Source organism: Thalassophryne amazonica, chromosome 12 (assembly GCF_902500255.1).
Source record: "Thalassophryne amazonica chromosome 12, fThaAma1.1, whole genome shotgun sequence".
NCBI classification, from domain to species: domain Eukaryota; kingdom Metazoa; phylum Chordata; class Actinopteri; order Batrachoidiformes; family Batrachoididae; genus Thalassophryne; species Thalassophryne amazonica.
The window spans coordinates 29,557,896-29,629,984 of record NC_047114.1 but is presented as its reverse complement, the minus strand read 5'-3'; the positions used below and the strand labels follow the sequence as shown (position 1 = coordinate 29,629,984).

At 42.3% G+C, this 72,089-nt stretch overlaps 1 protein-coding gene across 2 annotated transcripts; it reads left to right on the top strand.

The window, feature by feature from the left end:
- The first annotated feature begins 36,527 nt into the window (after positions 1 to 36,527).
- rpl5a (ribosomal protein L5a) lies at positions 36,528 to 69,634 on the top strand. 2 transcript variants are annotated; one of them, XM_034183396.1, is made up of 8 exons: positions 36,528 to 36,612; positions 44,823 to 44,892; positions 52,649 to 52,764; positions 52,844 to 52,978; positions 62,452 to 62,654; positions 67,980 to 68,157; positions 69,203 to 69,288; positions 69,465 to 69,634. In XM_034183396.1, exons 1-8 carry the CDS (start codon positions 36,610 to 36,612, stop codon positions 69,565 to 69,567), a joined length of 894 nt encoding a protein of 297 aa, XP_034039287.1. In that variant the 5' UTR covers positions 36,528 to 36,609; the 3' UTR covers positions 69,568 to 69,634. The 2 variants fall into 2 exon arrangements, with proteins under 2 accessions (XP_034039287.1, XP_034039286.1); XM_034183395.1 differs by having other exon boundaries at positions 69,462 to 69,634.
- Positions 69,635 to 72,089: the final 2,455 nt, after the last annotated feature.

Sequence of the window (72,089 nt, the reverse complement as noted above, 5' to 3'; positions counted from 1 at the left end):
CCTGCCAAAAAGAAAGGCGAAAGGGCAGCCAACAACAGCAAAACCACAAGAAATATCCAACACAAAAATGGCGAACTGTGCGCGAGAAGAAAAAAGGGGACAGAGCCTTGAATGACGTATGCTTATATACACTGTGATTGGTCATCTGTGGTGTCACAGGTGTGACTATTTTGGTATTATTACTCAAACTGCACATGCACGAAAGGATCATTCAGTGCTTTCAGCACAGCCCTCTGGCGGTCAGGAGGGATGAAATGGAACCAGGTCATTCCAGGTGTACCCAAGGATCCCCTAAGATACCTGTTCCATAAACATCCAGCTATCACCTTAAGTCAGTGGTTAGTGTCCAAGTCTGACAACCATATAGTAAGACAATAAGACAGGAAGCACCTGGGTCCTCATGTACAAAGATTTGCATAGATTTCCTACTGAAACATGGTGTACACCAAAACCCAGAAACTGGCGTAAGCACAAAAATATTCAGATGTATCAAAGTGTGCGTATGCATGGATCCAAACACGTTCCTTTTGTACATCTCAATCAACAGCGAATTGAGCACACATGCAGAAGTACCAAACACCTCCCTATCCATGCCCCATCTTAATATGCAAATATATTTAAATAGTTTGTGTTATTTGTCGGTACCATACGTGTGAAGAGTAGTGTGTTTGATGATGTCCGCCATTGTCTCAATGTTGTCGTGTGTAAAATTAAAGCACTTATAGAGGCAGTGTGCAAAAACAATGAAAGTTGTGGCATGGTTCCGTTCTCCCACGCACCTTCCCACAATGTAAAATGAAAAAGAAATCAATCAATCAATCAATCAACTTTTTTTTATATAGCGCCAAATCACAACAAACAGTTGCCCCAAGGTGCTCCACATTGTAAGGCAAGGCCATACAATAATTATGAAAAACCCCAACGGTCAAAACGACCCCCTATGAGCAAGCACTTGGCTACAGTGGGAAGGAAAAACTCCCTTTTAACAGGAAGAAACCTCCAGCAGAACCAGGCTCAGGGAGGGGCAGTCTTCTGCTGAGACTGGTTGGGGCTGAGGGAAAGAACCAGGAAAAAGACATGCTGTGGAGGGGGGCAGAGATCGATCACTAATGATTAAATGCAGAGTGATGCATACGGAGCAAAAAGAGAAAGAAACAGTGCATCATGGGAACCCCCCCACAGTCTACGTCTAAAGCAGCATAACCAAGGGATGGTCCAGGGTCACCTGATCCAGCCCTAACTATAAGCCTTAGCGAAAAGGAAAGTTTTAAGCCTAATCTTAAAAGTAGAGAGGGTATCTGTCTCCCTGATCTGAATTGGGAGCTGGTTCCACAGGAGAGGAGCCTGAAAGCTGAAGGCTCTGCCTCCCATTCTACTCTTACAAACCCTAGGAACTACAAGTAAACCTGCAGTCTGAGAGCGAAGCGCTCTAATGGGGTAATATGGTACTACGAGGTCCCTAAGATAAGATGGGACCTGATTATTCAAAACCTTATAAGTAAGAAGAAGAATTTTAAATTCTATTCTAGAATTAACAGGAAGCCAATGAAGAGAGGCCAACACGGGTGAGATATGCTCTCTCCTGCTAGTCCCCGTCAGTACTCTAGCTGCAGCATTCTGAACCAACTGAAGGCTTTTTAGGGAACTTTTAGGACAACCTGATAATAATGAATTACAATAGTCCAGCCACACAGCAATGAGTGCATTGGTGTGTGTAAATGCTGAGGTTCAGAGCAACGCACACAGACCAAAGTAAAAATTATTAGGTGCGCAGCAGCTGACGTGTGACATTCACAACATTACACACACGTTTATTGACAAATACTGAACACAGGGAGACAATCCGGGGCTTGTTATGATGCCCTCTCATTTCACCATCAAGAAAAACAAAACACAATAACAATAACAGACAACATATGTGAATGTGCACATGCCCGAATGTGCCAGCACTGGTTATTGTTAGGAATAATTACACAAATGAACTATTTAACCACCAAGCATCGTGCACCGTGCCAGTCCAAATGCATTGGATTCCCAACCCAACACAATGCATTTGCGCATCAAATATGATTTGAACATTGATGGAATGAAATGTTCGTCTCAGATGTGCTGCTGTGATCTGAAATGACACAAACGCAGTGAGGGCAGGGCGGACAAATTTTTAGGGGTGACCGTTCAGTCTGCAACACAGGCTTTTGCTGCAAACTGTGCTTTAATGTTGGAATGTGATTTACCTGTATGACATTCGGATGATTGCATTCCGCACAGCTGGCACGGCTTGGCTCAAACTTGACTGGCACACTCCTGACCGATTGGCCAGCTCCTGCTGAAATGTTTCTGTTGCCAGGATGCCCAGTGTGGTCAGCACCTGTGTGGACACAGACAACCCCTGGCTCCTCACCATATTGTGCTCTGGGCCGGCTGCAGTTCTGCGCACAACTCCAGTAACACTGGCCTTGGTAATTGAAATCTGCTTTTGAGCCAATTATTGTTATTTGCAAGTAAATCCTCGCATCCCAATGACTGCACGCTCATGTCGGCTTGCATGCTAACGCAGCTGCTGTTAGTGCCATTTTTCTCATCACTTTACACATGCTTTAAAGGAGACCTGCATTGAAATAAATGTGGTCAGATTTCAGAAAGAAATAGCTGATATGTATTTATAAGACCCTTGTGAATGCAGTAAAGTACATCTGTAAGCCCAAATTTGTAATTCAGCGGAGAAATCTTCGTTTAAAAATGACAAATTTGCAGCTCAAATTTAGCCCTCTGTGAAAACAGTTTGTACAGCCGTATCATTTCCATGACGTCAGGGACAAGACGACGCGCTCCCGCCTTCAGTCCGATCCCGCATTGAAATTGATTTTATCTGTTAGTAATGTTACTTATACACGTCCTGGTTTCAACATCCAAAAGTAAGCTGCAATGAATGTGAGATACAGATCTGTGTGCTCAGATCAGCAACGACATCAACAGCGGGCGCCGTTCTTCCTCTCCCGCTCTCTGCCTCCGCTACGCTTATTAAGTCTGCGGGCTCGTTAACGAGCTCGTTAACTGCCGACGTGGGCCACTCACACTGCCTGTGTCTGCTTTGCAGCCGGTGTTGTGCCAGATTGAGCGCACAACACCGGCATCACCTCTCTGTCTACTGAATGGAGCTGCAGCACACTTGGCACAAGTCCTGAGATTACGCTCGCTGTTTTAATGCGAAGCGGCCGGTACACCTGTTGCTGCAAGGACAGACTTCTTGCGGCAAAATCCACAGCACCGCACATCTCAGCAATCGGAGCCCCAGAGCTCCATGGATGCTGAGAGAGGTTTATATATTTTTAATGACTGGGATTCTTTGCGGGTCTCGCCTCCATATCCCGCGATGGTACCGGAGGCGAAAGACAGTAGATTTTCATTGCGACACCACTCAATCAAACGGGCGTATGAAAAAGTCCCCCAAAATAATTTTCAGGCAAAAATAAAAATAAATGTATACTCACCAAACATACCGCAAGACAGTATGAAGTTTTAAAAAACCGTTGATCCTTCCGTATAAGACAAAAAGGTAAGCGATGCAAACTGACGTAAATCCAATAATTACAATTGGCGCAATGCATGCTGGGAGAGGGTCTTGTCCGTGAAGTCTTGGCAGCGTCCATGATGAGAGGGACAATTTGCGGAGGGCTAAATGTTAGCTGTAAATTTGTCATTTTCAAATGAAGATTTCTCTGTTGAATGACAGGTCTGGGCTTGCAGATTTACTTTACTACATTCAGAATCTCATGTGTAAATGTAAGTCATTTTTTGTTCAAAAAATCTGACTGCATTTTTTTCAATGCAGGTCTCCTTTAATCTCCACCCATATAATTGCAAACACGTGGGTGTGTTAATTGTTCATTAAGTGTGTCTCTGGTGTGCAGATTCACTCTGATGGCTTCATGTTTTCACACTATTAATGGTTCACCTCTACGTGTTGGCAGTGAACCAGTAGCTGTAGAAACATGTACAGCAGCCATGATTTTTGTGTGATACACCGCACATTTCCACGGTCATTTCACCTTTGATACATCAGAATGTTAGTGTGGAGACGCATGCTTTGTACATGAGGCCCCAGGACCCTAAAGTCTTGGACATTAATTCTCCTGCAAAGATATCAAAATCACAAAACACCTCTGCACAGTGATGTTATGACTCCATAAACTCTTCCCAGGCATCTCCTGGCCTCAAACGCAGAGGATCCAGAGACATGAACATCTCAACTGAGAGATGAGTGTCTGCACTTTGACACTTTTGCCTCATACAAGTACTATACACTTCTGAGGGGCTTATGACCGAGTCCAAGAAGTCATTGATTTATTTGAAAACCTTGATGAACTTTGACCTGAGGTCAGCACAGGTACAATTTCCAAGAAAATCCCACAAAAGTGTGGAAAAAAGCCAGTATGAAACAAACAGCCCACAAATCACCTCTCTCATCTATCACTGTGATCAGCAAACAACCAGTTTCTGGTTGTAAATTTCTCTCTAAATACTCTCATTGGAGGTGTTGGTGTGTGGATGTGAAGAAAGCTGCACCATGTTTCCTGGTCATTGTGTCTGTGCATTCTGTGGGGGAAGGCAGTTCTCTGAAAGGTCAGAGTTCAGCTGTCACAGTCAACCCTAAACAAGTCACAGTACACAAATCTAGGCATTAGTGTTGATATATTTATGAATTTTTGTCTTTATGTTGTGAACGTCTTCATATCATTTCCTCAGCTGTCCATGAGAAAAATAATGTAATTTGCTCTTTTTAAAAAAATATGCCCATGCGTTTGCATTTCTCTTTAAGTTTCGTAGCCTTTTGCTGATGTGTGGACCCCTGTGCTGTGTGTCCTTAGTATACATTCAAGTGACTTCTAGGAAAAACCCCAATAACTGAGTGTAGAAACAGTGAAACCCCATTTGAAGTGCACAAGGGGTCACTGAATGAACTGATGAGCATGAAAATGTTGGTGAATCATATTCTGTGGCCTTCACAGTCACCACAAACATGTTCAACAACATTCTCCACCACAATCATCAAAACACCAAATGAGGTCATTGTTTTGTAAAAATGGTGGTCCATCTGTCCAGTAGAAGTAAGTCCTATACAGGCCCTGAGAACTGTAGGTGCCCGTGCTTATCTCCTGGATTCCATAGCGTCAAGAGGATAACAAGTCCCCCTCGATGGGATGCCAGTCTAATGCTAGTTACTTCTCCTGCAAAGCCTAGTACCCAGTTTCAGCTGGGTGGACAGAGAGGACACAGGCAGGTAGCATGAGTAGAATTCAAACCCAGGTCTGCATATTGACAGGACAGCTCGTTATTCATTCAGATACTTGCTCAAATGGGTGGTGGTTTTCATGAGGCCTGGTTTGGGGGCAGGTGTTAAAAAAATATGACAGCTAATGGTGCTAGCATTAAATAACATCAAAATGTAACTTAGTGGAAATGCTGGAGCACAGACTTCATTGATATCAGTTAGGACAATGAACCACACAACAAGCTACATTATTACAGATACTTAAAATAGATAGATAAAATAGATAATAAAATGGTCAGAAATAACAGACACAGTTGGTCCACAATAGCCAGCAGCCACAGCTAGCAGTCTATGCTAGCAGAGGTCTAACGTGGCCATAAATTGCTTAGCAGTACACTGTACCTGTCACTCAAAGCGATATATACCCAGCTAACAGCTAACGTTATCAAAACGTTACCCTATGGTTCTCACAAGGTCATGAATGTCACTGGTGTTTTAACGTCGTGAATGTTCTCAGAACCTTTGACTCGATCCCCAGCTAACAGCTAACATTATCATAATATTACCCTATGGTTCTCACAAGGTCATGAATATCGCTGGTTTTTAATGTTGTGAGAATGTTTGAATCGATCCTTAAAATAATTTTTTCTGAAGTAAATCAAATGGGAAAAGGAACTTTTTATTTGTAAGGGTTATCCTTACAAGAGAAGTTGTCTGAGAAGTTGCCGAGAGACTGGCGCTTTGTTTGATCAAAATTTTTTCTAAACCTGTGAGGCACATCGAAGTGGACACGGTTCGAAAAATTAAGCTGGGTTTTGGTGAAACTTCTAACGGCTGATGAGAGATTTTGAGGTGATACTGTCACTTTAAGGACTTCCCACGGAGCGGGACGTCGCGCAGCGCTCCTAGGCGCCGTCGTCAGCCTGTTTCAAGCTGAAAACCTCCACATTTCAGGCTCTATTGATCCAGGACGTCGTGAGAGAACAGAGAAGTTTCAGAAGAAGTCGGTTTCAGCATTTTATCCGGATATTCCACTGTTAAAGGAGATTTTTTTAATGAAAGACGTGCGGATGGATTGCAGCGTCAGCTCGCAGCCGCCGCAACGCTCTGCCACAGGAAAAACACCTCTGTTGGAAGCCTTAAGGACAAGTTGGAACATGCCCAGCTGTTAAACAATTTCTCAGATACTCACTCCACTGAAAGCCATCAAAAGCCGCCTGGATTTTACAAATGGTTATCAACACAGAGGTGTTTTTCCTGTGGCGGAGCGTCGTGGCGGCTGCAAGCCGACGCTGCAATCCATCCATTCCGACGAGGGGCTGGACGACTCCTCCCACAAGGAGTGCTCACAGGCGAATGACGTCACCGACAGGCATGGAAAAACTCACGCATGCGCACGAGGGTTCAAGCATGTCTGACGTAAAAACATATGAATGAAATCCATATAGTTTTTGCAAAAAATAAAAAGGACCTATACTTTATTGACAGCCCTCGTAGATACATACAAGAAACATCAGGATAACCCTATGAGACCGTTCTCCTAGGGCCATCCAAATGTTTCTTGTAATGTTCCCATAACGTATTTAGTAACATTGAGAGGACATCAAGAAAACCATCCATGAGAACGTTCTGCAAACGTTTTCTGTAACGTTCTGGGAACATTTCAAGTTATTGTACTTGGCCCCACAAATCTTAGAAACATGGTGTCTAACCAGATCCTTACTCTGGATGGTATTACCCTGACCTCTAGTAGTACTGTGAGAAATCTTGGAGTCATTTTTGATCAGGATATGTCCTTCAATGCGCATATTAAGCAAATATGTAGGACTGCTTTTTTTTTCCATTTGCGCAATATCTCTAAAATTAGAAAGGTCTTGTCTCAGAGTGATGCTGAAAAACTAATTCATGCATTTATTTCCTCTAGGCTGGACTATTGTAATTCATTATTATCAGGTTGTCCTAAAAGTTCCCTGAAAAGCCTTCAGTTAATTCAAAATGCTGCAGCTAGAGTACTGACGGGGACTAGAAGGAGAGAGCATATTTCACCCATATTGGCCTCTCTTCATTGGCTTCCTGTTAATTCTAGAACAGAATTTAAAATTCTTCTTTTTACTTATAAGGTTTTGAATAATCAGGTCCCATCTTATCTTAGGGACCTCATAGTACCATATCACCCCAATAGAGCGCTTCGCTCTCAGACTGCAGGCTTACTTGTAGTTCCTAGGGTTTGTAAGAGTAGAATGGGAGGCAGAGCCTTCAGCTTTCAGGTTCCTCTCCTCTGGAACCAGCTCCCAATTCGGATCAGGGAGACAGACACTCTCTCTACTTTTAAGATTAGGCTTAAAACTTTCATTTTTGCTAAAGCTTATAGTTAGGGCTGGATCAGGTGACCCTGAACCATCCCTTAGTTATGCTGCTATAGACTTAGACTGCTGGGGGGTTCCCATGATGCACTGAGTGTTTCTTTCTCTTTTTGCTCTGTATGCACCACTCTGCATTTAATCATTGGTGATTGATCTCTGCTCTCTTCCACAGCATGTCTTTTTCCTGATTCTCTCCCCTCAGCCCCAACCAGTCCCAGCAGAAGACTGCCCCTCCCTGAGCCTGGTTCTGCTGGAGGTTTCTTCCTGTTAAAAGGGAGTTTTTCCTTCCCACTGTCGCCAAGTGCTTGCTCACAGGGGGTCGTTTTGAACGTTGGAGTTTTTCTGTAATTATTGTATGGCTTTTGCCTTACAATATAAAGCGCCTTGGGGCGACTGTTTGTTGTGATTTGGCGTTATATAAATAAAAATTGATTTGATTTGATTTGATTTCTGGTTATGTTCTGGGAACATTTGTTTTTTTGTTTTTTTTTTTGTTTTGTTTTTTTGCTACCTGGGTGTGTGTGTCTGTGTATATACATATATATATATATATATATATATATCCATAGCAACTCCCTTTCTTCAGGTGTTCAATACTTTTCCCTGCGTCAGTACATATTATTTCACATATCTTAATTTATGGACATCTATGGTTTGATATCTTTGTATGTGTGGATTACTTGGGTTGTTGTGTGAAAATTTCATGCAATAGCACTTTTACAAATATGTTTACTGGGAAACATGGTGCCGTGTTCATTATTTATTTTACCCAATGTGTGTGTGCGTGTATATATATATATATATATATATATATATATATATATATATATATATATATATATATATATATATATATATATATATATATAGTGAGGAAAATAAGTATTTGAACACCCTGCGATTTTGCAAGTTCTCCCACTTAAATCATGGAGGGGTCTGAAATTTTCATCTTAGGTGCATGTCCACTGTGAGAGACCTAATCTAAAAAAAAAAAAATCCGGAAATCACAATGTATGATTTTTTAATAATTTATTTGTATGTTACTGCTGCAAATAAGTATTTGATCCCCTACCAACCAGCAATAATTCTGGCTTTCACAGACCCCTCCATGAATTCTAAGTGGGAGAACTTGCAAAATCGTAGGGTGTTCAAATACTTATTTTCCTCACTGCATGTATATATACATACAGTGAGGAATGTATCTCTCCCTCTCTCTCTCTCTCTCTCTCTAGAGAGAGAGAGAGTTTATATAGTTCATATAAACATTTTAACATGGGTTCTATGGGGATGTGATCGTTTGTGGCACCGTCTTCATGTGGACAATCCCAGAACTGCAACTTTTTCCACTTCTAGGTGGGCTTAATTTCAAATGGCCAGAGTTTGGGGCTTATCCAAAATGCATAGCTCAAGTGCACTTGGGGCATTTCCAGCTGATCTTTGCTACTTGCATTACACAAAATCTAAGCAGAAAGTACATAAAAAGTACATTAGTACATAAAAACACCACGGCGTGCACAGACAGAAAGCAGAAAAACATGGGCTGGGCTTTCACACATGCACACACTGTATCTCATCACCATCTGCTGTTTCTGAAATGTTCAGTCTGCTGTTCACATTCACACACCCCCCGTTTCAGTAAATCTGTTTTACTTGTGCTAACTGTTGATCAGTCTGTTGACATTTAATAGACAAATATGTGAGAAAATTCAGAATGCAAGTCCAATTCCATATGACTGAAACATATGTCACAGTTTCACATGTACCTAATTTGGTTCATCATTGTTAAGTTAGCTGGCATGATTTAGTGGTATAGAGGAGGATTTTCTCTCACCAATACATCAGATCTAGGCTTGTATCTCAGATGTACCTTATGGCAAATTGTAGTTGAAGTTTCAGGTCTTCTTTTTAAGGAAATCCTCCTCTATACCACTACATCATGAAGCTGTATAACTGAGGATACAAAATACAAAACATGCACAATGCAGTTTCTCCAATCACAGCCACAGAAGCCTATAATGTCTTCTGGGTTGTCTGGGTGTCTTGGTGGCTTTCCTCACACTTCTTGCACAGTCACTCAGTTTTTGAGAACTATCAACTCCACACAGATTTACCATAGAGTGCCCTCATGTTTGTATTTCTTCATAACTGATGTAAGTAAAGTCCAAGACATATTTAGTGACTTGGAAATGTTCATGTATCCATCCCCTGACTTGTCTGAAAAAAACTGGCAATAAAACTGATTATTTACAGGTGTTATACCACAGGTGTTATACCAAAGTTCCATTACTTATGTAAGCAACCCATCAACTTGACTTTTATATTTTTTATTCATTTATATCAAGTTGTAGAGATTTGCTTTCAGTTTGAGTTTAAGGAAGATCATTTAGAAACAAAAAGTGGAAAAAGTGAAGCACTGCGAATACTTTCTGGATGCACTAAAAGGCTTAATTTTTTCCGCAGTAAAAATCGGCATTTACAGTAGTGTTCAGAATAATAGTAGTGCTATGTGACTAAAAAGATTAATCCAGGTTTTGAGTATATTTCTTATTGTTACATGGGAAACAAGGTACCAGTAGATTCAGTAGATTCTCACAAATCAAACAAGACCAAGCATTCATGATATGCACACTCTTAAGGCTATGAAATTGGGCTATTAGTAAAAAAAAAAGTCAAAAAGGGGGTGTTCACAATAGCGTCTGCTGTTGACGCTACAAACTCAAAACTGTTATGTTCAAACTGCTTTTTTAGCAATCCTGTGAATCACTAAACTAGTATTTAGTTGTATAACCACAGTTTTTCATGATTTCTTCACATCTGCGAGGCATGGAGTCAACCAACTTGTGGCACCTTTCAGCTGTTATTCCACTCCAAGATTCTTTAACAACATCCCACAATTCATTCACATTTCTTGGTTTTGCTTCAGAAACAGCTTTTTTGATGTCACCCCACAAGTTCTCAATTGGATTTAGGTCCGGGGATTGGGCAGGCCACTCAAAAACAGTAATTTTATTGGTTTGGAACCAAGATCTTGTTCGTTTACTAGTGTGCTTTGGGTCATAATCTTGTTGAAACACCCATTTCAAGGGCATGTTCTCTTCAGCATAAAGCAACATGACCTCTTCAAGTATTTTGACATATCCAAACTGATCCATGATACCTGGTATGCGATATATAGGCCCAACACCATAGTAGGAGAAACATGTCCATATCATGATGCTTGCACCACCATGCTTCACTGTCTTCACTGTGAAATGTGGCTTGAATTCAGAGTTTGGGGGTCATCTTACAAACTGTCTGCGGCCCTTGGACCCAAAAAGAACAGTTTACTCTCATCAGTCCACAAAATATTCCTCCATTTCTCTTTAGGCCAGTTGATGTGTTCTTTGGCAAATTGTAACCTCTTCTGCACGTCTTTTATTTAACAGAGGGACTTTGTGGGGGTTTCCTGCAAATAAATTAGCTTCACACAGGCATCTTCTAACTGTCACAGCACTTACAGGTAACTCCAGACTGTCTTTGATCATCCTGGAGCTGATCAATGGGTGAGCCTTTGCCATTCTGGTTATTCTTCTATCCATTTTGATGGTTGTTTTCCGTTTTCTTCCACGCATCTGTTTTTTTGTCCATTTTAAAGCATTGGAGATCATTGTAGATGAACAGCCTATACTTTTTTGCACCTGCGTATAAGTTTTCCCCTCTCCAATCAACTTTTTAATCAAACTACGCTGTTCTTCTGAACAATGTCTTGAACGTCCCATTTTCCTCAGGCTTTCAAAGAGAAAAGCATGTTCAACAGGTGCTGACTTCATCCTTAAATAGGGGACACCTGATTCACACCTCTTTGTTCCACAAAATTGACAAACTCACTGACTGAATGCCACACTACTATTACTGTGAACACCCCCTTTTCTACTTTTTTTTTTACTAATAGCCCAATTTCATAGCCTTAAGAGTGTGAATATCATGAATGCTTGTTCTTGTTGGATTTGTGAGAATCTACTGAATCTGCTGGTACCTTGTTTCCCATGTAACAATAAGAAATATACTCAAAACCTGGATTAATCTTTTTAGTCACATAGCACCACTATTATTCTGAACACTACTGTATGAATGTAACCCTGCATTGTAATGCTTGACAAAGGTTTTCCGAAGTAATCCTTCACCTATGTGGTTATATCAGCTATAAATGAATGGTAGTTTTTGACGCAGTACCATTTGACAGATCAGAGATCCAGGGTATTCCACTTAGGTTTGCGCACTTGGCCTTTACACACCGAAATTCCTCCAGATTCCTTGAATCATTTAATATTATGCACTGTAGAGGGAAAAGTGCACAAATCGGTCTCATCTTTCTTTGAGGGACGTTGTTTTTTAAACATTTCAAGAATTTTATCATTCATTTGTTGACAAACTGGAGACCCTCTGCTTTTGCTCCTGAAAAATTTTCTTGAATACTACTTTTCAACAATTTCATGATTACAATCACCTGTTGGCATGATTTGTCTGAAATAACATCATTATTTAAGTTATATATTTATTTTTTAACATCACTGCTACCTCTAAATTGCCCCTGTTGTAAGCCTGAAATGTCGGAATGGACTTATATTCACAAATAAAATGAAGATGACCACACAAAACATTATTCATCCTGTCTGCAATCGAACAGAAATCAAAGGAAATCTAAGAATCAGTGCATTTTTGTTTGTTTGTTTAATTTTCCACACTATCCCATCTTTTTCTGATTCGGGTTTGTATTATACATTGACCAGCACGTCTCCCCTGATGTGACCCCTCATTAACCAACGAACCAAGGGATGACTAAACACTTGTTTCTCTCCGTTGTGAAATCAGTTCTTCAGAAACAGAGCTTGATCTGCAGCAGTAGCATGTAAGGATGACTTTGACATTCTTATCTAATGTTGACAACATCTGCACCCAGAGTGACTGTGAAGGATGTTATCAGCCTTACATGAACAGAAAAGCAGAAGATCCTGCTTCCTTTTTTCTGAGTGTTGACTAATAGATGTATCTAGATTCACACAGAGGTTGTAGTGTAAATGTGTGATACAAACGGCCGATCAGACTCTTGACTACACAATGCACTGTGAAAACAAATGATCAAAATGAAAACAAACACAACTGTTTTTGCTGAAATCTTTCTTCACATTCATGAACTCTGACATCTGGTGAGAAAAGCCTGATTCTCACTTTCAGGGATCCTGAAAGATCATGATTATAGAATATGAAGATCATAGCTTCCCAGGACTGTGCACCGGACTTGTGCCATGTGATGCATGTAACAACAACTGTAGCTTAATACAGTAACAGCACACTCATACTATAATTTTAGCACATTGGTGCTTCTGGAAAGCCTCCAGATGGTGTCACGGCATGAACAGCATTACATAGAAAATGCAAGGGATTGCCAAAGCATGTCAAATGAATTTTCAAATCAAAGGAATTTTCAAACACCTTGAAAATCTTGCTATATGGTTAAAACAAGACCAGATTTACCTCAATTATACAATGTCCCAGTTCATCAACTCTATCACAGTGCTAAATCAACTCTTACTGGAGTAGAAACACTTGATTTGACAAGACAGTAGAGCCGATTTCACTCTATAATAGAATGCATTTTACTCTATTAAGACTGGGACCAAATGTTATCCCAGCAGAGTAAATTTTACTCTGCAAAATTTACTGTGTAGTTTTAACTCCACAATTTGTGAATATTCTGAGGAGCAAAGCAGAAGAATAATGTCCAGGAGTTTGGGCTCTGCATGCAGAGAGAGAGAGAGAGAGAGAGAGAGAGAGAGAGAGAGAGAGAGAGAGAGAGAGAGAGAGAGAGAGAGAGAGAGAGAGAGAGAGAGAGAAAATCTGACAGATTCTGACTCTACTAAAGTATTTCATCAACCTTATGACCTTTCTTTTTGTTTTGAACCAAACCAAACTTTCATCAGTTCAACTTTTACAGGCTACACCATCATCATTCCACTGGAAGTTGAATTTCTCAAGATGTATAAATGACACATCAGCAGAACTAATGCCACCGGACGTTTACATTCACTCGTCACTGTGGCCAAACAGCTCATTTTTTGGTCTCGTCTAACCATAAAACCTCGTCCACGTGGACAGCTGAAAATTTCAGTCTAGCTTGAAGGTGTCGATTTTGGAACAGGGCCTTCTTTCTTGTTCAAGCACATCACTAAAAGCCAAAAATTACCACAACATTCATGCCCATGGCGAGCCGTCACCTAATGTTAGAGTTAGTGCCATTTTAGAGGTTTACATGAGCTACTGTGCATGTGTGTATGAGTACAACCATATAACTAAAAACATCTGCCTTTATACAGAAGCTCCCTTTTTTGGAGTCACCGATGTTCAAAAGCAGGTATTTCATCTCTGAGGGCACTCTGAAGATCATCAAGCAGAGTTGTAGCACGTGGGTTTAAAGAGCTGTGAAAGCAATAGAAAACCACAGAGGGTAGATAAGGAGGCATTAGTATAGGAGGAATCCCTGCTCAGGTAACTCACCACCTGTGGTCCACTGAACCTTTGCCTCCTGACAACACATTGCCAAAAATTCTAAAGTGTCTCACAAAGCCGGACCCCAGTGGCTGGAGAAGGCTCATGGGATGCCCACAGACTGGTTGTATGTGTGAGTGGTTGCCATCCAGAGCTGAAAGCGGTTCTGTAGTGTTGTGGGTGTGGTGAGGCGATGGGACCTGTCCAAGGAAAACTAGCTGTAAAAATGATGATTTCTATTTACAGTAATTCTGATGTTTAATTTATATCCAGTTATTTAGGAGCTCTGAAAATGGAGACATTATGTATATAAATGGGTGTAATTTCTAAATGGTTAATAATATTTTTGTGAAACCCCTTGTGTTGAAGCTGAAAGTCGAGACTACAAACCCATCCTTGTTTCATTTCAGCTCCATGGTGGTGGTGCTCAGAGGCAAAAATGACTAAAACCTGTGTCAGTGTGTCAATGGAGCCCACTATATTATGGAAAAAAAAAATTAGGTTACCACATAATTACAGACACCGTAATGTAACATATGAGGTCTGTGATGAAAAAAGCGGTCCTTTTTATGTTTTTCAAAAAATAAATGGATTTGATTCATATGTTTTTACGTCAGACATGCTTGAACCCTCGTGCGCATGCGTGAGTTTTTTCATGTGTGTCGGTGACGTCATTCGTCTGTGGGCAGGCCTTGAGTGAGGAGTGCTCCACCCCGCCCGTCGGAATCTCTTTGTCTGAATAGCCGCTGCGGACGGCGCGCGTTGCTTTATCAACCTTTTTTCTGGACCTGTGAGGAATATCCGAGTGGACACTATTCGAGAAATTAAGCTGGTTTTCGGTGAAAAGTTTAACGGCTGATGAGAGATTATGGGGTGTTTCTGTCGGTGTAAGGACTTCCCACGGAGCTGGATGTCGCGCAGTGCTTCCAGGCGCCGTCATCGGCCTGTTTCGACCTGAAAACATCCTAATTTAAGGCTTAATTCACCCAGGACGTCGTGAGAGAACAGAGAAGATTCAGAAGAGGCCAGCATGAAGACTTTATGCGGACATTCCACTGTTTAAGGACATTTTGTAATGAAAGACGTGCGCGCAAATTCGCCGAGTCGTTTCCGTGACGACTCGGCGAATTTGTGTGCGCCGCGACAGGAAAAACACCTCCGTGTTGAAAACCATTTGTAAAATTCAGGCGGCTTTTGATGGCTTTCAACAAGTGAGTAACTGAGAAATTGTTTAACAGCTTGGGCATGTTCCAACTTGCCCGTTAAGGTTTCCAACGGAGGTGTTTTTCCTGTCGCGACCCCCCGCGGTCGGGTCCGGCCCGACATGCGACTCTGCCCGCACGTTCTTTCATTACAAAATGTCCGTTAACAATGGAATGTCCGAATAAACTCCTCATGCCGACTTCTTCTGAAAGTTCTCTGTTCTCTGACGACTTACTGGGTCAACAGAGCCTGAAATGTGGAAGTTTTCAACTTGAAACGGTGAGACGCTGCCGCCTCGAAGCGCAGATCGCCGTCAGGCGCCGTGGGCCGTCCTTAAAGCGACACTACCAGACCAAAATCTCTCATCAGCCGTTAAAATTTTTACTGAAAACCAGCTGAATTTATCGAATGGTGTCCACTCAGTTGTGCCTTAAAGTTTTTGAACAAATTTTGATCAAACAAAGCAGCAGTCTCTGAGCCATTCCTAAACAATGAAAAAACGACGAGAGGGTGGGCGACTCCTCACTCAAAGACTGCCCACAGGCGAATGACGTAAACGACAGGCGTGAAAAAACTCTCGCATGCCCACGAGGGTTCAAGCATGTCTGATGTAATCACACGTGATTCAAATCCATATGGTTTTTGAAAAAAATAATAAGGTCCGTTACTTTTATCACAGACCTCGTATGTTAAGTTGCACAGATTTTGAAGGCCAAGAAGTATAGTGCACACTGGAATCAGTGAGGACAGTAAAAATATACGCAGCATAGAAAGTGATAATAATGTCACATTTTTCTACAATCCATTAAGTGTGTTTACGAGGAAGGACATGCATGTTAATTTAAAAAAAAACTTTTTTCATGTTGTCATTATGGGGTGTTGTGAGTAGATTTTTGAGGAAAAGCATGAATTTACTCTCTCTCTCTCTCTCTCTCTCTCTATACATATATATACACTCAACAAAAATATAAACGCTGTTCATTATTATTATTATTTCTGGGTTTTTGGTGTCTTTTGTTGTCTCCCTGCTGCATGTCTCTTCCTTTGGCATTTGTGGCATTGCAGCTTCCTCTGGATGCTGTTTGCACACCTGCGGTAGATTTGTTCTGACATGTCTGTGTCTTGTTTTGTTATTATTTTGTTCATTCATCAGTCCGTGATGTCCACACTGTTGGTCTGTCTGCTCACCGTCCCTCTGTGATCCATCTTTTTTTTTTTTTTTATCTTAGATCAATGTGATTTCCATCAGTCTATTCAGATTTATTCTCATCTGGTAAATAACCTTTTTAATTGCAAGATGCTGCAAATGTGCCTGCTATTGATGGCAAAAATGGAACGTTTGAAATATCAACTCAAGTCAAATGGAACATTTGAAATATCAATTCAAATCAAATGGAACTATCATTGTGGAACTTTTGGAATTTCTCATTACAGTGACATCTTGTAGCAAATTGAATGTTTTCATTTGTAAAGAATCAATATGGAAAAAATACAGTGTGACATGAAAATACTTTCTTGACTCTAATGTGAAATTTGATACTTTGAATATATGTTTTATATAACACATCTGGTGCTTTCTGCTGATACTGTTAGATAATATCTGTGCTAATTCTTTGTTTTATGTTAGCTATCAGCTATTTGTGTTATTTGTTTGGAAGTTCTGAGAAATGTTAAGTTTTCCTCTATCTGTCCAAGTTTCAGATACAGGGAGAGCTCCCCCTGTTGGTGAGAGCCAGTAACATTAGAAATGTGAGACTAAACCACACCCATGTTAACACCCACAAGGTATAAAAAGTGTTGTATGACTCATTTTAGGGGCCTTTCACAAGATGAACACTGTCTGTGAGGGTCCCAGGCCTGGTTTCTAACGTGACCTTGAATAAACTCAAAATGAGGAATACAATGGTTTGTTTTTTGGTAAGGGGCAGAATTTCACATAAAAAGAACCAGGTACACAGTAAAATCACCAGTGTTAATTTAACACTGTCAGTGTTAGTTTTACACTGGTGATTTTACTGTGTAGAAATAACAATACTATAAGATTTTGTGAAGAGGGATTTAATTCACATTTGTAGACACCACTTGTGTACATTTTATAATGTGTTGTGAGGGCTTGATTAATTGATGTTTTGTATTTGACATTAAAAGTGCATGTAAATATAAATTATAGTACTAAGAAAATGAACAATAAACAGCAACAAGTAAGAAAAAGAACTAATATAATGAGGCAATATTAATAAGTGTAATTTTTCCTCTTCATTCATGTCACTTATTGATTTATTTTGACTTTCCCTTAAGAAGAAGGACCTTATTGTCATTTTATATATATACAATAAAATTTGTCCTTTGCATTTAACCCATCCCAATTATAGTGAGACACAGTCGAACCACTAGGAGCAGTGATCAGCCACAGTCCAGCACCCAGGGACTAATTGCAGAGAAGACCCAAAATAAGGACATTTAAGATTGTGGGAGGAATCCCACACAGACAAATAATGTGGTATAGTTTTCAATGATTGGAGCATTTTTAAATTTGACCCCTGCGTAATTCTTTGTTGACCGCTGTAGGCGAGTGATCGCCTGGATAGAAACATACACGGGGAAATCCACTGATCTCTGTGACTGGAAAGGTACTTGCAAGAATGATTCTTAACAGGATTCCATCCCAGTTCGTTGCTGCTCAACAACCAGAGCCGTCTGACTTCATAACCAAGACGTCAACCACTGACCACATCCTGAATCTGCGAGTACTCACTGAACTCAGTGTTGGCAGTGCTTCTTTGCAGTATGTATCAGTTTTGTCAGTGTTTGATTCAGTTGACTGGGCTGCTCTCTGGGACGTTCTGAGAATTCATGGGATCCCCAACAAGTTGCTGGACATCATGAGCGGGAACAGAACCTCAGGAACGTGTTGTATCTCCTGTTCATTGCGTATGTGCACTGGGTGTTGGGTAGGGTTGTGGAAACCAGTGGCTTCAGTGTCTCTGTTGGTGGTGTTGGATCCCCTGATTGCAACACTTGAGAAGCTGAGTGAGGAGTCGGACAGTCAGGGTTTGTAATTTCCTGGATGAAGACTAAGATCTTGGGAATAAAATATTATACAAGATCAAGACTATCAGTGACTTCCTGGATGCAGTGATCTTCATGTCTGGATTCTCTGCCTTTGTTACAAAAGGATGCCTCTGAAGATTTTATGAAATCATGAGCTCATTGGACAGAGGTGTTTGCTGATGCTGACACCTTTACAGAAGAACAAATGTCCGAGTCTTCAGGTGTTGTGTGCTGTCTCAGTGGCTGCCTCTCTCCTGGCTTCCCCCTCCCTTCCTGTGTGTTTCCATGCGGCATGCCGCGGAGCTGATCACCTCACCTGTGGCTCATCATCTGCAGCTGTATTTAAACCCCGGTTTAACACTAACACCTGCACCAGTAAAGGCCCACTGACACGAGCATGACTTTGATTCACGCACTTCCACAACCTGTGTCGTGCAGGAGAATAAACTCATCATTAACAGGTGTAGACTGAACGTGAGAGAGGCACCGGCGCATGCAATTGCGCCAAGAGAATTTTGAAATGTTCAAAAAAATCCTTCATGCATAAATGTCGTGCTACATGGCGTGATCTGCTCGCCAACACGACATGCAGCTCATCAAGTGGAGTAAAGAAGTGAACAGAGCGAGTAGTTGCGTCAGCATCAGAGCATCAGAGCACAGCGCGTCTGAAGGATTATAACAAGATGCTAAATCTATCATAAGCATACTTTAACAGCTGCAGACAAGAAGAAAAGAAAATGCAACTGTTTTACCAAGCCATGACAAAGTAACATGACAAATAATTACCTTTTTAGATGGCTCCAAATGCTTTCTCCAGCTCATTCAGCACATGCGAACAACGCTGCTGGAGCAGTCCTCTGTGATTCAGGAAGTGATTAGAGCCATTTTCAACAGACAACTTGCAGAGAAAATGATTAATCTGCTACAAAAGAATTATTTTATATACGCAGCATCCAGCATAGAGTGCGTGGCAAGCAGTGGAACAAAGCACGGCATCCAGCTGGGAACACAACAGGTGGAATCATCACGATGATGTGCGTGCAAGTGCATGAATCAAAGTCATGCTCGTGTCAGTGGGTCTTTACTCAGTGATCCTGCTCTCTGTCAGCTCCGTGTGTGGCTACCTGGCTCCGATCTCCAACATCACCATCTGCTTTGTCCCCTGGCTCAGGTCTCCACCCTGGTCTCTTTTGGTTCCACCTGGCTGTGGTTCTCTGTCTCATCATTGGTTCTGGTCCAGTCTGTGTCTCCGGTCCACAGGCCTCCTTGCACATTTCAAAATTCAGCCTGTATCCAATTATCCATCCAATAATTTATATTTTGGTTTTTCTTCCACTTCAATCTCCCACATTTTTGGGTCCTTTTCAAGTCAGTTTGGGTTCTAACTGCAATGTTCAGGGTCCCTGTGCTTCCTGTGTGTGTGTATATGAATGAGTGACTGGGATGTCAGCATTGACCTCACACAGGGACTGGATGTCTTTCTTACTCCGTCTCTTGGCAGGATCCACACCACCTGAATAATCCTGGGTCAAACAAGGGGTTATTTTAAGGAGACTAAGAATTGTTATACCACTTGCATTGAGGTGGAATATCAGATGCAACATTTTGGCCATGTGACACATTTGTCTGCACATGATGCTGCACACAGGTGTCTCATGAGGAATCCAGCACCTGGAACATGCCAAGGCCACACTCATGATTCACCTAACTGCTGAAAATAGATGGTTTACTGTGATGTTTGAAGGCTGCGCCTGTCCTTGTCCTCTGTCTCCCTCTAGTGACTTTTCCTGGTTTTGTTTTTTAGGATTCTCTGGGTTTTCATGTCTGTTTTCTTGTTCATTTTTAAAAGTGTTTGCTGTTTATTTTTTAATGTTCTTCAGTTTAGTTTCTTGTGTTATTGCAGTTTTGTCTTATTCTTGTTTATTTTATTCTGGTTTTGTTTCAGTGTTTGCTGCAGGTTCATTCTATCCTGTGTTCAATTCTTAGTTATTATATTTGGGATTTTAGTGCTTATTTCTTTGTGCTGTTTGTTCTGTTAGTTTTACGTGTACACTCTTTGGTTCAACAATGTTTTCTGATTCTGGTTTAGCTTTTCTTCCTTATTTTGATGTGTATTTTTGGAGCTTCTTCCTGTATCTTCAGCTGTTTTTCAGTACTGATGACCCTCACCTGTCTCCAATCAGTGATCACCTCCATCTCCTCCTTTTTTAAACCCCTGTGTTCCTCTCCATCCTCACATGAATGTTGTATGTTTTGTCTTCTTCTTTAGTTTGCAGTGTTTCCTTCTGCTTGCTTTCTTGTTGCTGAACCTTGTTGCCCTTTGTGTGTTTTTCATGTTGCCTGCTGTTTATTGGACACGGTTGTCAGATGTTTTGACCTCGAGCTCTGTTTACTTGATTGTCCACCTGTCTTTTCCCCCGTGGAGACTACTGCCTGCTGAAACTGAACTTCTCTGCACCGTCCCTGGTTTTTATTTTGACACCAGCCCGTCTTGAACTGTGGATTATCTGCTATCCAGACGACAAGGTGGTGATGTGTGGCAGCAGCATCGTATGTGATTATTTATTGTTTTTCAACAATATTTGTTGAAGTTGATGAATTGATTAGGTGTTCGAATCAGCGTAATAATGTTTGTTCACGAGACACATCGTGCATCAGGATCTGTTCTCTGCTTCACTGTATTTTAAAGTGGGCCGGATTTACCAAAAACAGACCAGAGTCCTTTAACCTCAGGTTCCTGGGTGCACTGAGACGACACACTGCATCCAACACTCAAGTTCTGCAGGAAAACACACACACTTATTCACATTATTGGTTTTTTATAGAACCAGCTCCAAACTGTTTTTCTCAATCAAAAGCACTTTGATCTTTTGTGGACTTTGCCATAAAAGCTGTTCTGCATGAAGAGAATTCTGCAGAAAGACATTATTCAAATCTACAGAAATATGTGGCGAAACACAAATACTCGTATACTACAGTTCAACATATGAGCGTCAGGTTTCATGTCGTGTTAACAGCAGTTTGTAGCAGTGAATTATTTTCTGAAACAAAACTGATGATAGCTGATTCCATCATCTTGATGTTGTTCTCTGTCTTTACACCTTCAGAGTAGAGAGATTAATTCATTCTATGAATCCACTTCGTCCTGTTAAAGGTCACGGGGGCTGGACCCTGTCCCAGCTGTCAGTGGGGGAGAGGCGGGGTTCACCCTGAACAGACCGCCAGTCTGTTGTCTGGCTAACTTATTTTTGCCAATTATTTTATGACCTTTTTGGGAAACAAACACAGAGGTCGCCTCCTTGGTGATGGTACAACCATGATGAGTGCAACCCAAAGACAACAAGCAGCTACAGAACAACAAAGGTCTTTAAACAAATAGTAATTACGAAATTCTTTATAATTTAGCACTACAAAGTATGTAAAGGCCCTTTTTATGAGGGGACACGGTATACTTTGTGCACTTTGTTGCCATAAATATCTATTTTTATTCATTAAATGCTGTCATGTTGGAAGAAATCTTTCTCATTTGAATTTGAAATCCTTTGCACAACCACATTTTTTTCAATAAATCTGCTTTTGTTGAATTCAGATGTTTCCCACCACAGTCTGAGAACCATCACCCGACAGGAGTCACTGTTCTGAAACACTTTCACAACATAACACTTTTTTTTTTTAAGAGGAATGCTTACTTGTGTTCATGCACGTGGACAGTACATGTTGAAACTGTGTCAGAGCTTCACAGTGAGACTCGTTTCTTCTGTCCACAGTCATCTGGGGTCTCGTGAAACTGGTTTCTCAGCCTAAGAAAGAAGAAAATAAAATTAAGAATGAAAGACAAACTCAAAGATGTAACAAGGTGAAGACAGAAAAAGATCAGTGACGGAATTATCAGCACTGCATAAGATTTATCTTTGACTTACTGAACCAGTCTGGGGGCCCCTTCTCTTTTTCGTGGCAGCCTTCTGATGGGGGTACAGATTGGAGACGTCATCAAACTTTTGTTTCTGAGTCTAAAAAAGCAGTGAAAGAAAGTCAGGCACCTTTGTAATTTCTGGAATTCTAACAACTAAAAAAGGTATTTTAAGCGGGTCAGGGAGCTTCTCAGTGAAAATAATGCAAGTAATGGAAAGTATATACAAGCAGTCTCTGTTCATAATGTTGGGCCAGATCTGCTGATGTCAGAACCTGAAGCAGCCATTCGTGATTTAAAGAACGGTAAGTTAAAGGTACAGATGGCATTCCAGGTAAACTGCTCCAGAACTTTAGAGAAAGAAGTACACATTGTTTTTGTTGGGAAGGTGTTGTAGCACGGACCCACAACAGGGGGCGCAAATGAACGGACAATGAATTAAGCCAAAAAGTAACAATTTAATGTTGTGATGATACACAACGAAATACACAGAATTAGCAAAGTCAATTGACACCAGGTGACGTGTGGGCAGGCGCGAAGATAGAAGACCCCTGACGAGAGAGAAACCGCGTCCCACACGGCTTCCACCACCAACGGTCTGAAGAACACCGGAGCCGCCAAGTCCCGAGTCCCCAGGTGGCCTCTGTCTTCGGCTGTCGACCCTGGTACTGCTGGCAGAAAGCAGAGACAAGATGAATGAGTGTGAGTCCGCACACTCAGTAATCCACAGTCTGCACACAGTTAGGAGGGAGCACCTCCACCTCCAATCACACACTCGTGCAGCTCCTGGTTAACCACTTATCTGGTTTGGGGTGTGAGGTGAAGCCGTCGCTGTCACACCAAATGCCAATCCCACAGACAAGGCAAAACACCAGGAAAACGGCTGCAACAGAAGTTCAGATTATTACACAACGTATTAGTCAGCAGAGAAATTACCTCTTCAGTAGTCGATTTCTTGGCGAGGAGGTGGAGCTGCAGTCCAGCCTTTATGGTGATGATGATGATGATGATGAACGAGTGACAGCTGGTGCAGAGGATGAATGACAGCTGTCACTTCTTCTGGGTCTGGCGCCCTCTCGTGCTTGGAGCCCGCACTCCAAGCAGGGCGCCCTCTGGTGGTGGTGGGCCAGCAGTACCTCCTCTTCAGCGGCCCACATAACAGGACCCCCCCCCTCAACGGGCGCCTCCTGGCGTCCGACCAGGCTTGTCCGGATGTCTCGGGTAGAAATCGGCCAGGAGGGCCGGGTCCAGGATGAAGCTCCTCTTCACCCAGGAGCTTTCTTCAGGTCCATACCCCTCCCAGTCCACCAGATATTGGAACCCCCGGCCCTTACGACGGATGTCCAGGAGCCTGCGGACTGTCCAGGCAGGCTCCCCGTCAATGAGCCGGGCAGGAGGCGGCGTAGGTCCCGGAGCACAGAGGGGCGAGGTGTGGTGTGGCTTCAGACGGGAAACATGAAAAACAGGGTGAATCCGCAGTGAAGCCGGGAGTTGGAGCTTCACTGCGGCCGGGTTGATGATCTTGAGGATACGGAATGGACCAATGAACCTGTCTTTCAGTTTTGGGGAGTCAACACAAAGAGGGATGTCCTTGGTCGAGAGCCACACCTCCTGCCCGGGCTGGTATGTGGGGGCCGGGGAACGCCGGCGGTCCGCATGGGTCTTGGCCCTCGTCCGGGCCTTTAACAGGGCAGAGCGGGCGGTCCGCCACACCCGGCGGCACCTCCTGAGGTGGGCCTGGACCGAGGGCACACCGACCTCTCCCTCCACCAGCGGGAACAATGGGGGCTGGTACCCCAAACATGCCTCAAAAGGGGAGAGGCTGGTAGCAGACGAGACTTGGCTGTTATGGGCATACTCGATCCAGGCCAGATGGTGACTCCAGGCCGCCGGGTGCGCGGAGGTGACGCAGCGAAGGGCCTGTTCCAACTCCTGGTTAGCCCGCTTTGCCTGGCCGTTTGTCTGGGGGTGGTACCCGGACGAGAGACTCACGGTGGCCCCCAGCTCCTTACAGAAACTCTTCCACACCTGCGAAGAGAACTGGGGACCATGATCTGATACAATGTCCGATGGTATCCCATGCAGCCTGCATGACGTGGTGGACCAGGAGGTCTGCCGTCTCCTGGGCCGTCGGGAGCTTCGCGAGGGCCACGAAGTGGGCTGCCTTGGAGAACCGGTCCACTATCGTGAGAATAACGGTGTTGCCCTGGGACGGCGGGAGGCCCGTGATGAAGTCCAGGCCGATGTGAGACCAGGGGCGATGAGGCACTGGCAGGGGTTGGAGGAGTCCCGAGGTCCTCCGATGGTCTGCCTTGCCCCTGGCGCAGATGGTACAGGCCTGGACGTAGTCCCGGACGTCGGTTTCCAGGGACGCCCACCAGAAGCGCTGCTGGACTACTGCCACGGTCCTACGCACTCCGGGATGACAGGAGAGCTTGGACCCGTGACAGAAGTCCAATACGGCAGCTCCTTGCCAGGGCCTCCCGGACGGTCTTCTCCACGTCCCAGGTGAGGGAGGCCACGACAGTGGACTCGGGGATGATGGTCTCGGTGGGGTTCGACAGCCCCGCTTTGGCTTCTTCTTCGTGCACCCGGGACAATGCATCTGATTTTTGGTTTTTGGTCCCGGGGCGGTATGTGATCCAGAAGTCAAAGCGCCCGAAGAACAGAGACCAGCGGGCTTGCCTGGGGTTCAGCCGTTTGGCGGTCCGGATGTACTCCAGGTTCCGATGGTCCGTGAAAACCGTGAACGGCAACGATGCCCCCTCCAGCAGGTGTCTCCACTCTTCAAGAGCCTCCTTCACCGCGAGGAGCTCCCGATTGCCGACGTCATAGTTCCGTTCAGCTGGGGTCAACCTGCGGGAAAAATAGGCACAAGGATGGAGAACCTTATCAGCCTCCACGCTCTGGGACAGCACGGCTCCTATCCCTGAGTCAGAGGCGTCCACTTCCACTATGTACTGGTGATCAGGATCAGGCTGCACCAGAACTGGTGCAGTCGAGAACCGGCGTTTCAACTCCTGGAACGCGGCTTCGCACCGATCCGACCAGGTGAAGGGGACCTTGGTGGAGGTCAGGGCAGTCAGGGGGCTAACTACCTGACTGTAGCCTTTAATGAACCTCCTGTAGAAATTTGCAAAGCCGAGGAACTGCTGCAATTTCCTGCGGCTTGTTGGTTGGGGCCAATCTCTCACCGCCGCAACCTTGGCCGGATCAGGGGCGACGGAGTTGGAGGAGATGATGAACCCCAGGAAGGACAAAGATGTGCGGTGGAACTCACACTTCTCGCCCTTCACAAACAGCCGGTTCTCCAACAACCGCTGTAGGACCTGACGTACATGCTGGACATGGGTCTCAGGGTCCGGGGAAAAGATGAGTATATCGTGCAGATATACGAAGACGAACCGATGCAGGAAGTCCCGCAAGACGTCATTTACCAAAGCTTGGAACGTCGCGGGGGCGTTAGTGAGGCCGAACGACATGACCAGGTACTCAAAGTGACCTAACGGGGTGTTGAATGCCATCTTCCATTCGTCTCCCTTCTGGATCCGAACCAGGTGGTACGCGTTTCTAAGATCCAATTTAGTGAAAATTTGGGCTCCATGCAGGGGCGTGAACACTGAATCCAACAGAGGTAACGGGTATCGGTTGCGAACCGTGATCTCGTTCAGCCCTCTGTAATCAATGCATGGACGGAGTCCGCCGTCCTTTTTGCCCACAAAAAAGAAACCAGCACCCATCGGGGAGGTGGAGTTCCGGATCAGCCCGGCAGCTAAAGAGTCCCGGATGTAGGTCTCCATTGATTCGCGTTCCGGACGTGAGAGGTTGTACAACCTACTGGACGGGTACTCAGCGCCCGGGACCAAATCAATGGCACAATCGTACGGTCGGTGCGGGGGAAGAGTGAGCGCCAGATCTTTGCTGAAAACGTCAGCAAGATCATGGTACTCCTTTGGCACCGCCGATAGATTGGGGGGGACTTTAACCTCCTCATTAGCCGTCGTGCCGGGAGGAACCGAGGATCCTAAACACTCCCGGTGGCAGGTTTCGCTCCACTGCGTCACAACCCCGGACGGCCAATCTATCCGGGGATTGTGCTTCACCATCCATGGAAATCCCAAAATCACTCGGGAGGTAGAAGGTGTTACATGGAACACGATCTCCTCCCTGTGATTTCCAGACACAACCAAGGTCACTGGCTGTGTCTGATGTGTGATTAATGGAAGCAGGGTGCCATCTAGTGCTCGCACCTGCAATGGTGCCGGCAGAGCCACCAGGGGGAGCCCTACTTCCTTTGCCCATCTGCTATCCAGCAGATTCCTTTCCGACCCCGTCTACCAGTGCTGGGGCGTGAAGGGTTAAATCCCCACAAAGGATCATTACTGGGATTCGTGCAGATTTGCGGGGTTTCCCCGCGTGCGTGTTATGGCCCACCCTTAGCCCAGTTTCTAAGGACGGGCGTTGTAGTTTGACCGTTTGGGGCAGTCCTTCTGCCAGTGCTCACAAGAGCCGCAGATAAAACACTCCCCGCGGGCCAGCTTCCTTTGTCTGATGTTTATCTTCACTTTGGCCCTACTCGTGTCCATAGCCTCCTCAGCAGGGGGAGCTGTAGCCACACGGAGCTCTCTGGCAGTGAAGCGTGGGGACGACGTCATCTTTTCGGAACCGGAAGGGGGAGGGACGGCTCGTGCCCGGTCACGCCCCCCGGCCTGCTCCCGACGATGCTCGTTTAAACGGTTGTCTAAGCGTATAACCAAATCGACAAGCCCGTCAAAATCCCGCGGTTCCTCCTTAGCCAGCAGGTGCTCCTTCAGGACCGGAGACAGTCCATTTACGAAGGCGGCGCGGAGCGCAACGTTATTCCAGCCGGACCTCGCTGCCGCGATGCGGAAGTCGACTGCATACTCGGCTGTGCTACGGCGCCCCTGTCTCATTGACAGCAGCACGCTCGAAGCGGTCTCGCCTCTGTTGGGATGGTCAAACACTTGTTTGAACTCCCGTACAAACCCAGTATAAGACGTTAGGAGCCCTGAATTCTGCTCCCAAAGCGCCGTAGCCCAGGCGCGTGCCTCTCCTCGAAGCAGATTAATAACATAAGCCACCCGGCTGCCGTCTGACGCGTACATGACAGGGCGCTGTGAAAAGACGAGCGAACACTGCATGAGGAAGTCTGCGCACGTCTCAAAACAGCCCCTGTACGGTTCCGGAGGGCTTATGTATGCTTCAGGGGATGGTGGGGGGGGGGTCGTTGAACGACCAGTGGAACGTCTGTTACAGGCCCAGGACCAGCCAGAGGAGTGGCTGCAGCAGCACCCTGATCGCGCGCTTCCACCCTGGCGGTGAGAGCCTCCACCCTCCGGTTAAGGAGAACATTCTGCTCGGTCACTAAATCTAACCAAGCCGTGAAGGCGGTTAAGATCTGCTGCAGCTCACTCAACACGCCTCCCGCTGACGCCTGCGCTCCTGGCTCTTCCATTGGCCGTTCAAGCTCGGGTTGACGCCCCTCGGAATCCATGACGATGGCCGAGAAATCCTGTTGGGAAAGTGTCGTAGCACGGACCCACAACAGGGGGCGCAAATGAACGGACAATGAATTAAGCCAAAAAGTAACAATTTAATGTTGTGATGATACACAACGAAATACACTGAATTAGCAAAGTCAATTGACACCAGGTGACGTGAGGGCAGGCTCGAAGATAGAAGACCCCTGACGAGAGAGAAGCCGCGTCCCACACGGCTTCCACCACCAACGGTCTGAAGAACACCGGAGCCGCCAAGTCCCGAGTCCCCAGGTGGCCTCTGTCTTCGGCTGTCGACCCTGGTACTGCTGGCAGAAAGCAGAGACAAGATGAATGAGTGTGAATCCGCACACTCAGTAATCCACAGTCTGCACACAGTTAGGAGGGAGCACCTCCACCTCCAATCACACACTCGTGCAGCTCCTGGTTAACCACTTATCTGGTTTGGGGTGTGAGGCGAAGCCGTCGCTGTCACACCAAACGCCAATCCCACAGACAAGGCAAAACACCAGGAAAACGGCTGCAACAGAAGTTCAGATTATTACACAACGTATTAGTCAGCAGAGAAATTACCTCTTCAGTAGTCGATTTCTCGGCGAGGAGGTGGAGCTGCAGTCCGGCCTTTATGGTGATGATGATGATGATGATGAACGAGTGACTGGTGCAGAGGATAAATGACAGCTGTCTGGCGCCCTCTCGTGCTTGGAGCCCGCACTCCAAGCAGGGCGCCCTCTGGTGGTGGTGGGCCAGCAGTACCTCCTCTTCAGCGGCCCACATAACAGTTTTGGCCAACTTATGTACGAGGTCTGTGATAAAACTAATGTACCTTTTTATTTTTTTCACAAACTATATGGATTTGAATCACGTGCAATTACATCAGACAACCTTGAACCCTCGTTCGCATGCGTGAGTTTTTTCACGCCTGTCGGTTACGTCATTCGCCTGTGGGCTGGCTTTGAGTGAGGAGTGGTCCACCCCTCCCGTCGGAATCTTTGTCTGAGAATTTCCTGAGAGACTGGCGCTTTGCTTGATTAAAATTTTTTCAAAAACTGTGTGGCACATCGAAGTGGACACCATTTGAGAAATTCAGCTGGTTTTCTGTGAAAATTTTAACGGCTGATGAGAGATTATGGACTGCTGCTGTCGTTTTAAGGACTGCCCACGGAGCGGGACGTCGCGACGTGCCCTGAGCCGCCGCTGTCTGCCTGTTTCGAGCTGAAAGCTTCCAAATTTAAGCCTCTGTTGACCCAGGACGTCGTGAGAGAACAGAGAACTTTCAGAAGAGGTCGGGATCAGCAGTTTATCTGGACATTCCACTGTTAAAGGAGATTTTATTAATGAAAGACGTGCGGACGGGTCCGTGTGTCGGGACGCAGCTGGCGCGGTGCGGCGGCACAGGAAAAACACCTCCGTGTTGATAACCATTTGTAAAAACCAGGCGGCTTTTGATGGCTTTCAGTTGAGTGAGTATCTGAGAAATTGTTTAACAGCTGGACATGTTCCAACTTGTCCTTAAAGCTTCCAACAGAGGTGTCTTTCCTGTGGCGGTGCGCAGCGCCGGCTGCATCCCGACGCGCAGACCCGTTCGCACTTTTTTTCATTACAAAATCTCCTTTAACAGTGGAATGTCTGGATAAACTGCTGATCCCGACCTCTTCTGAAAGTTCTCTGTTCTGTCACGACGTCCTGGATCAACAGAGGCTTAAATTTGGAAGCTTTCAGCTCGAAACAGGCAGACAGCGGCGCCTCAGGGCGCGTCGCGACATCCCGCTCCATGGGCAGTCCTTAAAGCGACAGCAACAGTCCATAATCTCTCATCAGCCGTTAAAATTTTCACAGAAAACCAGCTGAATTTCTCGAATGGTGTCCACTTCGATGTGCCTCACAGTTTTTGAAAAGATTTTGATCAAGCAAAGCGTCAGTCTCTCAAGACGTTCTCAGACAAAGAGATTCCGACGGGAGGGGTGGACCACTCCTCACTCAAAGCCAGCCCACAGGCGAATGACGTAACCGACAGGCGTGAAAAAACTCTTGCATGCCTACGAGGGATCAAGCTTGTCTGATGTAATCGCACATGATTCAAGGGTGATTCTTTAACTTCGGGCACTATTGGCCTTGTAAATGTAATTTCCACCACACCATTGCCTTACAATATAAAGCACCTTGGGGCAACTGTTTGTTGTGATTTGGCGCTATATACATGTGCTCTGATGTCACTGTTTATCTCCATAGAAACAAACCCAAACAATCTTTCATACAAACTGTTTAAAGGGACATTACAGTGTTGTGGTGGAAATTACGGCAATAGTGTGGGACAACTACATTTTGTTTAAAACAGTTGTATGACATTGAATACCCCAATTATGTTTTGATTATTTTACTGATATCTTATTCAGAGATATTTTAAAACATTAGAAAAAAGTTTTTTACCATTCATTTTTATCATTGAAAATCAAAAGTCAAAACGGCAATATTTGCATATAATGATGCTGAAAAAAGGTGAAAAAGTCATCATAGACTACTAGAACAAATTTCTTAACACACTTTCATTGTAAAGATAACTATAAAAGTGTGAAATTTCCCCTTTTTCTGTTTTTCATACAATATGATCAAAGGATCACCCAATCACCCTCAAATCCATATAGTTTTTGAAAAAAATAAAAAGGTCTGATACTTTTCTAACAGACCTTGTATGTGTGAAGATCTACAAAGTGGGGATATGGACCAGTAACTTAAGATATGTCTTAATACCAATAAAGAAGAAGGCAAACAGTCAGTTGTGAGGCACATGAGACAGTCAGTCTAATATCACGTTGCAAAAAATATCTTCAAAGTTCTGAGATTCATTAAAATTCAATCAGTAAGAGGATGCAGAGAAAGCAGAACACAATGTGGGTGATAAAAGAAAAGGAAAAATATTCAAAGTGCCAACAAAGATTGGAGGGGCTGGAAAGACAGGAGACTGATGACATCGTTATATATGAATCAGGAAGTGCCAGTCAATGTAGGAGAGGAAAAGTCGGAATCAGGTACTGTTGGACGAGATGTACCACAGGGACGCCCTATTTCCCCTTTGCTGTTCAACATATACACAAAGGCAATGGCAAAGGAGACACTGAGTCGGTACAGCATCTGACTGTGTAAAGAATTGGAGATATTCAATACAAACATCAGATTTACAGATGACCAGGCAGTGATTACCAGTACTGCAGAGGGTCTACAACTTATGATGGACAAACTGACTGAAGTGGTGGTACGATATGGGATGAAATTAAATCAGAAAAAGACAAAACTCATGAAAATAGACAAAGATCTGACAGTTGATGAAGCTTGCACACATATCTGGGCATGAAAACCTGCTCAAAACAGCCCTTGAGGGTAAAATCAGTGGAAAGAGACCTTCAGAAGGGAAACATCCATTGCTTCTTGACTCAGTAAACCACAAATTGTATGTTTATTTCAAAGAAAAGGAACTTAATATAGAATTCGGATGATGATGAGTTTTAGTTTAATGCTTCTTTCTATGCTGTCCACATACTGGGGGCACAGTGCCTTAAGAGGGTGTGTCTCACAGACAAAGCAAGAGTCCAGATATGGACTTCTGTGATCCTCATCACTTATGTCTAAAATGAGCCGTTTCAGGAATAATTTCTGCTTAAAGCTGAGGAATTTACCCACATAAACATTGAAATGTGCAACTGTGATATTTGACATGAAACCCAAACAATATTTTCTCCAAATGGATTTGAGAGAATAAGACACCTTTAATGTGGTGAAATCAGTTTTTAAAAAAGGCACTGACAAAGCAGTAGTTCCAGGTTCATCCTTTGATGAAACCTGATCACAAACACCTATGTGTCGGACGCAGCTCGGAGAACCGACCAGCGTTTGAAGGACCCAGTATGAAATAAGCAGAGCACGGTACAAAGGCTAACTGAATTTAATACATAACAGTGATGTGATACAAAACAACAAAAGAGTGTGCGGTCTGGCGTGGTGGTGATACGGTGCGCTCCCAGCAGCGCTAACGGTCCGGAGCCAGAAGCCGTTCGGACCCAAGGACCCCGCCGACACCCCCCAGGTGGCCGCAACAAACCGAGTCTGTGAAAGAAGGAACCATTATGTGAGTCCACACTCTACACACAGAGAGACCACTCAAAGGTGTACATAAACAGCAAACACTTCCTGGCTTAATTACTAATCAGCTTCCCAACCTGCAGGCATGGAACATCCAGTTCACAAAACTCCACTGCAGTGGAAGCCGATACATGACTAACGTACAGCTCAATATAATAAGGTGTGAGGGACACCACATTTACTGACTGTATAAACGTTAGTCACAAAATCTAACGTACCTCAGGAAGTGTGCTGACGAGCGTGAGACCTCACCCCCTCCTCTTTCACAGACCGTGCATCAAACCCTGGACGTTCTCTGCATCCACTGATGATGAGATGGCTCCCGAGACGACGATCTCACCCGTCTGGTCACAAGGTCGAGTCTCTGGCAAATACACACTGTATACTCCAGTCCCAAATGCCACCATGTTCCAATCCATATAGATGCACCACAGCTGTGAGTCCTGACGAGCCGCAGGTGATCAGGGTGAGGTCCTGATAACCTCAGCAACACAGCCACTCAGTCCCAAATGCAAGCCACCTGGAAGGAAAACCAAAAGACAGAAACAAAAAGGCAGCCAGGCCCCCCCAGCCATACAACAACACCATCACCTTGTTCTTCACTTGCTCTTGGTGCACTTACCTGGGAGCTGCGTTCTTGCTCTCCTTTTGATTAAACATCAGTCTTATCTTCCTTCCCGAATACTCTGAAGTCTTCTATCCTTGACCAGACAGCCAGTGTTTTTATGGCATCCAAGGCGCTGCATCAAAGATGAAACCAGTCAATCCATCCAGCGAGTCTTATGTTTAACTTATTTAGTAACATTTCTGTCACATGATGCACATGGTCACTTACTAAGAGCTGGTGTGGATGCTCTTCACTAGGTGAACCATCACCACAAACTCATGGAACACTGCCTGTCTGGGGGTGAGTCTTCGGTCAGCCTCCACATTCAGCAAACCCTCAAGAAGGTGAAGAAATGCCTTCCTGTCGTCCACCTGCCTGGAATCTTCTGGATTCTCACATTGCTGATTGGTAAAGTCAATGATTTTTTTTTATTTAATCTCACTGAGAGCCAGACATTGATATTAATTCAGTCTTTATATGTACAGTACAGCAGTGTCTATGTACCGGCATCACCTCGTCCAGACTGCTGGGCGTTTCAGATGAGTTCACACACTGACTTTTGGGGAATCTGAAGAAAGTGAACTCTCCGTTGTCTAAAAACAAAGAATATTGTAAATATTGTAATATAATTTAAGCAATAGCCAAAAATGAAGCAGAGCAGCACTGCAATACCTCAAGGTTCAAAGATTTTATTATTTTCACTGTGCATTGTATACACAGGAGAATGAAATTTTGTTTGTCAGTGACTGCAATGCAATAGAAACCTCAATAGAATAGTTTACATAAAATAAATAAATAAAACACATCACAATAAATGAATACAGTCATAAAAAACAGATAAAATAGAAACCAATCTCTCAAGGTACGAAGCCAGGTGCTAAGCTGGTCCAAGCTGGTCCCCTGAAGTCCTCGTTGTGGTTAAAATATAGATCTGTGAACAGGCCCAGATCGAGCAGCTCGTCTCTTGGCTGATCCAGGATCTGGATGATTTTGCTGAGCTGGAGAAAGAATATATCCAATCACATCAGCTGACGTGCTACTTTCTGTCTTCTCTGGGTTTTGATATTTGTCTGTGAGACACTGTGAAATAAAATCGAGTTCCATCACATTACTCACCAGTTTGTGTGAAAGAGGTTCCTGCCCAGACACAAGGAGGCAATGACACATCCGAGAATCCATATGTCAATGGCCTCAGTGATGGGGAGGCCAAGGACAACCTCTGGAGCCCTGAAGATGGAACATAAGAGAGAAAAATGATAAATACTACCAATGTCTAAAGGATAAGAAAACCTCTGATGATATGAAACCACAATATATGACTAATAACCACTGAGAACAACTGTGAATTACTATGAATTCAATGACACAACCCCAGCTGTCATTTACAGTTAAAACACGAACTGTCCAGGATGAACCCACCTGTAACTCACAGGCTGACAGGTCACGGCCAAACTGACATGGTCAGCTGGAATCGGCAAACCAAAGTCAATTAATTTGACTCAGTATGGCTTTTCTGTGTGATCCACAAGCATGATGTTGTCCAGTGTGATGTCTGTGTGGATCACACTGATGCTCTTCAGGGCATCCAGAGCTTGTAGCAGCTGCAGACAAAGAAAGGGAACAAGTTTATTTTGTGTTGCAGTAATTTGTACAGGCTCAACATATGTTGGACCTCATGAGTTTAAGATATGGAGCCCACAGAACCTCACAGAGCTACATTCACAAATGGTGGAGATAAGATAGCCCACATGCTCCCAGCAGCTTGGTGGATGTGCTGTTGATACTTTGAGCCTCGTCAACAATATGCAAATTCACCTTTGAAAATTACATAAACAGAGGCACAGCTGAATAAAAAAGACATTGTTCTGTGGAACTTCAATTAAACCTTCATCACCATTGTCTCAACTGATGGTGTTTTTTTGCATTTTATTTTCAGAGCATCCACTGTGGTGCATTAAGTTGATACCTTAGACACTGGAACTTTCATTAGCTACGCCAAGGAGGTTATGTTTTCGGTTGCGGCCGTTTGTTTGTTGGTTGGTTGGTTGGTTTGTTAGCACGATTACTCAAAAAAATCCTCAACGGATTTCAATGAAATTTTTACCGGGGGTGTATCTTGGCCTAACTTAGAAGTCATTAAATTTTGGTAATGATCCGGAACACGATCCGGATCCAGTAATTTTTTTTAATGATTCTTTATCATTGCAGGTTAGGGCCAGTTTCAACATTTTTGCATCTAACTTCATGACGATGGGTCACAAAGACTGAAAAAAAATTAAGTTATAACACAACAGTAATTTAGCATTTCTTTCTCCTCATTGAATAAACTTATTAGAAAATAAACAAAAACATGTAGTTCATGCAGTTTCTCTTTATAAATACATTTGCTGAAGATCACTGTAGTTTAACCATTGAATCTGAAATATGACAGTGGATGCGTGAAACGACATGGAATAAGTCTCTTTGTCAAAGGGTATTCCATGTGACGTCAGTGACCCTATGGCCTTGGCGGAGGTTTGCTCTCTCCGAGTGCTTCTAGTTTCTAATGTTTCAGATGACACTCCGAAATGATGCATGAGATGCAGCAGAAGAGAGACTGTCGAGCATGTATTACTGAAATGCCAAACATATAATAGACAAAGAATTCTGCAGTGTCACAGTGTTAGGACAGAGCAGTTTAACACTTGAGGGATTATTTCCTTTTTTACAATTACACCACCCGCTTGGGGGCATGTAATTGCATATTTAAAGGGAAGAGGGTTATTCAACAGAAGATAGTACAGTTATACATTTAATGCAGCATACGTCATACTCCATTAATGCTCCACACCCAAGTTGGTGGCGATCATGCACCGTGTTGGTTTGCAAACAGTCGATAAGAAGAAGAGGAATGCCAGTCGAATGGGTTTGGAAAATAATAGTGTAGTCAGATCTGTTCGGGCTCCTTCTCCATTTTGGCTTTTACCGGAACCTGACGTCCATCTGGACTTTATGGGGCAGGAAAAGAGTGGTGTTAGTCATCAGGTTAATGAGTTTGTGGCTTGTAATAGAGATTCTTTTTATCATATTTTTACAGATGGGTCTAGAGATCCAGTCTCAGGAAAAGCTGGTTTTGGGGTGTTTATTATGAATAATAAATTAAGTAAAAATATGCGTGTCTCTGATCATGTGTCTGTATTTACCGCTGAACTGTTGGCTATTTGGTGGGCCTTAGACTGGATTGAAAGAAATAAGCCTGAGATGTCCTCCATGTATTCTGACTCCAGGCGGTTACTGGTGGAATCTCTGGAGCTCGGACAGATGTGGTGCTGGAAATTTTGGCCTGTCTTCATCGAATAGAAATGATGGGGTGTAGTGTCGCTTTCTCCTGGATTCCTGGTCACTCAGGCATTGAAGGGAATGAAATTGCGGACAGGTTGGCAAAGGGGTCACTCCTTCACACAGAAGCTGAGTATAAAATCTGTCTTGGGAAACTTGAATGCATTAGTGTTTTTAAAAGCTTTGTGCAGCAGCATGAGTGGGGGCATGGGTCAAAAGGAAGGCATTATTTTAAGTGTCAACCTTCTGTTAGGAATAAAAGAACTTTGTGGTCATCTTGTCGGCTCAATCAAGTCAAAATTACTAGGTTAAGATTGGGAATTGTGGACTCGCAATATATTTGAAAATAATAGGTAAGCACCCAGATGGGCTTTATGGTCTACCTGAAACTATTTCGCATGTGTTATTATCCTGTGGTCACCACGTTGCCGAAAGACGGATTATGTTTGAGGAGCTTTCAGAGATTGGGTTAACAACGATCTCTATAAAGTCTATTTTTCTTCCGGACAGAATTCGCAGTTGATAGAGTTGTTATTGGGTTTCTTCGCTCCACCAACCTCTATAAGTGGTTCATGTTGACCGGATGGGGCAGCATTACGCTTGTTTCAGCGTACAGCCTGCCGGAAATCATTAGAAGAAGAAGAACAGACCAGCGAAGAAGAAACCAGTATTACTGAGCGGAAGAGTGAATTAAAAGTCTTAAAATGGTGAGTTAAAATATTTATATAATCCTCATTCAGGTAGTATGTGCGCTTGCCGATGAATGTTGAAGACAGAAGAGTGAATTTGTTGGTCTGAGCGACAGATGACGGTGGATGTTGGCGGCTGTCCGACTGTGAGTCGCTGCCTTCCAGCGTGGCTCCAAACATAAAACTTCAACCACATCTACTAAATAAAATAAAATACAAATCTACGTTTGTTCAGGTTCTTGTCCCGTCTTGCACGATGCACACCTAAGCCAAGTGGACGTTTTAAATAAAGGAGCATTTTGTTCTGTTTTATTTTTATATCTGTAATATTTATTATAATTAATGTACATATAGATAGATATATTTATTTTAATTAAAGCCGCAACAAATGTAGACTGATCCATGATGGAGGAACTCTTGCGCCACCAATCCGTGGTTGCCAGGTCTCCGTGACAAAACCAGCCAAATAATCACCCAAATGCTGTTTGTTTATCCACAGGAGGGCGCGGATTTTAGCCCAGCGCCCTCTGGTGGCCATCTGAACTCTGTACAAATGCATGTAATTTGGTCACTTTTCAAAGGAGTCATACTCGTCAATAAAGTCAGTCTCATGTACAGTGGTCAGCTTGGTGTATAAATCTCACTGTTACAGGTAATGATAGCTATAGAGAGAAACTAAGCGAGAGCTAGTACAGGAAGCTAATGTGTAAATTAATCAGGTGATCATTAGGTACGGTTGGGCCTACGTCACTTTCGCGTAGTTACGGTCGACATTTTGGGTCGCCGCTGAAAACAAACTACGCACACTCAACCATTGTTACTGCTGTTTATTCGCAAAGGCCTGCTGATTTGGTCATGCTTAATGGAGTAGGTACGGTCGGACATCCGGGTCCCTGATGTGCACGCACATAGCAGCATGCATAGTAACCAGCAAGCTGCTGAAAACAAACCGCTGTCGCGCTTATTTTCTACTTGACATCCATCACGCTCACATCATTCTGCCACATTTTTTTCTACTTAATATACACCAGTTTTCACAACAAATGCCACGATCGTGTGCTGCAGTAATAGTGCTTCAAAGGCTGTGGAATGCCACGGCCGCAGCCAAAGCAGAAACGTGAAACGTCTCGACCAGCCACGCCCCAGGCCAATGAGGGCTAAGTCGCAGCTTCATTTCGGCTCACCTACAGCTGCCTCTATTGATGAACCTGCTACAGCAGTAACCTCACTCAGAGAGTTCCTGCCTCCAGCTGACCTGAGTGACCATGAGGACTTGCCTTGTCCAACGTCACATGATTACGTTAACATGGAACAGGTGTCCTAAAAGGAAGAGTTGGAACGCTTGAGAGCGGAGAACTCACAGCTGAAGACAGAATGCGTTCCTGCGAATCGAGCGGAATCAGGAGAGAAGCAGAATTTGGCGCTTTGGGAGCTCGAAAAAAAAACACACTTTTTGATCTTTTAACTTATTGTTTGTGGTACAGCCAACTGCAACACATGATTGTGGCATTCTCTGTGAAAACTGGTGTATATTAAGTAGAAAATGCCACGGCAGAATGCTGCAAGTGTGATGGACGTCAAGTAGGAAATGTGCATGACAGTGGTTTGTTTTCAGCGGCTTGCGTGTTACGATGTGCGTTGCTATGTGCACGCGCATCAGGGACCCAGATGTCCGACCGTACCTATACTAATGTTTTTAAAGACAGATGTAAAAACTTGAGTTATTTCTGGCACAGTGTTCACCTCCACACATAGGGCACTCACAATTATTACAATATTCGCCAATCGTGATTATTTTTCATATTCGCGATTACCGTGAATTATTTATTTTATCCACAAAACATAAAATGACTCAGAATCTGACATCATTGTGCTGCAGCCTCGCTCACTCTGTTTTGCTCTCGTCTTAAGGCAGGACAATAACATGGAGGGTGAGGAGCAATCTGTCCTGCCGTTTGGATAAAACTGCTGATTAAAACAGTGGCCTTCTTCCGTCTAAAACCGTCTAAAATGCCGTCTAAAATGCAGAGTTTACCGAAGGTGTGTCTGTGTGTGTGCGTGTGTGTGTGGGCGTGTGGGCACGCAGAGTCAACAGGCTGCGAGAGAGGGTGGGGGAGGGAGATTCCTGAATGGAGGGTCGACATGTTACAGTCTGAGAACCATCAGTGCACGTAAGACAGCGAGCGCGAAGCAGAGAGAGGATTTTAACCCAAGTGAACATGATAAAAAAACAAAACGTGGAGCTGCCTTCTCTCTGAACTTTCTCGCCCGGTGTGATTCTGCTGTTACCGTCCTGTTCACACCATGTGCGCGTTGTATACTGAATGTATGAGATAATGAGATGAAAGAAACGGTCAAATAGCTTTAAAAACATATTTAAAAAATGAGAATATATGAACTGAGCAAAAATTATGCATACACGGGTTTAAAAAAAACCCTGATGTGGAGAAGCTGTGGTGATGTTCAGAAGCACAGATCACAAAAAGCAGGTGAGAACTCTGAACTTTAACAGCTGTTATTTTCCAAAGGTATTTATTTGTTCATTCTTGAGCTTAATGTAGTGTTTAAGCAAAAAAAGTGACTGATGAGGAGAAACAATTTCAGAAATGCAACAGAAGCAACCACAAATCAGAAAAAGTTTGGACTGTATGTATAATGAAGATAAAAAATAAAAATGTTGCACTATTCCTAGTTTCTCCACTCACAGAAGCCAAACATTCTTCCAGAGTTGTGTAATTATACTACGATAGTAGAATATAAAGAATGGAAAAAAAATAGACAATATATTTGTCAATCGCAATTGTCTGACAATTAATCGTCTCCAGAAATTTCTAATCGGGACAACCCTATCCACACATGCCGAACAAAAAGAGAAGCAAAGCCTTTGACAAAGCAGATAGACATCTTGAAATGGTGACTGGGCTGCTTTAAGAAATCTTTCAGTTATTCCACCGTAAATGTAGTGAAGAGTAAATAGATGCTGTTGTTGTTTGCCCCCATACCTTCCCAGAATGCATCATGCACAACAAATATGGCGGTATTTGCAACAGAGTCTATCCATCCGTTTTCTCTACCTGCTTACACCAGTTAATGGTCACGGTGGGTGGAGCCTATCCCAGTAGTCATATGGCGAGAGGCAGAATACACCCTGGACAGGACGCCAATCCAGTCTGTCACAGGGCCACAGAGACAAACATACTCATGCGCGCACACACACACACTTGTGGTGCTGTTTGTTTCTGTGTGTGTGTGTATACGAGGTCTGTTAGAAAAGTATCCGACCTTTTTATTTTTTCAAAAACCTGATGGATTTGAATCACGTGTGCTTGCATGAGCCAACCTTGAACCTTCGTGCGCATGCATGATTTTTTTTTCACGCCTGTTGGTTGCGTCATTTGCTTGTAAGCAGCCTTTGTGTGAGGACGGGTGTAGTCTCTCGTCGTTTTTTCTTTGCAAGGAAATGGCAGAACGACTGGAGCAGCGCGACTGCATCAAATTTTGACAGAAACTGGGCGACAGCCATATATATATATATATATACGAGGTCTGTCAATAAAGCAATGGTCCTTTTTATTTTTTTCAAAAACTATATGGATTTCATTCATATGTTTTTACGTCAGACATGCTTGAACCCTCGTGCGCATGCGTGAGTCTTTCCACGCCTGTCGGTGACGTCATTCGCCTGTGAGCACTCCTTGTGGGAGGAGTCGTCCAGCCCCTCGTCGGAATTCCTTTGTCTGAGAAGTTGCTGAGAGACTGGCACGTTGTTTGATCAAAATTTTTTCTAAACCTGTGAGACACATCGAAGTGGACACGGTTCGAAAAATTAAGCTGGTTTTCAGTGAAAATTTTAACGGCTGATGAGAGATTTTGAGGTGATTCTGTCGCTTACGGACTTCCCACGGTGCGAGACGTCGCTCAGCGCTCTCAGCCGCCGTCGTCAGCCTGTTCAAGCTGAAAACCTCCACATTTCAGGCTCTATTGATCCAGGACGTCGTGAGAGAACAGAGAAGTTTCAGAAGAAGTCGGTTTCAGCATTTTATCCGGATATTCCACTGTTAAAGGAGATTTTTTTAATGAAAGACGTGCGGACGGGTCCGCGCGTCGGCTCGCAGCGACGCTTCGCCACAGGAAAAACACCTCTGTTGAAAGCCTTAAGGACAAGTTGGAACATGTCCTGCTGTTAAACAATTTCTCATATACTCACTCCACTGAAAGCCATCAAAAGCCGCCTGGATTTTACAAATGGTTATCAACACGGAGGTGTTTTTCCTGTGCCGCCGCACCGCGTCGGCTGCGTCCCGACGCGCGGACCCGTCCGCACGGACCCGTCCGCACGTCTTTCATTAAAAAAATCTCCTTTAACAGTGGAATATCCGGATAAAATGCTGAAACCGACTTCTTCTGAAACTTCTCTGTTCTCTCACGACGTCCTGGATCAATAGAGCCTGAAATGTGAGGTTTTCAGCTTGAACAGGCTGACGACGGCGGCTGAGAGCGCTGAGCGACGTCTCGCACCGTGGGAAGTCCTTAAAGCGACAATCACCTCAAAATCTCTCATCAGCAGTTAAAATTTTCACTGAAAACCAGCTTAATTTTTCGAACCGTGTCCACTTCGATGTGTCTCACAGGTTTAGAAAAAATTTTGATCAAACAACGCGCCAGTCTCTCAGCAACTTCTCAAAGGAATTCCGACGAGGGGCTGGACGACTCCTCCCACAAGGAGTGCTCACAGACGAATGACGTCACCGACAGACGTGGAAAAACTCACGCATGCGCATGAGGGTTCAAGCATGTCTGACGTAAAAACATATGAATGAAATCCATATGGTTTTTGAAAAAAATAAAAAGGGCCGTTACTTTATTGACAGCCCTCGTATATATACAACCCCTGGCAAAAATTATGGAATCACCGGCCTCAGAGGATGTTCATTCAGTTGTTTAATTTTGTAGAAAAAAAGCAGATCACAGACATGACACAAAACTAAAGTCATTTCAAATGGCAACTTTCTGGCTTTAAGAAACACTATAAGAAATCAGGAAAAAAAAATTGTGGCAGTCAGTAACGGTCCCGCAAGACGTCATTAACCAATGCTTGGAACGTCGCGGGGGCGTTTGTGAGGCCGAACGGCATGACCAGGTACTCAAAGTGACCTAAGGGGGTGTTAAATGCCGTCTTCCACTCGTCTCCCTTCCGGATCCGAACCTTTTTTAGACCAAGCAGAGGGAAAAAAATATGGAATCACTCCAACTTTCTTTGATTGCTGTTGCCAGATCAGCTTTGCAGGTTGGAGCCTTGTCATGGACCATTTTCTTCAACTTCCACCAAAGATTTTCAACTGGATTAAGATCCGGACTATTTGCAGGCCATGACATTGACCCTATTTGTCTTTTTGCAAGGAATGTTTTCACAGTTTTTGCTCTATGGCAAGATGCTTTATCATCTTGAAAAATGATTTCATCATCCCCAAACATCCTTTCAATTGATGGGATAAGAAAAGTGTCCAAAATATCAACGTAAACTTGGGCATTTATTGGTGATGTAATGACAGCCATCTCCCCAGTGCCTTTACCTGACATGCAGCCCCATATCATCAATGACTGTGGAAATTTACATGTTCTCTTCAGGCAGTCATCTTTATAAATCTCATTGGAACGGCACCAAACAAAAGTTCCAGCATCATCACCTTGCCCAATGCAGATTCGAGATTCATCACTGAATATGACTTTCATCCAGTCATCCACAGTCCACGATTGCTTTTCCTTAGCCCATTGTAACCTTGTTTTTTTCTGTTTAGGTGATAATGATGCCTTTCGTTTAGCTTTTCTGTATGTAAATCCCATTTCCTTTAGGCAGTTTCTTACAGTTCGGTCACAGACGTTGACTCCAGTTTCCTCCCATTCGTTCCTCATTTGTTTTGTTGTGCATTTTCGATTTTTGAGACATATTGCTTTAAGTTTTCTGTCTTGACTCTTTGATGTCTTCCTTGGTCTACCAGTATGTTTGCCTTTAACAACCTTCCCATGTTGTTTGTATTTGGTCCAGAGTTTAGACACAGCTGACTGTGAACAACCAACATCTTTTGCAACATTGCGTGATGATTTACCCTCTTTTAAGAGTTTGATAATCCTCTCCTTTATTTCAATTGACATCTCTCGTGTTGGAGCCATGATTCATGTCAGTCCACTTGGTGCAACAGCTCTCCAAGGTGTGATCACTCCTTTTTAGATGCAGACTAACGAGCAGATCTGATTTGATGCAGGTGTTAGTTTTGGGGATGAAAATTTACAGGATGATTCCATAATTTTTTCCTCAGAATTGAGTGATTCCATATTTTTTTTCCCTCTGCTTGGTTTAAAAAAGTAACCGTTACTGACTGCCACAATTTTTTTTCTTGATTTCTTATAGTGTTTCTTAAAGCCAGAAAGTTGCCATTTGAAATGACTTTAGTTTTGTGTCATGTCTGTGATCTGCTTTTTTTCTACAAAATTAAACAACTGAATGAACATCCTCCGAGGCCGGTGATTCCATAATTTTTGCCAGGGGTTGTATGTATGTATATGTGTGTGTGTGTGTGTATATGTGTATGTATGTATATATATATATATATATGAGGTCTATTAGAAAACTAACCGGCAGTTTTATAAAAAAAAAAAAAACTATATGGATTTGAATCACGTGCGATTACACCAGACATGCTTGAACCCTCGTGCGCATGCATGAGTTTTCACGCGTGTCAGTGACGTCATCCGCCTGTGGGCAGGCTTTGAGTGAGCACTGTTCCAGCCCTCTCGGCTGAAATCCTTTGTCTGAGACGCTGCTGGAAACGGCGCACGTTGCTTTATCAAAATTTTTTCAGGACCTGTGAGGGATATCCGAGTGGACACTATTCCAGAAATTCAGCTGGTTCTCGGTGAAAAGTTTAACGGCTGATGAGAGATTGTGGAGTTTCTTTCGCTTTAAGGACAGCTCACAAAGCGGATCGGCGCGGCGCGGTCGGAGGTGGCGTCCGTCTGGCTTTTTCGAGCTGAAAACATCCTAATTTAAGGCTCTGTTCACCCAGGTCATCGTCAGAGAACAGAGAAGTTTCAGAAGAAGTCGGCATGAGGAGTTTATGCTGACATTCCACTGTTAAAGGAGATTTTGTAATGAAAGAATGTGCGGACACATTCGCCGAGTCGGTTCTGTGACGACGACGCAAATCCGTCTGCGCCACGACAGGAAAAACACCTCCGTGTTGAAAACCATTTGTAAAATTCAGGCGGCTTTTGATGGCTTTCAACAAGTATCTGAGAAATTGTTTAACAGCTGGGCATGTTCCAACTTGTCCGTTAAGGTTTCCAATGAAGGTGTTTTTCCTGTCGCGACCCCCCGCGGTCGGGTCCGGCCCGACATGCGAATCTGCCCGCACGTTTTTTCATTACAAAATCTCTTTAACAGTGGAATGTCCGCATAAACTCCTCATGCCGACCTCTTATGAAACTTCTGTTCTCTGACGACGACCTGGGTGAACAGAGCCTGAAATGTGGAAGTTTTCAGCTTGAAACAGCGAGACGACGCCACCTCGGAGCGCAGATCGCCGTCAGGCGCTGTGGGCCGTCCTTAAAGCGACACTACCTGACCAAAATCTCTCATCAGCCGTTAAAATTTTTACCGAAAACCAGCTGAATTTATCAAATGGTGTCCACTCAGTTGTGCCTTACAGTTTTTGAAAAAATTTTGATCAAACAAAGCAGCAGTCTCTGAGCCATTCCTAAACAATGAAAAAATCGATGAGAGGGTGGGCCACTCCTCACTCAAAGACTGCCCACAGGCGAATGATGTAACCGACAGGCGTGAAAAAACTCTCGCATGCCCACGAGGGTTCAAGAAAATAATAAGGTCGGATTCTTTTCTAATAGACCTCGTGTATGTATGTATATATATATGTATATATATGAAGCTTTTAGTTTTTTTTTGATAAAGGTGAAGTAAGTGCTGGAAACAAGATGTGAAAAAAATGGCAGGATTTGTAAAAAGGGGCCGATAAATATATGATACTCTTCAAAAGGATCAGTGTTATTATATGTTGTGATAACTGTCTTGATCAATGTGCAAAAGTGTATTGTGTGTCTTTAAATTCATTGAACCCTTGGTGAGGTACATGAGCTTGCCAGATATGACATGTTTCAAACTCAAGTGTACAGTGGCATTGATGTGCTGTTTTCTGTGTCCACTCAACCCCCAGGGTTTTGTGAAAGTGGTGAAGAACAAGGCGTACTTCAAGAGATATGAAGTCAAGTTTAGGAGAAGGAGAGGTAACTGAAATAAACTAGACATTTTCTCAAAACTTAGACTTTTTTTTCTCGTTTTGCCATTCATCGAAGTTACTGCTGTATTTCGTGTAGTGTAAGTCACACCTGTCCAAATCTGCCTCTTTTTTGTAAAGGGGGAAAAAAGCAAATATAAGTTGCACCAGAGTACACTTCGCATTTTGCACTTCATGCAAGAAGAAGCAAAATTAATTTTATCGCTTTGCTGATTTATTTATTTATAAAGCACACAGCTCTGAGCACAGCTAACTAGCTAATTAATGTCACTATACGAGGCAAAAACACGGTTTACAATCACACGTGGAGCAGACACTCAGCAAACACTCATGTCCTGAAGTGACTGACAGTGGTCCAACTAAAAAAAGTGAGTCCAGTTTAAACCAGCTTACTGTGGCATTTATCTGTTATTGTTTACGTTGTGATTTTCTGCTGTGCACTGCAGCCCCGCACAGGAACAGACGTCCATTTACTCTGTTGTTTGTGTCATTCTACAGCACACTTTGCTGTTTGATAAATATATGTATTCATATTTATTTGCTTGAAATGAGCATGACTGATAATTGTACGAGGGTAGGCTGAAAAGTTCTAAGGCTCACTATAATGCAGTTAATGCATTACTCCTTCATGGGGAGCCTTAGAACTTTTCAGCCTACCCTCGTATTTTATCTCTGGAGCCCAACATGAGGAAAAGCTCAAAATAGTGACGCCATCATGATTGCTTATACAACAAACGCTTTAAAGTGGATATGACACTTAAAGACAACATAGTCTTATTACATGTAACAAAGGTTATATAATTCAGTCAACCTAAGCGTTTTGGGAAAGTGGATGCGATTCTCCCATTTTATATATAACATTTGAACGTCCCGCCACTGAAAAATGTGCATGCCCCATGACCAGCTTCCCACTGAGCGCCAAGCCTAAAATACGTCACTACGTGTAGACCGTATCGGCTTGCGCGCCTGGCGGCTGTAGCTTACACTTTTTTTTACCGGCAGAAACTTTGATTAAACACAGCTGTCAGGGACTTGTTTGTCGATATGCCTGACCAGTGTGTCGCAGCATATTGCACAAACACAAGGGCAAAAGGTTTTAGCCTTTTCAAGTCCAGGCAGATTGATCGAAAGCTGCGGTGTTGTGTGATGCACGAAATGTCCGGCTGCCCCTCACTCTGCTCGCACACACGCATTTGCTCCCGACAGCAGACACTTTCCTCTACCATCTCCATGTTCTCGCACCGCTCACAGGAACACATAAAATGTCAACCCCAAATAATATGTTCACAATAATCTTGAAATGGTCAAGGAACTTGCGTAGTAAACACGGCGGCGGCATGTTCACTGTTGTTTTCGGCGATCTTTTTCTAAACTTTAGCCGTTTATTTCATATTCTTTCCTGAAAATAACGTAACTAAACACGGATGAATGCAATGTCAGGCACTCAAAAACGGCAAAAACCCGAAGGTAATGACGGTGGTCCGCAAGTAATAGCTACACTATCACGGCTCCGGAACAATAACAAAGGCAGTAAGCAGACGCTCGAATCGAAAATGCTATACAGTAATTAGAGTGTTATAAACAGCAGCAACAAAAATCAAAGCCTACCTTACCATTCCATATTCTGCAGCCTTTCAAAATCCATTGGAATTGGCACGTCTCTTGCCTCTGCTTCGGCTCCGCCATAAACACTGTTGGCATTATTTTTGCTGCCAGAATGCTCCTGGTTTGAATGTTCGTCCGAAAGATACGGCTCCAATCTGTAGGGTCTAATCACTGCTGCGACAACCTCATGATCTGAGTCAGAAATCCACACTTGAAGAGGAGTCAGAAAAGTTCTTGATCTCGTCACTGTCCATGCTGAGGTCCATCTGTTCCTGTTGTTAATCTAACAGACAAAGACAGGATTCTACACGCTGTGATGTCAAGGCATCACGTGACCGCTGATGGAACGCTACCAGCGCGCTTTCCAAGAAATACACTTTTGAGAAACTGTACAAACTTTATTTCTCAGTGATAATAATTAAAACCACTTTCAACTTACTATACTGTATGTATATTTTGATATTTCTATCAGTTTTACCTAGGCCTGGGCGATTTGGCCTAAAAATAAAATCTCAGATTTTTTCAGAAAAAATTGGATTTTCGATTATCCCCCCCCCTCCCGATTTATTTATTTATTTATTTATTTTCCCTACTTTTTAAAAGAAAACATTTAGTACAAATGACAGAGATACCTCAAAACAAGTTTTGCTTTTATTCTATCAAAAACTTAAAGCTAACCCCTACTTACCTCCTGGAATTGAAGCTCCAACTGTTCTTTTGATTTAAAAAAAATACTCTTGGGTAAATGATTCCACCAGAGTAAGATGGTGTTTAGCGGGAGTTTGCGCTCTTGTTCCCTTCATAAAGTGTAGCATTTCTCCCATGCAGCTGGATGCCTTTGTTTTAGATACTGGAATAAGTTTGTTGTGCGGCTGCGTTTTGTTGCGATGGGCTTTCAGGGTTCGCCCCAGAAATTTTTAGTATAGCGGTGCTGTTGGCAATAATCACCCGAGGCGGCGCGTTGTGAGTCGTTTTGACTGGTTTTAGATGCATTAAAAGCAAGAATAATAGACAAAAAAGACACTTGTGTTATAATATCAAAATTCTTTTTGCATGTTTCTGTCTAAGTTAATAAAATAAATAACATTGAAAAGTTTAAAAACACAATATTTGATGGACATATCATTTGCTCTCCTCTTCTTTAAAAATGACACACTGTACCTTTAATCCAGTCAGACAGGCAGAGTTTTTGACAGTTTAGTTTTTTCTTTTTAACATTTCTGAGTGGGATTGCATACTTTTTAAAAATAATATAACCCCTAATTGTCTTGTTTGTACAAGAGCTAAACCTGGACTGATTTGATTGTCAAATCAGAATAAAATTTATTGCAAAGTAAGTTCTCACATACAAGTAATTTGATCTGGTGTCATTGGTGCAGAAACAATAATAAAAAAGACACTTCTGTAAGAAGTAAATTTGCTCTCATAAAGATGAAATCCTGGATGGAAAAACTTTCTGAATCAGTTTTTCACACTTTACTGTTTGTGAATTGTGTGGTGAAGATGATCGTTGATTAAAATTGCTTCACTGCTTTTTTTTTTTTTTTTTTTTAGTGTGGAGCCTCTGTTCACTTTTTCCTCCTCTCTCTCTCTCGTTGTGAGGGAACGAGACTCTTCACTCTAACACTGTCTTTGCGGCTTATTTGAGCAAACTTTGGAAACATGAAAGCTTTCATCTGTAAAATAAAGCCTTAATAGCTACGCAGGTAGAAGAAGCTGTTTTTGTTGAAAGACTTTGACGGAGTTTTTGTTCTCTCACTCTGAGCTGCAGCGCTGTGACTCTGCTCTGCTCAGCTGGCTGCCGAAGAGCAGACAGCAGTCCGATCAGCACAAACAGACTGGCTGGATTAAACAAAAAAACAACGGCACACCATTGTTCCATTGTCTGGGGAGAACCATGTCTTTAGGCAAACTTTGCAGCGTCCAATCACTTGTTCCACATCTGTCACAGCAATCTCAAACCACTGACGAAACTCGCTCTCTATTAGCAGTTAGCCATCTTTGTTATTGTGTGAAGGAAACGGGACGGGGAGGGGGGAGCTACGGAAGGTCCTGGGGGCAAAAAGGTGCGTCACTGCGAGAGGAGAAAAAAAACTCGAATTTTTTATTCCGGTAGACATTCCGGTAGTGCATGAGAAGTATGAAGACATCACTGTCATTTGACAGGACAACAGTTTGCCTTGCCATGGTTTTTACTACGTGCATTGCAGTGGGGAATAATGTGAGCATCAGCCTCTTCAACATCTTGACAACGCTCTGGTATTTCTGCCAAACAACCATCCTGGACAACAGTAACAGCGATGACTGAGCATCAGTGTTTCACCATACTCTCACATGCGCCACTAGCTCAGGCAGTGGACGCTCTCATTTTGGCCAAACAGCGATATACAGTTTCTGTATATTCTGTGTTAGTACGTGCCCGCTGCCGACATGCTTGATGAATTCCTGCGCAAAAAGTAGTTCCCAGATAATTGTGATATATTCCTGTGAAGATAATGATGAGTATATCTCACACACACATGCATCTTCAGCCGCTTAGTCCAATTAAGGGTCGCAGGGGCCTGGAGCCTATCCCAGCAGTTATAGAGTGTGATGCGTGGTACACCGTGGACAGGACACCAGTCTGTTGCAGGGCCACAAACAGACAAACAAACACAGTCACACACACACACACACCTACCCGCATGTCTTTGGATGTGGGAGGAAACCGGAGCATACAAACTCCACACAGAAAGGCCACAGGCGGGAATTGAACCCATGACCTTCTCGCTGTGAGGCAGCGGTACTAACCACTAAGCCACCTTGCTGCCTGAGTATATCTCTTCTAAATCAATTCTCAGAATTTACCAGTAGTAAAATTATAAAGATAGCTGAAGTTTTAAGAGTGGCCATAATAAATATTTAAGAAGCTTAAAGTTTTGGATCAACTTTACCTGTTATCACTCAAGCACATTGTAAACATTGACACGATGGAGTTTGATGCGGAAGAGTTCAGAAATATGGTGGTCCCTTGTTTATCACGGGAGTTACGTTCTAAAAATAACCCGCAATAGGCGCAATCTGTGAAATAGTCAGCGTTAGTTTTTACAATTATTCTAGATGTTTTAAGGCTGTAAAACTCCTCACTACACACTTTATACACTTTTCTCAAACAGGCATTAACATTTTCTCACTTTTCTCTCTTGTGTAAACACTCTCTTTTTTTCTTCTGGGCGAGAAGATTATAAACAGACACACACAGAACACAATGCGCGTGCTCTCCCGTCGCTCACTGCCTCCGGGGTTACAGATGCGGGACCCGCAAAGAATCCAAGTCATGGCCACGGAGCTCTGCGGCTGCTGTTACCAAGACCATGCAGCGCTGCGGATTTTTCCGCAAGAAGTCTATCCTTGCGGGCTGCTGGAGCGCTCCGCATCAAAACGAGCGTAGTCTCTGGACCTGTTGCCAGAGTTGGCCGCAGCTCTGCACAGCAGAGAGGGGGCGGTGTGAGTGGCCCACTGCAGCGTTTACCGAACCCGCAGACTCAGTAAGCGCATCGGAGGCAGTAGAACAATTGCAGTCATGCTGACTGGTGCCGTGACTGGCCCGCCTGATAAGGACACAGAACACAATATGCTGTTAAAAAAAAAAAAAAAAAAAAGCATGCACAATTGCACTAAAAAAATACTTGAAACTGCGAGGCCGCGAAAGATGAACCGTGTTATAGCGAGGGACCACTGTATACAATTGGAATGTTTTGATTACCATTTACAGTTGGCGATGAAAGACTTGGGTGTAAACTTTGTGTTAAAGTCAGAACAAGAAGCTGCACTGAAAGAGATCTATCTGGTAAAAGACACATTCTGCATCTTGTCCATAGGTAGGCATTGGCTTTGATTTAATTTTCACCAGGAAAATCCTGATTTCACCACTTATAATCATATGTGTTATACATACACTACTGCAATGATACGTCCAAATTTCTTGCATTGGGCGTTGTGTGAAAGTTTAGGAGCGTGTCGCTGGAGTGGTACTAATTTAGTGAATTCAAAAAGAAAAAGTGTTTCCCTTTCTGCAGCTCGCAGTGTTATTTTAAGCTGTGAATTCTTTTTGACAATTAAATATCAGTGTACAGAAGGAAAACATGACAAAAAAAAACATTTTAGCAAAAGCCACTTTTTATTACGTTGTGTAATTTCATGTGCTTCCACACATTTATGAAATCAACACATTAAAAGTAGAATGAAATAAAGCTGCTCTTCACCAGAACAGACTGAGCAAAAGGTCCCTAACATTATACAAAGCCCAAATCTGATGTAACCTTTGTACAAATACATACATTTACAGACATAAACGTGTCAAAATAACCCCTCAAAACAAAAAGAACCAAACAAACAGAAACTTTCAAACTCAAATTTCCCTGAGTGCACAGGTTCCATTTTGTCAAACAATGTGTGCCGAGTCAGAACGTCTACTAAACAATAATAAACTCTCTTGTTTAGGGGAGGTGATGGTCTAGTGGTTAAGCGTTGGACTTTAGACCAGAGGATCCTCTGTTCAAACCCCAGAGTGGAAAATCACTAAGGGCCCTTGGACAAGGTCGTTAATCCCCAAGTTGCCCCCGGTGTGTAGTGAGCGTCTTGCATGGCAGCACCCTGACATCGGTGTGTGTGAGTGTTTATGTGAATGGGGGAATGTGAGGCATAATTGTAAAGCGCTTTGATTGTTTGATGCAGATGGAAAAGCACTATATATAGGGTGTCTCAAAAAATCTACCCAAAAGTTTTTTGACAACACAGAAAAGCCAGTCAATATTATCAGACATTTTCTGCATGACCATGTGGTCGAAACATGTAATTTTTCTCCCCAATGCAGTTTTTAGTTCAGTCTTTCCTTTTTGATGTTATAACCCTTTATCTTTTACACCACATGATCAGTGTAACCTCCTCATCTGAAATTTCCTAAGAAACAAATCGTCCGTCTCCAGTTTTCCGGAAAACCACCTAGCAAATTAAAGTCTCCTTGCCATTTGCTGTGGAGTTGGTTCACTCGGAGACTGAATTTTGTATTGAAAGCGATGCAAGTCAGCCCAGGTGCGTTGCAACTGAACTCGACGATTTTTGTTCCCTGAATTAGTGTCAACTGTGGCATTTTTCCTGGACTTTGTCTTGCAGAACAAACTTTAGGGTTCCTGAAATGAGGAAAAACACCATTATTTCCCAGTAAAACCATTTCCTGATATTCATATTTCAAAGTTCTTTTGGGTACATTTTTTTGAGACGCCCTATAAATGCAGTACATTTACCATTTAAACCCCTAAAGTATACTACTGGATGAGCATGAAGTAGGCATGGCTTGTGATGTCATTTTCTCATTACTGTTGGGGTAGCAAAAGTCTACCCAGAACTTTTTATTTGTCCCATGGTCTAGTTAAAATATATGAAGGAAAATTTAGGGGACATCTTGCGCACACGGGGACCTCCTCAGCCTATGGGTTATTGAACAGATTCTGTTTGAAGACTAAAAAGATCTTGTTGCTTTTCAGTAAGCTACCTTGTGTGTCTTATCACCTACCCCATTTTTTTTTTTTTTTTTATAAAAGTTGCTTAAATGGCCCCCTCGATTAATTTCATCACCCCAAAAATCGTAAAAATAAGTAAATAAAAATCTTTAGTTTTTCTGGTCACTTCCACATCTTACCTGTGATGTCAGTTTGCGGTGGTCTTTCCTGAGTTCTGTAAGTGTACAGTGTGATCCACAAAAACTTGTTTTGCTTGAGGAAATATTATTTTTAATTTATTTATTTTATTGCATGAAATGTTTTTGTTTTTTCTTTCAAAAGAGTAGTAGTTGCGTGACAGTGACCTCATATTGAGAGTTTGCAGTACAAACGTGCACAAGACATAACAGATCTGGCACTAAACAGGAGTGTTATTTGTGATGAAATTAGACATTTTATCGATATATATGGAAGGGTGGGCATTCCGATGAATGTAATACATGACGTGCGGTTATGGTAGGTATTTCCTACGGAGATCACTGAGAACCTCAGTGTACGTACAGAACTCATTGATACTTCATGCTTACATTCATAGCGTTCAGTATCACTAACATGAATAATTTAAACCTTGCACTGGTTTATTAAGTCTCACTTTTCCAGAGGGGAAAACTGACTACTATGCCCGTAAACACCTGGTTGTGCAGGACAAGAACAAGTACAACACGCCAAAGTACCGGATGATTGTGAGGTTGTCCAACAGGGACATCTGCTGCCAGGTCAGTGACAGGCTGAAGTGTATGTGCTCTCATATTAACAATGAATGAGCTGACTTGCCTTTGTCTATCCTCCTTCCAGATTGCCTACGCAAAGATTGAAGGAGACCAGATCGTGTCTGCTGCTTATTCGCATGAGCTGCCTAAATATGGCATCACTGTGGGCCTGACAAACTACGCTGCAGCTTACTGCACAGGGCTACTTCTAGCTCGTCGGGTAAGAACTCTTGGTCACAAATGCTGCATTGTAGCTCAGTATTTCCCAGAGGATTTTGTGAGACTATACTGGGTGACCCTCTATTGAGGGTTCATCCAGTCTTCTCCCGTAGAAAATTTTGTATACCTTTAAATTTTAATGCATCAGTCTGGTGCACCTTGAGGGCAAGATTGTGAGGCTGGAGCTGTGAGGAACTGGATGCTGTCTGTGAACAGTTTTATGTGCCACTTGTGATTTATTCATAAATAGGCTGTTTCTGTACATATTAGTGGTTTGTACACATCATAGTGCTCTGTACAGACCACCCTCTGCCATTTGGCATGCTTATGAAGTGCAGATAAATTCTACAGTTTGCTTAAAAGTGACTCTCATGGTGACATGTTTTTAAAGTAAATACTGCTTTAATTTCAATGCAGTTCCAGTAAAATCACAGTCTGGGTTGAAGAAATGCAACTGCGTGATCACAGCCTATTTAAAAAAGTCTCAGGGAGTGACTAGCTGTTACAGCCTCATGGTCCAGACAGTCAACAGACTTGGCGTACTCCAATCACAAAAAGAATCTCTCACATTATAAGGGAGTTGAGGACAAAGTGTCCGTTGTGTCTTCTCTGTGCAGTGTGGAGCCCGCTGAACTGAGTGTTGCGCTCAAAGCACATGTGCAGCCGAAGTGGCTGAAACGCCACAGCTCTGGTAAATTGCAAGTATTCCCAACTTTGCCTAGCATTAGCTCAGTGCGACCACTAATCTGAATGAATGTGGATCAGCGGGTAGAAAAATGTATTTCTAATACACTGGACGCCTTGTTTTTACAACCCCTGGCAAAAATTATGGAATCGCCGGCCTCGGAGGATGTTCATTCAGTTGTTTAATTTTGTAGAAAAAAAGCAGATCACAGACATGACACAAAACTAAAGTCATTTCAAATGGCAACTATCTGGCTTTAAAAAACACTATAAGAAATCAGGAAAAATAATTGGAGCAGTCAGTAATGGTTACTTTTTTAGACCAAGCAGAGGAAAAAAATATGGAATCACTCAATTCTGAGGAAAAAATTATGGAATCATGAAAAACAAAAGAACACTCCAACACATAACTAGTATTTTGTTGCACCACCTCTGGCTTTTATAACAGCTTGCAGTCTCTGAGGCATGGACTTAATGAGTGACAAACAGTACTCTTCATCACTCTGGCTCCAACTTTCTCTGATTGCTGTTGCCAGATCAGCTTTGCAGGTTGGAGCCTTGTCATGGACCATTTTCTTCAACTTCCACCAAAGATTTTCAATCGGATTAAGATCCAGACTATTTGCAGGCCATGACATTGACCCTATGTGTCTTTTTGCAAGGAATGTTTTCACAGTTTTTGCTCTATGGCAAGATGCATTATCATCTTGAAAAATGATTTCATCATCCCCAAACATCCTTTCAATTGATGGGATAAGAAAAGTGTCCAAAATATCAACGTAAACTTGTGCATTTATTGATGATGTAATGACAGCCATCTCCCCAGTGCCTTTACCTGACATCCAGCCACGTATCATCAGTGACTGTGGAAATTTACATGTTCTCTTCAGGCAGTCATCTTTACAAATCTCATTGGAACGGCACCAAACAAAAGTTCCAACATCATCACCTTGCCCAATGCAGATTCAAGATTCATCACTGAATATGACTTTCATCCAGTCATCCACAGTCCACGATTGCTTTTCCTTAGCCCATTGTAACCTTGTTTTTTTCTGTTTAGGTGTTAATGATGGCTTTCGTTTAGCTTTTCTGTATGTAAATCCCATTTTCTTTAGGCGGTTTCTTACAGTTCGGTCACAGACGTTGACTCCAGTTTCCTCCCATTCATTCCTCATTTGTTTTGTTGTGCATTTTCGATTTTTGAGACATATTGCTTTAAGTTTTCTGTCTTGATGCTTTGATGTCTTCCTTGGTCTACCAGTATGTTTGCCTTTAACAACCTTCCCATGTTGTTTGTATTTGGTCCAGAGTTTAGACACAGCTGACTGAACAACCATCTTTTGCAACATTGCGTGATGATTTACCCTCTTTTAAGAGTTTGATAATCCTCTCCTTTGTTTCAATTGACATCTCTCGTGTTGGAGCCATGATTCATGTCAGTCCACTTGGTGCAACAGCTCTCCAAGGTGTGATCACTCCTTTTTAGATGCAGACTAACGAGCAGATCTGATTTGATGCAGGTGTTAGTTTTGGGGATGAAAATTTACAGGGTGATTCCATAATTTATTCCTCAGAATTGAGTCCATATTTTTTCCCCTCTGCTTGGTCTAAAAAAGTAACCGTTACTGACTGCCACAATTTTTTTTTTCTTGATTTCTTATAGTGTTTCTTAAAGCCAGAAAGTTGCCATTTGAAATGACTTTAGTTTTGTGTCATGTCTGTGATCTGCTTTTTTTCTACAAAATTAAACAGCTGAATGAACATCCTCCGAGGCCGGTGATTCCATAATTTTTGCCAGGGGTTGTATTCAGGACAACGGGCAAAATATTCTTTGTTTTAATTGCTTATTAAGTTGTTTTTAAAAATAGGAAGCAAAGTAGTGGGTGCCCCCCCCCAGAACCATGGCTATTGTGATCCTTGACACCCCTAGTCAATATGATTGATGACAGTTGGGAGTCAAAATCCAACCCCTCGTCTGTGTCATAACACCTGGGTAATGGATCAAGTAGGGGATTGTTTGTTGGGGTGAGGTGGACACGTGTGCCCTGTGACTACTACGGTAACCATGAAGGCCCAGCAAGAAATCTGAAGACGAGAGATGGCTAACAGGGCTTTGGTGAAACAAGAAGTCCCCAATGGCAGATGAGGTGGAGAAGGTGACAGCTTGTAACCCAGTTGTTGTGAAGGCAGATGAGGGCTGCAGCAGGTCCTCAGACCCCTTTCGTCTGGAATTTCCCAGCCATTGGACCAGGCTAAGGATCTGTCAAGGACCTTGTGTTTGTTGGTGTGCAACAACATTAAACAAACCCATGCACAGGTGTGTCTACATCACCTTGTCTGGGAATTGATCAAGACATGGTCTTCGCTGCCACGGATAAATTGATATGACGGTGACTGATGACACAGAAAAACAATTGGGTTCTCTCACACTCTGGAAAACCTGGAAATTAGGAGAATAGTTGTAGTCATGGAAGCAGCCTGACGATTGACTAATTGACTGATTGTCCTAGAAATGATCTACTATACTGTTATTGAAAATTTTGATTGTATTTTGGCACCCTGTTGTCTGTCCCGTGCTGAGACAGCTTATATATGACTTATCTGTATACATATGCCTTACAAGCAGCATAATAGCGATTACACATAAGACAGTGGCCATGTTTACATGACAATAATAATCAGATAACTGTAATAATCTGATCTAACGCATTTACATGCACTTCAGCAATTTGATAATTGGAAAAACTGGGTTTTTGCGGTTTCAAATCATTCGTTGGATTTCTTAGGAAGTGGAGAAAAAGGAAAGGACAGCTCCTGGGGGAAAAAAAACAGACTGAAAACAAGAGCTCGCTCTCTTCCTCTCTCAGTGCAGAGGTTCACGGAGTTTATGTCTTCACGCCCTAAATATGACGTCATGGTTTTAGGAAATTCTGCTCAACTTTAATATATCTATCTATAAACCTCATAGATTGCCAAGAAATTTGTTTTTTAGAACACTAAAATGACACACAGGGATGTTCAAGGATGCATTGGTGTCCTGTCAGTCTCTTTTCTTTGAATACACAACAGACTCTCTTTACTTTGTGATCTGATGAAGGATATTACAAAGCATGACGAGACAGCAGGGTGTACCGCTGAACCTCTGAAAATGGAAAATCATATGACAACCATCACCATGAAACATCTGGGGTTGGTAAGGTTAGATCTTACAACCCTTGGCAAAAATTATGGAATCACCGGTCTCAGAGGATGTTCATTCAGTTGTTTAATTTTGTAGGAAAAAAGCAGATCACAGACATGACACAAAACTAAAGTCATTTCAAATGGCAACTTTCTGGCTTTAAGAAACACTATAAGAAATCAAGAAAAAAAGATTGTGGCAGTCAGTAACGGTTACTTTGTTAGACCAAGCAGAGGGAAAAAATATGGAATCACTCAATTCTGAGGAAAAAATTATGGAATCACCCTGTAAATTTTCATCCCCCAAATTAACACCTGCATCAAATCAGATCTGCTCATTGACATTGACCCTATGTGTCTTTTTGCAGGGAATGTTTTTGCTCTATGGCAAGATACATTATCATCTTGAAAAATGATTTCATCATCCCCAAACATCCTTTCAATTGTCCAAAATATCAACATAAACTTGTGCATTTATTGATGATGTAATGACAACCATCTCCCCAGTGCCTTTACCTGACATGCAGCCCCATATCATCAATGACTGTGGAAATTTACATGTTCTCTTCAGGCAGTCATCTTTATAAATCTCATTGGAAAGGCACCAAACAAAAGTTCCAGCATCATCACCTTGCCCAATGCAGATTCGAGATTCATCACTGAATATGACTTTCATCCAGTCATCCACAGTCCACAATTGCTTTTCCTTAGTCCATTGTGACCTTGTTTTTTTCTGTTTGTGTTAATGATGCCTTTCGCTTAGCTTTTCTGTATGTAAATCCCATTTCCTTTAGGCGGTTTCTTACAGTTCGGTCACAGACGTTGACTCCAGTTTCCTCCCATTCGTTCCTCATTTGTTTTGTTGTACATTTTTCGATTTTTGAGACATTGCTTTAAGTTTTCTGTCTTGACGCTTTGATGTCTTCCTTGGTCTATCAGTATGTTTGCCTTTAACAACCTTCCCATGTTGTTTGTATTTGGTCCAGAGTTTAGACACAGCTGACTGTGAACAACCAACATCTTTTGCAACATTGCGTGATGATTTACTCTCTTTTTTAGAGTTTGATAATCCTCTCCTTTGTTTCAATTGACATCTCTCGTGTTGGAGCCATGATTCATGTCAGTCCACTTGGTGCAACAGCTCTCCAAGGTGTGTTCACTCCTTTTTAGATGCAGACTAACGAGCAGATCTGATATGATGCAGGTGTTAGTTTTGGGGATGAAAATTTACAGGGTGATTCCATAATTTTTTCCTCAGAATTGAGTGATTCCATATTTTTTTCCTCTGCTTGGTCTAAAAAAGTAACCGTTAATGACTGCCACAATCTTTTTTTCTTGATTTCTTATAGTGTTTCCTAAAACCAGAAAGTTGCCATTTGAAATGACTTTAGTTTTGTGTCATGTCTGTGATCTGCTTTTTTTCTACAAAATTAAACAACTGAATGAACATCCTCCGAGGCCGGTGATTCCATAATTTTTGCCAGGGGTTGTACTCGTGTAAAACGCCTTGAGGCAGATTTGTTGGGATTTGGCACTATATAATTGAATTGCTTCTGATGCTTTTGTCTGTTCCCCTCTTGTGTAATACTTCCTGATGTCATCATTGTTGTCGTCATCTTTTGGCTTTGCGGTACTCTTATTGGGTCCCCAGTTTTTGTCCTTTTTTTTTCTCACCAGCATTCCTTTGGAGGAGAAATGGCACAGGTTTTAGGGGTCTTAACATTTATGTGTTCAGCTTCCTTACTCTTGTTAGTTTTTTATTTATTTATTTTTTATAAATTTGACTCATAATTAAGTAGCTGTCTCTCACAAACAAATGATTTACCTGTCATAAAATTAGATTCAGATTTGTTTTTACATATTTTTGAGATTTTTCAAGTTAATACAATAATATCCAATAATTACAACAACATCAACACTTGGCAGAAATAAAAGTACTTGAAATAAATAAATAAATAAAGGAGAGATCGAAGCATTAATGATAACTAACTAAAAGAAAAAAAAAGCGATGCAGACAGCCAGCAGAAGGCAGAAAAGTGCTTCAAAAAAATTTTTTTTGGCATTTTTTGTTACAAGCAGGCATCTATGCTAGATCAAGTCCTTATATAGTAAGGTTTCACATCAGGGGCAATGCAAAAAATAAAAATCAGTTTTTGGCCATTTTTGGGCCAAAACCCCCCATTTGTGGGTCAAAATTCAAAAATGGTCCAATCCTTCTGATATGCATATCAAATTACTTATCTTGACGAGTAGAGTTCAAAAATATATAGTTTGACCTATTTTTGACCTTGCGTTATGTCACAATGACCGAAAATGTGGAAAGGTCAACGCACTTGTCGTGAAGGGTCAAATTCATAAAATCTGTTATGATGGTCCGATTATGACAATTTTGGTGTCTAATTATGTTTTCTTGCACAAGAAAACCAATAAGACAACTTACATAGACCATTATGTCAGTCTTAGCTATGAAAATACAATTATGTCAGATAAGATGGGTCTTGATTAACTTTATCTAACTTCAAAATGGTTATGACATCAAAATTGATCATAATTGGCCTCTTTTACATCAAGCACATTAATTAAATATAAAAATTGCATAAGAATGTTTTTTGTGAATATAAAGAAAATCAGAATACAAAAGCAAAGAAGACAGACATTTTAGAGCTAATTTATTAAAATCATTTTTTATGATTCATTGTTTCCATTACACAACATACACTTGATACCTCAAGTATCAGAACCATTCAAAATAAGTTCAGTACACCCACTGACATTTTTTTTTTTTGTTATTAGTACCAAATTGACAAATTTTAGTTACCTTAAAGGGGCATTCCATAAAAAATTAAACTGATTACCATCCATGTTATGGAAAAACATATTAATATGAATTTGGTAAAACTATGATTTGATGTGATTTGACATCATTTGAAGTATATTTGGGTGACTGTTTTTTTTTACTAATCTAGACTTTCTTTCATTGTAAAAAAGACATTGTGGCTTTGAATGGATTTAGGCTGCATGAATTTACACAAGAATATGTGACTTTTTACTATAAGGTATGTTATTGATATTTTACCATGATGGCGTCAGCCCCAGAGGGTTAAGGTTTTAAAAGATGTTGAGTATAGAACGCTGTTCAGTGACAGCCCTTTACAGGACAGTTTTTCGATTTCTACCCATGGCATGAAAACATTTGAAAACCAAAACAGTAGCTCTCAACTGAGCGGCCCAATAATACCATTCTAGATTTGGCAACTGTAGCCCACCCCTATCATAAGGTAAGTATAAGAGGGAGAGTCTGAGTCTTGGCTTCCTATTGTTCCAGATGAAATTAGAAAAAAGCTTTCTGGTTCTACAAAAAAAGGAGGCGGAGGGGCCAGCGGAATCGACTGAAAGATATATGAAAATTAAGGTAGTATAGACATCTTTATTATGTTAATTCTTCCCAGTAGAGGCATTGTTGTCCATCTCGTGATTTCTTATGACCCTGCGGTAGCAGAATTATCTTAATTGGCAGAATTAAGATTACTTATCTTACTAGTAATTCTGATGTCCAAGTATTTAAGTCCCTCTGTGGCACTTACAAAAGGGTGGGGTACGACTGGTTTCTTCTGGGACAATTATATCTGCATAGTTTTGCATATCTGCTGCTGCCTGTAATTAACTTTATCAAGCTTTTATTGCCTGATGCTGTTACTTTTCTGATGTTATTGTGTATTCCTGAAGTTTTTACAAGTTTTCACTTGTAGATGCTTGCATGTCTTGTATACATCCAAGCAAGACAACCGTGAGGAGGATATCTCACAGTGGAATACATCTGCCAGTATCCTCGGCATGCATCTGTGGTGACTGCAATAGTGTTAATTTTGTCAGACGAAACGAGATGAAATATGTTCGTCAACAACCCTTTTTCCCATGACTAAGATGAGGCAATGATGAGACGGCACCAATGTTCTAAAAAAAAGCACTGACTAAAACTCTGTAAATGTGCGTTATTGTTGACGAATAAAAACGAGATGAAAATGTTTTGCAAGAAATAAAAAAATAAACAAACTCCCTTCTCGTTTTTGTCTGCTACACAAGGAAAAAAACACAACATCCGGTCAAGCTGTCATGTGTTTGGCCAGCAGTTCTTCTACTCTACTGTAGGCTACGTATTCTCTCGCTGCGCAATTCTGCGATTCTTCGTCCACCACTTCACACGGACAGTTTTATTCGTTCCTCATTAACGTGCTTTTTTGTGGGGCAGCCAACGATGCAGATCTCTGCTGTGGACTGGAACATTAATATCTCCTGCTTCTCTGGTTCCTAAACTGAAGTTAGTGTCCCTCATGAAAATAATGATAATATCATCTGGTCCGTGTCTATATGTGCGGTGGGATTTGCTGCAGCTTTTTGCTGAGTAAAGGTGGAAAGATGGATCATTCCATAATCACCAACTTAAAAGTGAATCGCCGTTTTAAATCAAATGACACCTCTTTCCAAACGTTGTAAAACATACAGCAAACTACAACCAACCAAGGCTGTTTTTCCCCGAAATGAGATGTCCTCTGTTCTGTCAGGGAGAACTTAGCCCGGTGTCAAAGTCTCAGCGCTCCAGTCTGACCACAGCCGTGCAGCAGCGCTTCAGGTGCAAGTATTGTAGGGGAGACCAGGGCCAAAGTAACATTTTACATTTATATCCCTCTGAATCTGCTCGGCTGTGAGAGTCATATTATTTAACACCAGTTTTTATTTTATTTTACTTTGTTGGTGTTTGTAATAAATGTAAAACATCAGAACAAGTGCATCATTTGTAAATATGTATTGAATCAACAAACAAGACACTTTTAGCAAAGTTGCATTGAAGATTCATTCAAGATGTTTGTTATTCCAGACCTTTATTCAATATTTCAGCTGCGGAACAGAAGTCAACTGGGATGAATAAACAAAAATTATCTCTGAAGAAAAAGACAAAAATGTTTTGACTAAAACTTGACTAAAATACCTTGAGTTCTCATTTTACTAAAACTGGACTAAAATGTTGAGACTTTTAGTCGACTAAAACATCATCATCTCATCTTCAACCTTAACCCAGTTATCCAAGATTGGAAAACTGGGAGACAAAATTAACAATAGACTGCGGGCTTGTTTGTCTCACCAGTGACCTGCTTTAGCCAACCGGACAGCAGTGTCCTCCTTGAGCCATTTTCATATTTTTATTTAACCCTCAGCAGTAAATGCTGTGAAACTTAGTATTTATTGATTTTTAATTTGGGCCATTGTTACAACTAGATGGGGTCACTTTGCAACAACTTTGGAAGAAAGACGATAGAATATTTTTTTTCTTCAAACAGTGTTCCAGTACAAAACCTAAGTACCTTCTCTTGATCAAATACTATTCTGTCAAACTGGGGTCTAAGCAGAACCCATAAGAAAAATGAATATGGAGCCTACCTTATTTAATCAAATATGATCACACTAAGTAAAATTGGAAACAAATATATCTGTGACAATTACATAAAATTTCATTAGGTTTAAGGGTTCAGAAAATATATGGAATATATAGACCACTGGGGTACATGTGTACTGATTAGGGTTAATTGTTTTTGTTTTATTTGTATATTTTAGCTGCTGCATAAGTTTGGCCTGGACCAGGTGTATGAGGGCCAGGTCGAGGTGACGGGGGAGGACTTCAATGTGGAAAGTGTTGACGGACAGCCAGGAGCCTTCACCTGTTACCTGGATGCTGGTCTTGCCAGAACCACTACAGGGAACAAGGTGTTTGGAGCGTTGAAGGGGGCAGTGGATGGGGGGCTGGCCATTCCTCACAGGTCAGTGTGATGTACTTTAAAAAAGCCGCTTTTTTAATTTATTTAATTACTTTTATTTTTTAAAGAAAATAATACTCAAAATTCATAAATGCAACCATGTGGTCTTTATTATATTGTACAACAAAAACAACCCATACATGATTTTTATCAACAATTGCAGCTACAGTGTGGCACAGACATCTGTGCACGTCGCACGTAGCTCGTATTTAGTTGTCTGCTAGTTTGTAAATGATCGGGTTCTAGTTGTGGGTTCTTTGCTTCTCAGTGATGACACACAACATGCTGAGCAAAATGTAGTTGGTCCTTCATTTGCATCGGGTGATGCTTGCTGTCCTTTTCAAGACGGGGCTGAGAGAAGCAAAATGAACCAGCAGTTACTGGGCAAGAAGCGTGGTTCACCCTGGATAAGCCACCAATCTATCACAGGGTCGACGCATATAGACAATTTAAAGTTACCAGTTTTTCAATCTTATCAAAGCTGGAGCACCTGGAGGGAACCACCTCAAACATGGTACAGGTGGCTTTTCTGTTCATACTGAGAAAGTACCAAGTTAACCACCTAATTGCTCATTCAACAAAATTTGTTTTTGTACCTTTTTGCATGTAAATGATAAGAATATTTTTCTTGCTACTGCCACCAAGGAGGTAATGTTTTCAGTAGTGTTAGTTTAAGAGGATAACTCAAAACGTAATGAATGGATTTCAGTGTAATTTATTAAACAAACAGCTAAAGCTCTGGGAAATGAGTGATTCAGTTTTGGTGGTTATTCGGAATACCGTTGTGTTCAAAAATAACAGCAGTGCGTTTGAAAAGTGAGTAAAGCTCAAAATCCTCATAATAGCTTTTATTTTTATACACAAAGATTTATTGGGAACACTGTACATTCTATTCCAAATCAAAACATGAAGGAAAATCTTATCAAATTTGTTAGGACTTTACAGAAAGTGAACAGGAAAAAGAATATTAGGCTGTTCAAAAAATAGTCTACATTTTTCTTTACAAACATTTACTGTATAAACTGAAACATGCTTGAAGATTTTTGATGTCATCCTACAAGTTTTCTATTGGATTAAGGTCCTGGGATTGGGCTGACCACTCCATAACGTTAATCGTGTTGGTCTGGCACCAACGTGCTGCTCACTTGCTGATGTGTTTGGGGTCGTTGTATTGAAACACCCATTTCAATGGCATTTCCTTTTTGGCATAAATTGACATGACCGCTTCAAGTATTTTAACATATTCAAACTGATCCATGATTCCTGGTATGTGATAAACTGGCCCAACACCATAGTATGAGAAACATCCCCATATTGTGATGCTCCACCATGCTTCACTGTGTACTGTGGCTTGAATTCAGTTTTTTGGGGTCATCTGACAAACTGCCTGTGGTCCCTAGACCCAAAAACAACAATCTAGCTTTTATCTGTCCAACAAAATGTTGCACCATTTCTCTTTAGGCCAGTCAGTCAGTTCTTTGGCAAATTGTAACCTCTTCAACATGTTGGTTTTTCAACAATGGGACTTAGCAGGGCAGCGGTGCCCAACCTTTTTTGAACTGAGATCTACTTTTAAAGTTGACAGTGTACCGAGATCTACCAAGCCATATCACACACCATAGCGTAGCCACAATATATTGTGCACCAATATAATAACACATTTTTTGTTGTGTTGTCTGCCTGGAAAACCTGATGTCCTGTGCAACATTTCCAGGATTTTGTATTATGAACTGTTTTATAATTTGTCTGTAGCATGGCCCAAGCAGAGGGTCACCACTTTGAGTCTGGTATGCTTGAGGTTTCTTCCTCAGGGGGAGTTTTTCCTTACCACTGTCACCTGTGTGCTTGCTCTGGGGGTTGGTAAGGTTAGACCTTACTTGTGTAAAGCGCCATGAGGCAACTTTGTTGTGATTGGCGCTGAATAAATGAAAATAAATTGAAACTGAAATAGAATTTTCTGGCAGATTTTAACAATAATAATGCATCGTTGAAGTAAATGTGCATTGTGAAAAAGAATAAGCACAAGTAGGCCTAGGACTGGCTTCAAGTTGGAAAAGTTGTTCCCTACCTTAGTGGGACTTCTGACACTGAGAGGAGGACGCCGGTCTCTCATAGTCCGGACAGTAGGAGCTGAGAGCCAGCTGTAAGCAGGCACTCAGGCACTCTCTTTCTGCATTAGATTCCAGATTTGCACATTCATGTCAGGTGTTGCTTTGGATTTGAGCTCAATGTCATTTTGCAGTGTGAGGATTCAGGTTGAAGAGTGATGCCACTTTGGATGGTATACAGTCCACATCTATATTTTTCCCAAATGGAAAACAAAGAAAACTGACAACAGGCTCTTTGGAGGCAAAGTCACTAAAGCACCTGTCAAATTCTGACAAGATGCTCTGCACATGATCATCATAACATGCACTCTTATTAAATTTTTTAATTTCAGGCAGAAGACCGTTCCAGAAATTTACCTCTGCTGAGCCAGCTAACGTCTGGATGCAGCAGATGTGTGTCTCCTCCAGCTCTGAACAGAATAAATGTCCTCAGGCACCTGGCCTGAACAGAACACTGCAGTCTTGTTTGCCACATTCATCACTCTTCATGCTCGCCGGCTTTTCAATTCCTGGGCTTTTCGGGCGAGCAGAGGAGATTTAGCCGGGTTAGCATTAGAAGTTATCGTATTTCTTGTGAATTGACTGAAATGCCATTCCAAATTCCCTTTCTTCAGTAAAGACACATTTACCGTATTTTCTGCACCATAAGGCACACCGGATTATAAGGCGCACCCTCAATTAGCGGGTACTTAACCCTTACAAAAAGGTGCACCGGATTATATGGCGTGGTCTCAATTAGGGAGTACTTAACCCTTACAAAAGGCGCACGCTAAAACATATAGTCTACAAAAAAAAAAAAAAAGGTCACGGAAGCAAAACGGTGAGTTTATTTGAACTTTTTAACAACTTTGAACTACCGGTATTTAACAATATGGTACTCACATTATTTTTTATTATGGTTCTGTCACAAATCCATCGAAGTCTTCATCTTCTGTGTCTGAATTGAACAGCTGGTCTTCTAGCTGTGGCCACCTCGATTTGTTTCTGTGGAAACGCCATTTGGTCTTTTTAACTTGGCGCAGTTCATTTTCTTGTTTCCTCTCGCAGCTGCTCTATTCCAATGAACAACCGCATAACCGATAGCCTGCAGTTTGAATTGTGCCTCGTAAGCATGTCTCTTCGCTGGCGCCATTTTCGGGGGTCCTTAGACAAACAAATGTTGTTTTGCAGCATACCTGTAGTATACGGTAACTACCGGAGGAGTGGCGGAGGTAAGTGTATGTACCACAGACTCACCGACTCTTCTCTGATTGGTTTATCGCTGGCAGCGTATGTACTCTACGCTACCAGCATACGTACTTTACGTATTACGTAATGTTCGCCTATTGGTTTATCGCTGCCAGGGTACGTACTCTACACTGCTAGCGTACGTACTTTACGTATTGTGTCAGCGGGAAATGGTCCGATATTCCGACGGTCAAAGACGTCGTCAGTCGTTTTTACAGATTTTGGAATTCAGTGCGCACATAAGGCGCACCGGATTATAGGGTGCATGGCCGATTTTTGTGAAAATTTAAGGCTTTTAGATGCGCCTTATGGTGTGGAAAATACGGTACATTGCAGATAAGATAGATGTATTTAACATTCGAATAAATGAAAATAATACAGGATGAAAATGATTATTTTTTGCTTCTTATCCACCATAGAAGAGCTCTTCTTCTCTGGTATTTAACAGCAGCCGGCATCCTTCTTGGTGCGTTGCTGCTGCCTGCTGCATCAGTCTGTTATAGCAGTACTAAATCCTCTCGAGGATTTTTTTTTTTTTTTTTTTTTCCCCCCCCCCCATGCGATCGAATGGAACTCAGCCCACAATCAACCGGTTGATTGCAATCGACTGGTTGGGCACGCCAGTAGCAGGGACTTCTTGTCCACAGCTTGGCTTCACATAGGCATCTTCTATTTGTTGCAGTACTCACAGGTAACGTTAGACCTTCTTTGATCACACTGGAGCTGATCACTGACTGAGTCTTTACCATTCTGGCAATTCTGTGATCCATTTGAATGGCAGTTGTCCATTTTATTCCACATCTTTCTGGTTGTGTTGCCATTTTAAAGCATTTGAGATCATTTTAGCTGAGCAGCCTATCATTTTCTGCACTTCTTTTATATGTTTTCCCCTCTTCAGCCAATTTATTTGATCAAAGTATGCTGTTCTTCTGAACAAAGTCTAGAACGGCCTATTTTACTCAGATTTTCAGGGAGAAATGTACAACAACCAGCATGTACAACATTTACCGCCTTCGTCCTTAAATAAGGGCCACCTTTAAGGGTGGAATAAGGGTCACAGAAAAATGCAGACATTGCCGTTTTTTAAGCAGCCTAATATTCCTTTTCTTTCACTTTCTGTAAAGTAGTAACAAATTTGATGGTTGTCTTCATGTTTTGATTTGGAATGGAATGGAATTTGGAATGTACAGCATTTCCAATGCATTTATGTGTATGGAAATAAAAAACACTATTGTGAGGATTTTGAGCTTTACTCACTTTTTTAATCCTCAAGCGATCAAGTGGGGTCATTTATGACCCCGAGCATATATGTTTGTGCACCATTTTCCTAATTTAATCCCAAAACGTTTCCTACCATAAATTTGTCAATTTATTTGTTCATAGAATCTTGCAGTATCAGCCGATACATGTAGCAAGTATAATCCAAATGTGTGGGTCACTGATGACCCGGGAAGATCTGAGATTTTTGACATTATAGCTTCAGATGGTATTGTAATTTGCCAACTCTAATCATTATATTTTACTGTTTTGCAGGGACGCATGGCCAACAGACCTAAAATAGCAAGATTTACAGCTGCACAAGCATTGAGACTGATTCTCGATGCCCAGAATGAGGATGAAAAGGATGATGGACAAATATATTGGAGATAAAGAAATAAATATGAAGAACCCTAAAACTATTCCAATATAAAGTCAGTGGGGTAATAAATGACCCCACTCGGTCATATTCATCCCTAAAACAGTTTGGCCACTTTAGGGTTAAACATATTATTTTGAACACAACTGTATATTCTGGAAATTAGATCCAGAAGAATGATTAATCAATAATGTAAATAATTATTATTGACTGCCCTAATAGTTACAAGATGCCAAAATGACTTGGAAAAATACTTTTTAAAACTAGTGGCTTAATGTAAGACTGTGAAAAAAGATCCTGATAAAACTCCACATTTTATTCTAGCCTGCTAATAAACAGTGTGATGTCTCTGTCTAGTGTAAAACGCTTCCCCGGTTATGACGCAGAGAGCAAAGAGTTCAACGCAGAGGTGCATCGGAAACACATCATGGGCATGAACGTGGCCGACTACATGTCGTACCTGATGGAGGATGATGAGGACGCCTATAAGAAACAGTTTTCTCGCTTCATCAAGAATGGAGTCACACCAGACATGGTAAGATGACCTTCAGCCTCTGATGCTCACTTTTCCCTCACATACAGTGCATCCGGAAAGTATTCACAGTGCTTCACTTGTTCCAAATTCATTTTTTCCCCTCAATTGTACTCACAACACCCCATAATGACAACATGAAAAAGGTTTCTGTGAAGGCTCTCCGTTGTCCAGGTGGTTTCCATAGTAGAGAAGCTTGAATCTTCGACTGGACTGGGTTGCTTGACGCGAGGACGTTTCACGTCAAATCGCAGAAGCTTCCTCAGCTAAAATTCTTCCTCTGGTAGTCTGACTTCTGTCTTGACTCTTGTAGAGAAGAATAACAGAAGCCACAAAAGCTGGAGTTTTAAACCTAACCAAACCCCAGATTTTGTGGCTTCTGTTATTCTTCTCTACAAGAGTCAAGACAGAAGTCAGACTACCAGAGCAAGAATTTTAGCTGAGGAAGCTTCTGCGATTTGAACTGAAATGTCCTCGCGTCAAGCAACCCAGTCCAGTAGAAGTTTCAAGCTTCTCTACAACATGAAAAAGGATTTGTTTTTCTACCTTTTTGCACATTTATTAAAAATAATTAAAAGTCATGTACATACGTATTCACAGCCCACTGATCATCCTTCAGATGTTTCTACAGCTTAATTGGAGTCCACCTGGGGTCGGTTCTTGGGGTATTGTGTGTAGAATTTTGAGGGAAAAAAATGAATTTCATCCATTTTGGATTAAGGCTGTAAAATAAAATGTGAACAAAGTGAAGCGCTGTGAATACTTTCCAGATGCGCTGTAGGTCAGGCGGGCCAAACACTGCAGCTCACCGCTCCTTTGAACCAGGTTATTGGCTTTTATGTGGCCAGTGATTGGCTGAGCTGTGGTTTCTGCTTCTCTGTGATGACTCAATCATGCTGAGCTAAATGTAGTTGGTCCTTCATTTGCATTGGCTGATGTCCACTGTTCTTTTCAAGACGGGGCTGAGAGAAGCAAGAGAAACAAACATGCATGCTGAGAAATGCCAGGAAATTTACATAAACATGCATAATGTAGTCTTTGTTTTTAGGTTGAAGACATGTACAAAAACGCACACGCCGCCATCAGAGCAAACCCCATACATGAAAAGAAACCCAAAAAAGACGTCAAGAAGAGGTGGGTTATTATTATTATTTATTTAGTACACTCCTCTGTAGCAGATAACCTATGAACACATCATGTTCATGCGGAGGGGAAATAAGTGTGTCAGAACACCGAGCAGCTCAACTCGACTGTTGTTTGTTGATGTGCAGAATGTTAATGGATCTGTTGGCATGCCTTTATCCCGGCAGGTGGTCTCGCCGAAAGATGTCTCTGGCACAGAGGAAGGACCGCGTTGCCCAGAAAAAGGCCAGCTTCTTAAGAGCACAAGAACAAGAAGCAGGGGATGGCTAGTATCAGCACGGCGTCCTGCTGCTCAGAGATAACGCACGTTAATAAAGTTATTGGAAAATCAGACAAATGACTTGAGTGGATTTTGTGCAGTTATAAGTTTGTTTTTAGTTCAGTGTCCACATGTGGAAGCTATTTATCTGTAGTCCACAATTCCTGGGACTTGTTACTCCTCCACTGTTCCTTCCATTTCAATATTCACCGTGTGTCAGGTCCATAAAAGTTGACATATTTTACATCTGATTCAACTTGGAAAGTGCCATGGTCACAAAATGACCACACCCCTGAGTGCAAGCAAGGGACTTAGATTGAACTTGTTAAATAAAAGCACGTACGCACTCAGTTTTAATATAATTTACTGCCCCCTGCTGGAATGGCATGTGAGCCCAGAATGTAGTTAGCAATGTTGGATAGCTTCTCCAAAAATAATCCTATCAACAGTCTGTTTTGGTGGTGTTCATCCTTGACCCAAAATATACAAGCATACCAAACTGCAAGTGTCAGCTGTACTCTTTCCGTGATCAAAGTTGCACACAGGCACACACTCATGCAGAGCTTTTTGTCTTTTTCACATTCTGCTACAAGGAGTTGCTTCTAATTGTAGACACAAAGATGGTGGCTGAAGAAACCAAATGCTATACACATCTTACTTATGGTACTAACAACAAAATTGAATTGACTAAACCAATTGAACTACAAACACAATAAATCAATAATACTAACAACACTTAAAATAACATGAACCACAATAACATTTAAAAGCCCAAACTCCCATGATGCGTTGCAGCATTGTTTACTGGTTAGCTATACATGCTAATTTCTCCAAAAGTATTTGTCCTATCAACTTTGTTTTCGCAGTGTTCATCCCTTACCCAAAATACACAAGCATACTAAATGGTAAACGTCAGCACCGTGGTTTCTGCACGATTGAAGCCAAACGCATGCAGTTTGTCCTCCCCCTCCTGTTTTCCCCGGTCAGTATGTTGAGCTGGTGTATTGCATTCAAATTGCAGGGGAATTGAGGCGACACCACAGCCTGCCTGCTGAAAGAACCACCACAACCCATTAGTTCCAAATCCAGCCTGAGCCATACATGTATTCCACCCACACTGCAGAGTCCTGGTTCCAAATCTGGGCTCTGGGGTCCACATAGTAAATAATGAGTCTGATATGAAGTGGTATGTGTTTTATTGTGCAAAATCATGCTGGTTTCTTCAGGAAGTAAACATTTAGCATTTTCAAACAGCAGCATTGACAGCAATCTGACAACCTTCTTGAAATCCTGCAAGGTTTCTGGTCAGTGGACTCGGTTCATATCAGCAACGAAATCAACAGCATTCAGGTGTGACCATGAAATGTGACGAGTGCTTACATTCAGGAAATTACTTCAGCATCAGCTTGTGGCACATCGAGAGGGAAACTGATATAACAAACCTTTTTCTGGTGGATACCATTCAATAAAAAAATACAATTTTTCATTAGTGCAGTGTGGAACAGTGGCACTATGGTTACACATGGAAAACAAATCATGGTCCAGTACAGCCAACATGCAATATGAAGTGACGACACCTTGTTGAGGACTGATATAATAATGACCAGTGATGCCGGTAACGCGTTACTCTAATCTGACCGCTTTTTTTTTTTAGTAACGAGTAATCTAACGCGTTAATCTTTCCAAATCAGTAATCAGATTAAAGTTACTTCTCCATGTCACTGTGCGTTACTATTATTTTTCATTGTGGGTCGATAGCAGCATTAAACTTGGTCTGTGGGCAGGAGGTCGGGGTTCGACTGAACTGACCACTTTCAGCGAGCTGTGACCTTTTCATCCGCGTTTTTTTTGCAGCTGCTCGACTCGTCGTCACCTCTTAAAGCGCGGTGATCAGCACACCTGCACTGAGCTTTACAAAGTCATTTTTATGCTTTATTTTTCTCCTTTATTTAGAATTCTGAGCTGAGCCGCTCCGTATCGTCTCGTTAAAAACAGCTGATCCTCCGCGACGCGTCAACAACTAACACTATTTTCCACTCAAATGCACCTAAACTCTCTTTCTGAGGACCACATGATGTGAAAACGCAATAAAACTTTCTTACCTGTAAATCTGGTCCTGTTTTCTGCATAAATAAATGTTATTCATTCTTTGCGCTCAAACGCCAAAGCAGGGGCGAATCGAGATGGAATGGGGGCGTGGGGCAAGGATGTGCCCCCCTCACAACACCCCCTAGATTAAAGGTCCAGTTTTTAAGCCGTTTTTTACTACAACTACTAATACTGCTTAAAATAATAATTTCGACAAGTAAAATGTTTAGAGAATTTAAATGTTAGAAAAATGTTAGAATTTAATAGTTACATTTATAAACAATGTAGGTTTGAAATTGCAAGTTTTACTGTTACAGTGCTGTCAACAGTTAAATATGAGGTCAAGAAAGAGGTCTTTATTTTACTTTTTATAAAACAAGTATTTGTTTTCATTGAAGTCAAGAAAGGGTGACTATAAAGTAGTTTTGGCAAAACAGGTATCTGT

Bases quoted from the DNA above. Each gene is read 5' to 3' on its own strand.
- rpl5a (XM_034183395.1), top strand. The intron at 52,765-52,843 runs GTCAGTGACAGG...TCCTCCTTCCAG, and splicing joins ACAGGGACATCTGCTGCCAG to ATTGCCTACGCAAAGATTGA. The intron at 62,655-67,979 runs GTCAGTGTGATG...GTCTCTGTCTAG, and splicing joins GGGCTGGCCATTCCTCACAG to TGTAAAACGCTTCCCCGGTT.